Source organism: Silene latifolia, chromosome Y, assembly GCF_048544455.1.
Source record: "Silene latifolia isolate original U9 population chromosome Y, ASM4854445v1, whole genome shotgun sequence".
NCBI classification, from domain to species: Eukaryota; Viridiplantae; Streptophyta; class Magnoliopsida; order Caryophyllales; family Caryophyllaceae; genus Silene; species Silene latifolia.
This window is the reverse complement of record NC_133538.1, coordinates 257,002,261-257,074,349: the sequence shown is the minus strand read 5'-3', so window position 1 is coordinate 257,074,349 and position 72,089 is coordinate 257,002,261. Positions and strand designations below refer to the sequence as shown.

The 72,089-nt window shown below is 40.0% G+C and overlaps 2 protein-coding genes across 2 annotated transcripts; both read left to right on the top strand.

Moving 5' to 3' along the window:
* The first annotated feature begins 33,303 nt into the window (after window positions 1–33,303).
* LOC141630505 (uncharacterized) lies at window positions 33,304–33,984 on the top strand. Its single transcript, XM_074443312.1, has one exon. It carries the CDS (start codon window positions 33,304–33,306, stop codon window positions 33,982–33,984), a length of 681 nt encoding a protein of 226 aa, XP_074299413.1.
* A 184-nt stretch (window positions 33,985–34,168) lies between these two features.
* LOC141630503 (uncharacterized) lies at window positions 34,169–36,000 on the top strand. The gene is made up of 4 exons (XM_074443311.1): window positions 34,169–34,556; window positions 34,693–35,257; window positions 35,421–35,546; window positions 35,613–36,000. The coding sequence occupies exons 1-4, from the start codon at window positions 34,169–34,171 to the stop codon at window positions 35,998–36,000; spliced, it is 1,467 nt and encodes a 488-aa protein (XP_074299412.1).
* Window positions 36,001–72,089: the final 36,089 nt, after the last annotated feature.

The following is a 72,089-nucleotide window of genomic DNA, read 5'->3' as shown; positions in this document are numbered from 1 at the left end:
ACAGCAAGTGAATCTAAAACTCACTTCTTCAATTAGAAGGAATGTATTATACACATGTCTTAAGTTTTGAAGATTCTTGCAATCCTAAGATAATGTGAAACATAAGAAAGGGTCTTAAGTAGGACATCAATGAGTTGGAATCAACATTTTTGATCATGTGATAAAACATTTCTCGATAAGTCGAGAAGTTGTGTTTATACATGAAGTTTAGTGGGAGTTACGGAAATTTTAATTAGTCTTATATGTGAATGACATATTGATCATCGAGAATGATTTAAGACTCTTGGAGTATTATAATACATCTTTAAATATCCAGATTTATGAAGATAAATCCACATGATATTAGCGTCAATAAGAAGTCTTATGTTGATAAGATTCATAACTAGTTTAATTAAATTGAACATATTTGATTGATTCCATTTGCTTTCGCTGCCGGATCAATTAAATAAGTAATGATGTATAACACTTCATATGCTTTGAGTATGATGAATTGTTTTAAAATCGAATTTAAGTAATCTTTACCAAGTAAGCCATAAAGATTACCCTTAAGTGCTTGCAGAAGCATTAAGGAAGTAAAGCAAAGTGTTTATAATGCAATTTTGTGTAAGGGTGTTACACAAGTGACAATTGACAATTGAGATTGCGCGTGGTTTCCGACAAAACCATAATTAAAACACATTAGGATGGTTAAGACACCATTGTGGCTATGTTATTTAAATAGATTTTCTAGAATCGTTCTAGGCAATAAAGAACAATGAGAGATATTTATAACGGAAATTGAGTACACTTGCAATCATGAGATGTGCAAGAGGACGAGTCCCGCACACTGTGAAAACAGTGGGAGCTATTCTTAGGCTAGAGGGCCTATGTCTTGACTGGATCTTGAGACATACTCAGAAAGTTTTGTGATGCAAATGTATGCATTACAAAGGAAAACGAGTATGTAGTAAGGTTGAGTAAGGTACAATAAGTTGATAAAACCTACTAACCAAAGCCTTCTCATAGGCTAAACATGATGAGTTATGTCATTTCAATTAAATTGAGATGAACAACTACATACAAGATCAAATTAGATTATAGAACATGAAATAGTAATCAGGCATTGACTATTCATATGTGATAATCGCATTTGTCGTTCGAGTTTTACTTTAAAACTCTTTTATTATACTTTGTTACATCCAAACGGGTTGTAGAGACAACATTGAACCCCGTTAAAGTGAACCCGGATTAACATAGTATTAGCCCATAGTCGCTTGTATGAGGTGACGTCTCGAAGTGACTAGAGTGTGATGCGATTGATGGCAAGTTCAAGTTCCATAGAGTCATGTGAGATGACTAGTCGATCACATAGGCAGACTGTTAGGAACACTTTGTCGGGCAGTGTCCGCTTATAGAGTTCTGGCAAATTTATATAGCCTGGTCGTGGCGAGAGCTACTATAGTATTCTAATGAGTCGATTCTTTTGACTTAAGACTGTTCGCCTAAGATGGCACAGTTTCAGATTAACTTTGATTTGTGTTACTACGACCTTCGTAAATGGGGTCAAATGGGCATATTTTGGGTTTTGATGGTTGTGGCTAGTCGAAGGGAATAAGTGCGATAGGAATTGTCCACCCCCTTGTCAGGGTTAAAACAATATCTCAGAGCCACTCGAAGAGTAATGAACTGGAAATGCGTGGCCACGCTCGGAAGGTATCCATGGTGGATAAATTCCGGTCAATCAGTTATTCTCCAGATCGAGGAAACCACTCTCGATATGATCACTTGCAAGTACGACCCGAAAGACACCTTGCATTGAGTGGGAGATAGTAATAGGACAAGAGAATTGGTGACGCACACTTGTCGAGGACAAGTGGGAGATTGTTGGGAAATGTGTCCTCAACAATAGTGCGATCACATGATTTAAAATATCATAATTAAATCTCATACCAAGAATACGAAAGGGATGATACATTACATATATAGTCAACTGGTCCACACATATCAGTAATGATTGGCTGGCTAGAGTTTGACATTACTGTCGTGCAACGGTGGTGATCAGTTGATCCCTTGAGGTCACACCTAAAGGACGATTCCCTTAATTGAAAATGTTAATTAGTTGTATACCGATACAGATTAATAAATTCCTTAAAATTGAACAATTCAATTTGTGAGAGAGAATATTGATATCTTATTGTAATGGGATTAAATAAGATTTATTTTAGTAATAAAATGCTTTGTTACTAAAATTATTTATTGTTTGAGAAACAATAAAGATAAGAATGAATGGTTAATTATAATTACAAGAAGTTGTGAATTATAATTATATGACCCACTTTATTTATGTGATCAAGTATCACTAGTCAATTTGTTGTATGTAATTTAATTAATTCATGAAATGATATTTATGTGATAAATATGCATTAAATTAATTAATAACATGTATCATATAACATGTGACATATTGTGTGACAAGTGACAAATTGACAAAATAAAATGGTAGTCCATTTTACATATGAACCGAAATATTGTAGGTAGTGGAGGATAATGGGTGTATTATTTTAATGCCTATAATTATTATAATCATACCTATTATTACATAGCCTTACACCTACAATATTGATAAGACAAAAAGGGAAAGCAAGATGCTCTCCCTTGGCCTCTTGCTAGCCGGCTCTACTACTCCTATTAGAGGAGTTTTAGTTCTTTTATCTTATATTTATTACACTACCATTCAATCCACATGCAAAAAGTTCATGTATTTTCTCTCTTCTCTCTCTTAATCTTCATCAAAAAGATGAGTATTTGATTCAAATTGTTCATATGAATTACTAATATTACTAGTAGTAGTATATGAGTTTTAGTAATCAATTTTAAGGTAAACCACATTGCAAATATCTAGTACATATTAGTTTGTGGGATTAAGGGATAGTTTTGGGTGCTACTAATTGGAGGGCTTCTATTTTGAGGTCATGTATGTTCATCCAATATTGGAAAGCTCAAGAACTAATAAGAAGGAGATCTTGTTGGTGCCCATTTGACCGAAATTTATTTGGTGAGAAATTGATTTTCTTATCTCTTTTGTTTTAGTTTGCATGCATAAGATTTGTAATTAATTTTATGACTAAATTAATTTGATACATATATGAATATGTTTAATAATGAGATATAGATTTCCAACAACATTAACATCAATGATTGTTACTTGTATTTAAGTGTTGCCCAAAGGTCATTTAAATACATGTATAAAACTTTATATAATATTATTTGAATCTGTATGATAGTTTTTCAAAGCACTAATTGGTAACATGTATAAATGATTGCAGCATCTCCAAATATGTTTGTATCTGCTGACTCTTTTGTAAAGTTCAATGGGCTTAATTATGATGAGTGGACCTTAAAGATCCAGTATACACTGGGTATAATGGCTTTAGACATTGCCATCCTGACAGATGATGTACCAACAAAAATTACACCTGAAAGTTCCGGAGCCGAAAAGTGTCATTATCAGGCTTGGGAGAAATCTAACAGGTTGGGTTTACACATTATGAGGATGACAATGGCTGAGAACATTAAGCCCTCCATGCTTAAAACAGAGAAATCAAGGGAATTCATGCTCAAAGTAAAGGAGTGTTCACAGTCGGATTTAGCTGATAAGTCAATTGTTGGTAGTTTAATGAGTGAGCTGACTAATAAAAGGTTTGACTGGTCTCAACCGATTCATGATCATGTGACACACATGTCTAACCTGGCAGCAAAGTTGAAGACTTTAGGGATGCACGTATGTGATACTTTCTTGGTCCAAGTCATCATTAACTCACTACCTTATGAGTTTGGCCACTTTCAGGTGAACTATAACACCATTAAAGAAAAATGGAACTATCAAGAGTTAAAAGCCATGCTTATACAGGAGGAGAGGAGATTAAAGAAGATGAAAGATCAAGCTGTTCATTTCTTGAGTCATGATGATGCCAGCAGCAGCAAGGCCAAACCAAGTAAGAAGGGTAAGAATGGTAAGAAGGGGAAGTCTTTCTTTAAAGGACCTGAAAGTGCGATCCAGAAAGAAAAGAAGTGTCACTTTTGCAAGAAAATGTGACACTTCAAGAAGGATTGTCCTATAAAGAAGGCATGGTTTGAAAAGAAAGGTAAACATTATAGTTTTGTTTGTTTTGAATTAAATCTTATAGAAGTACCTAATAATACTTGGTGGTTAGATTCTGGTGCAACTACTCATATTTCTCACATTAAACAGGGATATCATATGATCCAGCCCATAAGAGGAGCTGAACAGTTTGTATCCATGGAAAACAGGATGAAAGAACGCATTGAGGGCATTGGGACTTACAGATTAATCTTAGACACTGGTTGTTATATAGATCTTATAGATTGTCTCTATGTATCTTATTGTGCTCGAAATCTTGTATCATTAAGTAGATTGGATAATTTAGGTTTTAATTTTAAGTTTGGACATGGTGTATTTTCTATGTACCGTAATAAATACTTTTATGGTAGTGGTACTTTGATTGACTCACTTTATAGGTTCAATCTGTTGGGAAATGTGTCCTCAACAATAGTGCGATCACATGATTTAAATATCATTATTAAATCTCATACTAAGAATACGTGAGGGATGATTCTTTATATAGTCGACTGACCGTCATTAATCGGTAATGATTGGCTAACTAGAGTTTGACATTACCGTCATATGACGGTGGTGGTCGCTTGATCCCTTTAGGTCACACCTATAGGATGAGGCCCAAATAGATATTTAATTAATTGTATGCGATACAGATTAATTAATTCCATAATTATGGGAGTGCAATTTTACGTCTTATTGTAATGTGATTAAATAAGATTTAATTTAGTAATTAAGTGTTAAATTACTAAATTAGTTGAGGTTTTAATATAAGTTTTGAGGTAGAGGTAATTAGTTATTTAAGGTTACAAGAAGTTGTAATTTTAACTAACTAGCAATTATGGGACCCATTATATGTTGATATAATGGTAGTATACTACTCAAAAAGTGGAGTGTATATTATATTATTAATTGTAATATTTAAGTGTTAAATGATTACATTAATAATTAATTATGTAAGATTGTTAAACATATGACTTATAAGCATTTGTGGGACAAATGACTAAAGGCAAAAATGGACCAAAATGGGTGCATATTTTCGGCCAAATAAGAGAGCAAAAGATGCTCTTTTGTCTTTGTTGATTTATGATTAAAGCATGAAAGTGACATTACATACTAGCTTTAATCATACCTACTCTTACATTATACTGCCTAACCTAAACAAAGGAGTAAAAAACAAAAGCAAAATATTACCTTGATGCTCTTGAGGCCACCGGTTTTTGGCTTACAAAAGGGAGCATTAGTTGCTCATTTTTGAGTTAGTTCTTTTGCTTGTTTTCTCTCTACTTTCCCTCACATACAAATTGCAACAAACTTTCACAAATACTAATACATTAAATTTATTACTAGAAGTAGTAATAATAGAAATATTGGTATTATTAAGGTTACATTTCTACTACATATCTAGTTAATATTAGTAGAAATTTTTGGGATTAATCTTGGGTGCAACTTATTGGAGTATCTTCTATACTTGGAGTATTAGGAGGATCATCCATCATATTTAGCTCAAGAACAAGTGAAGGAAGGTGACCTTACTTGTGCCCACATTTTCGAACCATATATCAATGTGAGGAACATTGTTTTTCTTATAAATCTTTCATTTTGTTATGCATGCACTAGATCTAAAGAACATATAATTAACAAGTTAATTTGTTCACTATTAGAGGAGTCTAATAATAGGTATATGAACCTAACAAGTGGTATCAGAGCATAAGGATGTTGCATGCATAATCGGTTATTGTTTTTCCGAGTTAAAATGTTAACATATAAAACTAAAAATTTGTGATTTATAAGTATAAGTCATGAAATCACCATGCATGTTATATATTCTGGTCCTAAAATGTTTTTAGGTCATTTTTATGATTTATGGAAATGTATTGCTCATTTTAATGATTTTTGGTCATTTTATTACATTTTTATGACTAAAATGGGAATTAAAATGCTAAAAATAGTTAAACTAAGTTTCTGACCTTAGAAATTTTATACGACCTCACATGGATATTTTACAAGTTGTGTGTAAAAAGTCGAGTTAATTTGATTAATTTTGCATGATTTATGATTTTTATGAGATAAAAATGGATTAAAAGAGGTAAATTGGTTAAAATTAGTTAAATCTCGAATTAAACCATGATCTTTTAATATGATGTCAATGAATAATTTACAGAGAGTATGTAAATTTATAGATTAAAAGATATCTTTTAGCATGATTTATGGATTTTTAGAGTAAAAATGGCATAAATAGTGACTATTTTAGCAAAATTAGCTAAAACGTATTGCATGGGTTGAGAAAATTATTTTAAGTTGCATTAATATCCCACAATCAGATCTAAGTTTGTAAAAATTATTGGATTAATTTTCGGATACTTTATGTATTTTATGAGTTAAAACCGATAAAATGCAACTATATTTTCTTAAAATTAATTCAAAAATTTTAACCATGATTTTTGACATTATGAGTGTCATGCAATTATTCCAGAATGTTCAAAAATTTAAAATTCAAATTTTGAAATTTTTATAATTTAATTTGGATTTATTTCATATAAATAATGATTTTAAGGTCAAAAATGAGCATAAAATTAAATCAAGTTGAATTATTGTCAAAAATTGAGTGATGACTAATTTTTGAGTCCTAACAAGTGTTAGGATAATTAACTTGATCTTAGATGTGATTTAAGTGTTAATTAGTGATTTTAAAAGGTTATTATCACGCATTTCCATAAAACCGGGTTATATGTACGACATAAGTTAAATAGGGCGATTTGGCACATCATTTGGCATGATAGATACATATTATAATGCTGCATATTTCAATTTTTGAATGTCTTTTATTTATATAATTTTGAATTATGTAATTTTATCTTAGTATGGCCTTAGTTTAATCAATATTACCCGTAATGAAAGGGAATATTGATTCGGTTGTAATTTAATTTGATCTCGAATCACTTTTATTTTTATTTTTATTAGTCTTTCCATTTTACAAATGTATAATAGGAATAGCTTTGTATTTTTATTATTATTTGTAATTATGGAGCATCTTCAAAGACGGTGCCATTCGGAAAGGTGATCCGACAAAGACGGTGTCTTGGGAGGCGTGCCACTTGAAGATTCAAGGGACCAAAGGAGTTGGTTTCCGAATATGTAATAGATTATTTGATTTTCTATTTTTAGGAAGGCCATACTAGGAATTTTATTTATTGCTTTGCATTTCTTTTAATATGTTGCATGCATTGCCAAATCGCCATAACAACACATGCATATCATATCGAGTCATCGACCGTGTCAATTATAATTATCGTAGTTCACCGCTTTAGTTCACTTAAAATGTGATAGATAATAAATTGACAAAGACCTCTCACATATAATAATTGAGATATAGCCTTACCAAATAGCAGAACTCATGAAGTACCAATTTCATAAGGGAGTTAATCCGGCTTCACCGTAATACAAACCTTGTTACGTTGGCGAAGTGGGGTAGTAAAATGTTATTACATCGAAATTTGGATTGAGCTCAACAGAAGTATTGTTGACCGTAGTCGCATGTGTTTCGGGCTAAAGATGAAAATTAGAGTAATTTTTATCGACCGAGAGTTCTAAAAGTAGAATTGATTAAAGAGTTAATCCACCGAGTTATATTAATAAGGGATGAATCGGCTCACCGTGCCCGAGTTGATATGAATTTAGATCTCGGAATCATTTATGTTGTTGGGTAGAGGTCACTATATAAATGTTAAAACTTGTTTAAAAATGTTTACAAGTTTATATTAAAATGACAAATGTTAATATTTCCTTTACCTCCAAATTTGTAGTTGATTTATATCACAATGGATCCATCACAAGCAACAACACCAATTACCATTGAGTCATGTCACAATTTATTCGACAAAATTTTCTCCAACCACCAACTCGATACTACTAGAGAGCTTCATTTTGGGATCGGTTTCGATGGAAATCTCAATTTAATCACTTTCTCCATACCTCCTACTATTACTAGGCCTTATGTGAATGCGTCTCGGGTAGACCATGTCACTAAGTCTATGAGGTCCCTATCTTTGGAAGAGAAGGATGCCGAAGTAAGTGGGAGTTCTAGCAAGCAAGATCTTGCTACAAAAGGGAAAAGGTTCAAGAGGAAGGGAAAAAAGGGGAGAAAATTCAACAATGGTAGAGGAGCCAAAGTTGATGATAAATGCCATTATTGTCATGGCATGGGACATTGGATGAGAAATTGCCCCATATATTTGGGAAATATAAGGGATGGACTTGTCATTCTACTTGGTAAAATTCCTACTGAGATTTATGTTATTGATGTAAATTTCACTTCCACGACAACATGGGTACTAGATACTGGTTTGGGTTCTCACCTTTGTAATCATTTACAGGGGCTAAGAAACGTGGAAAAGCTAAACAAAGGCGATGTTGATCTCCGACTTGGGAATGGAGCTAGAGTAGTGGCTGCGTCCAAGGGTACTTATGTACTTGTTCTAGCAAATGGATTTGAATTGTATTTGCATAATTGTTTTTATGCACCTACTCTATCTAAGAACATTATTTCAGTTGCTATGTTAGACATAGATGGCTTTAATTTTGCTATCAAGAACAATTATTGCACTATTTCTAGAAATGACTTGGTCATAGGCCGAGGTTCATCTATTAATGGTATTTATGTTCTAGAAACATCAAATCCAAAGAATGAAATCTATAACATTCAAACTAAGAAACTCAAATCAAGTGATCCAAATGAGTCGTACATTTGGCATTGTCGATTGGGTCATATCAATGAGAATCGCATTAAGAGATTAGTTTCTACTAACGTGATCAAACCATTTGATTTCCAATCTAATGGTACATGCGAATCATGACTCCTAGGCAAAATGACTCGTTGTCCTTTTAGTGGTAAAGGGACACGAGCTAGTGAACTATTGTGCCTTATACATACCGATGTGTGTGGACCAATGAGTGTCACCGCTAGGGGTAATTATGATTACTTCATTACCTTCACCGATGATTTGAGTAGATATGGGTATATCTACTTAATGAAATATAAGAGTGAAACTTTTGAGAAATTTAAACAATTTCAGAATGAAGTTGAGAACCAATTGAACAAAAGGATAAAGACACTACGATCTGATCGTGGTGGAGAATATCTCAGTAACGAATTTGATTCACACTTTAAAAATTATGGCATTGTGTGACAACTTACTCCACATGGTACACCACAACTCAATGGTGTGGCCAAAAGGAGAAATCGAACCCTACTAGATATGGTTCGATCTATGATGAGTCTAACCGAGTTACCTGACTCGTTTTGGGGATTTGCAATCCAAACCGCAATTAAATCATTAAACATTAGTCCATCAAAAGCAACCGAAAAGACACCATATGAGATATGGAAAGGAAGGGTTCCTAATATATCCTATATAAGGATTTGGGGATCTGATGCTTACGTCAAGATAAAGACTGACAACAAGCTAGCCCCGCGATCCGAAAAATGCATCTTTGTAGGTTACCCTACCACCACCCGAGGTTACTACTTCTACAAACCTCAAGAGAACAAAGTGTTTGTGTCTAATGAGGCTGTCTTCTTAGAAAGTGAGTTTATTTCTAAGAGACAGAGTGGGAGAAATTTTGAACTTAATGAAGTTCAAGAGACACAAACCGAAGTAGAGTCAAATGGAGAAGCACGTGAAGACGTTCCTTTATCATCTAATTCGGAAGTCATTCCTCAATTAAGGAGGTCGGGTTGAGAAATTCGCCATCCTGATAGATACGTGGGACTTATCGAAGAGGATGGGAGTCTTGATGTGTTGATTCTAGAAAGCGACGAACCCGCTACCTACAAAGCTGCAATCTCTAGTCCTAATTCGGCTTTATGGCTTCAAGCCATGGAATCCGAAATAAGTTCTATGCATGAAAATCAAGTCTGGAACTTGGTGGATTAGCCTGAAGGAGTGAGACTTCTTTAATCCAAATGGATATTCAAAATAAAAAATGGCATAGAAGGACATGATGCTGTCTACAAGGCTAGGCTTGTTGCGAAGGGTTTTACCCAAGTTCAGGGTCTTCACTATGATGAAACCTTTGCTCCTATAGCCATGCTAAGATCCATTCGGATATTTTTAGCGATTGCTGCATTTCATGACTATGAAATATGGCAAATGGATGTAAAGACCGCTTTTCTAAATGGGCATTTAGAAGAGGAGGTGTACATGTTACAACTTGAAGGTTTTGTAGATCCGAAAAATCCTAACAAAATATGCAAGCTTAAAAGATCCATTTATGGTCTTAAGCAAGCATCTAGAAGCTGGAATCATCGATTCAATCATGTTATAAGAGAGAATGGTTTTACTCGAAGTGTTGAGGAACCATGTTTATACATGAAATTCAGTGGGAGCAATGTTGTGTTCCTAATATTGTATGTGCATGACATGCTACTTATTGGAAATGATATTCCAATGTTATCCTCCGTCAAGGAGTATTTGGGAAATCACCTTCAAATGAAGGATTTAGGGGAAGCACAACGTATACTAGGTATCCGGATCTATAGAGATAGAACCAAAAGGATATTGGCATTAAGTCAAGAATCTTATATTGAAAAGATTCTTCGACGTTTCAGCATGAAAAAGTCCAAGAGAGGCTTAATTCCTATGGGGAGAGGAATTATTTTGAGCAAGTCTCAATCTCCTTCCAAACACAAAGATGTTGAACGCATGAAGTTGATTCCTTATGCTTCCGCTGTTGGATCAATCGTGTATGCCATGATATGCACTCGTCCGGATCTCTCATATGCTTTAAGCATGACTAGTAGATATCAAGAGAATCCAGGTGAGAGTCACTGGATAGCTGTGAAAAATATCCTTATGTACTTGCGAAGGACTAAGGATTCTATCTTAGTGTTTGGAGGTGACTCGGAGTTATGTGTTAAGGGTTACACAGACTCGAGTTTTCAAACATATAGAGATGATATGAAATCCCAAGCTAGATTTATATACATGCTCAATGGTGGTGCCATAAGCTGGAGAAGCTTCAAAGAAGCTGTGATTGCGGATTCTACTACGGAGGCTGAGTACGTTGCAGCATCAGAAGCTGCCAAGGAAGCCGTGTGGATTAGGCAATTCATGGCAGGGCTAAAGGTAGTACCCACCGCCAAAGATCCCATCACGATCTTTTATGACAATAGTGGGGTGATCTTTCAAGCTAAAGAACCCAAGTCTAGCAATAAATATAGACACGTACTTAGAAAATTCCATGTAATTAGGGATTTCATTGAAAGAAAGGAAGTAGCGATTTGTAAGGTTGGAACGGATGACAACATAGCTGATCCATTGACTAAACCTTTATCGCAAACAAAGCATAACCATCATGTTGTATCCATGGGTCTAAGGCGTATGCCAAATTTGTATTAGATTATAAGATATGAAATGAAAAATCTGAGTTTTTGGTTCATATATGATAATCGCATTTGTCGTTTGAGTTTATTTATACAAACTCGTTTATTTATAACCTTGTTCTATCCAAATGGGTTGTTCAGAATAAATTGAACCCCATTAAAGAGAACTGGATAGACAAGGTATTCGCCCCTAGTTACTTATATGAGGTGACGTCTCGAAGTGACTAGAGTGTGATGCGATTGATGGCAAGTTCAAGTGCCATAGAGTCATGACTAGTCGATCACATAGGCAGACTGTATGGGACACTCTGTCGGGCAGTGACCGCTTATAGAGTTCTGGTAATTCATAAAGCCTGGTCGTGGCAAGAGCTACTATAGTATTCTTATGAGTCAATTCTTTTGACTAGAGACTATTTGCCCAAGTTGGCACAACTTCTGATTAGCTTTGATTTATACTCTACGATTTCGTAAATGAGGTCAAACTGGGTATATTTTGGGTTATGATGGACTGTGGCTGAACGAAGGGAATAGGGCGATAGGAATTGTCCACCCCTTGTCAGGGTTGTTTGAAATCTCAAGGCCACTCGAGGAGTAGTTAACTGGAAATGCGTGGCCACGTTCGGAAGGCATCTATGATAGATAATTCCGGTCAGTCAGTTAATCTCCAGATCGAGAAAACCACTCAAGATATGATCAAATGTAAGTACAACCTGCAAGACACCTTACATTGAGTGGGAGATTGTAATAGAACAAGAGAATTGGTGACGCACACTTGTCGAGGACAAGTGGGAGATTGTTGGGAAATGTGTCCTCAACAATAGTGCGATCACATGATTTAAATATCATTATTAAATCTCATACTAAGAATACGTGAGGGATTCTTCTTTATATAGTTGACTGACCGTCATTAATCGGTTATGATTGGCTAACTAGAGTTTGACATTACTGTCGTGTGACGGTGATGGTCAGTTGATCCCTTTAGGCCACACCTATAGGATGAGGCCCAAATAGATATTTAATTAATTGTATGCGATACAGATTAATTAATTCTTTAATTATGGGAGTGCAATTTTACGTCTTATTGTAATGTGATTAAATAAGATTTAATTTAGTAATTAAGTGTTAAATTATTAAATTAGTTGAGGTTTTAATATAAGTTTTGAGGTAGAGGTAATTAGTTATTTAAGGTTACAAGAAGTTGTAATTTTAACTAACTAGCAATTATGGGACCCATTATATGTTGATATAATGGTAGTATACTACTCAAAAAGTGGAGTGTATATTATATTATTAATTGTAATATTTAAGTGTTAAATGATTACATTAATAATTAATTATGTAAGATTGTTAAACATATGACTTATAAGCATTTGTGGGACAAATGAGTAAAGGCAAAAATGGACCAAAATGGGTACATATTTTCGGCCAAATAAGAGAGCAAAAGATGCTCTTTTGTCTTTGTTGATTTATGATTAAAGCATGAAAGTGACATTACATACTAGCTTTAATCATACCTACTCTTTCATTATACAACCTAGCCTAAACAAAGGAGTAAAAAACAAAAGCAAAATATTCCCTTGATGCTCTTGAGGCCACCGGTTTTTGGATTACAAAAGGGAGCATTAGTTGCTCATTTTTGAGTTAGTTCTTTTGCTTGTTTTCTCTCTACTTTCCCTCACATACAAATTGCAACAAACTCTCACAAATACTAATACATTAAATCTATTACTAGAAGTAGTAATAATAGAAATATTGGTATTATTAAGGTTACATTTCTACTACATATCTAGTTAATATTAGTAGAAATTTTTGGGATTAATCTTGGGTGCAACTTATTGGAGTGTCTTCTATACTTGGAGTCTTAGGAGGATCATCCATCATATTTAGCTCAAGAACAAGTGAAGGAATGTGACCTTACTTGTGCCCACATTTTCGAACCATATATCAATGTGAGGAACATTGTTTTTCTTATAAATCTTTCATTTTGTTATGCATGCAGTAGATCTAAAGAACATATAATTAACAAGTTAATTTGTTCACTATTAGAGGAGTCTAGTAATAGGTATATGAACCTAACACAATCTTGATGTTAAATTTTATGATTCCCAATTTTATGTTGAGAGTCAAGGTATTAAACGTAGTGCATCGAATGAACAATCAGCTTACTTGTGGCATCAAAGGCTAGGTCACATATCCAAATAACGGTTAACGAGGTTGGTAAAAGATGAAATTCTATCTCAATTGGATTTTAGTGACTTAGATGTGTGTATAGACTGCATTAAAGGTAAGCAGACTAAACATACAGTAAAGAAACCAGCTACAAGGAGCTCTCGGCTTTTAGAGATTATACACACCGATATATGTGGACTTTTTGACATTCCATCATGGAGTGGTGAAAAGTACTTTATCACTTTTATAGACGATTTGTCACGGTATGGTTTCACTTATTTGTTGCATGAAAAAGCTCATTCTGTGGATGTCCTTGAGATATTCATAAATGAAGTAGAAAGGCAGTTAGAAAAGAAAGTGAAAATTGTGAGATCGGATAGAGGTGGTGAGTTTTATGGAAGGTTTACTGAAAATGGACAATGTCCTGGTCCGTTTGCAAAGCTACTTGAAAGTAGGGGTATTTGTGCACAGTATACAATGCCTGGTACACCTCAGCAGAACGGTGTTGCAGAAAGGCGGAATCGTACTTTAATGCAAATGGTTAGGAGCATGCTAAGTAATTGTTCTTTACCTCTTTCACTATGTATTTATGCATTAAAGACAGCAACCTATGTTTTAAACCGCGTTCCTAGTGAAGCAGTTCCAAAGACTCCTTACGAAATTTGGACGGGAAGGAAACCGAGTTTAAGACATCTTCGAGTTTGGGGTTGCCCAGCTGAAGTAAGGTTGTATAACCCAAATAAAAAAAGCTAGATCCTAGGACAGTCAGTAGTTATTTTATTGGCTATCCTGAAAAGTCAAAAGGGTACAGATTTTACTGTCTTAATCATAGTACAAGAATAGTAGAGACTGGAATGCTAGATTCATTGAGAACGGTCAAACTAGTGGGAGCATTGAACCACGAAAAGTGGACATTAAAGAAATGCAGGTTGAAGTTTCTTCTCCTCAAGTTGCACGTGAAATTGTTGTACCAATCGTGTCGTCACGGTCAAATGACATAATGGGACAACAACGAAATGAAGTGCACGACCCACAAAATGACAATAACAATGATGATCAAGTCACAATTCAAGGAGAGAATAATATGTCATGTGAACAGTCAAGGCAACCTCTAAGGCGAAGAAGGGTAGTCAATGTTCCAGAGGAACAATTAAGGCGATCTATAAGAGAAAGAAGATCAGCCATCCCAGATGACTACGAGACATATAATGTTGAATGTGTGAGCACTAGTGAGGATCCCATCTCATTCCATAAGGCCATGGAAAGTGATAATTTTAAAAAATGGTCAATTGCAATGAAAGAGGAGATGAAATCTGTGGATGGCAAGAAAGTATGGGACTTAGTAGTGTTACCTGAGGGTTCTAAGACTATTGGGTCGAAATGGGTTTATAAGACCAAACGGGACTCTAAAGGTAACATTGAAAGATATAAGGCTCGACATGTTACCAAAGGTTTCAATCAGAAAGATGGCATTGACTATAAAGAAACTTTCTCTCCGGTGTCAAAGAAAGATTCTTTAAGAATTGCCTTGGCTTTGGTAGCTCATTATGATCTAGAGCTTCACCAAATGGATGTAAAGACCGCCTTTCTAAACGGTGAGATTGAGGAATATGTATATATGGACCAACTTGAGGGATTTACATCCTCGGGTAATGAAGATAAAGTGTGTAGGCTGAGAAAATCGATATATGGGCTAAGACAAGCTTCCAGACAATGGTATTTAAAGTTTAATGATACCATCACGTCATATGGATTTGTAGAGATTACCGTCGATCGGTGTATCTACATTAAGATTAGTGGGAGCAGATTTGTTATTTTAGTCTTATATGTTGATGATATTTTACTTGCTGCGAATGATCTAGGCATGTTGTATGATGTAAAGAAATATATATCTAAGAACTTTGAAATGAAAGATATGGGTGAGGCATCCTATGTGATCGGAATTGAAATTTTCCGTGATAGATCACAAGGATTGTTAGGTTTGTCTCAGAAATCTTACATTGACAAAGTTTTGGAGAGATATAGAATGAATGAATGCTCTGCAGAGATAGTTCCTATACAAAAAGGGGACAAGTTTAGTAAAATGCAATGTCCCCGTAATGAGCTTGAACGAAAAGAAATGGAGAAAATTCCCTATGCATCTGTGGTTGGGAGTTTGAACTATGTTCAGACATGTACTCGAGCAGATATCAGCTTTGTTGTTGGAATGTTGAGTCGGTACCAAAGTAATCCCGGGATGGACCACTGGAAAGCTGCGAAGAAGGTCCTTAGGTACTTACAAGGCATTAAGGAGCTCATACTTACTTGTAGGAGATCCGATCATCTTGAGGTGATTGGTTATTCAGATTCAGATTATGCCGGATGTGTTGATAGTAGAAAATCAACATTTTGCTACTTGTTCCTTTTAGCTGAAGGGGCAGTATCATGGAAAAGTGGAAGCAGTCTGTCATTGTTACTTCTACTATGGAAGCCGAATTTGTGGCATGCTTTGAGGTCACTATTCTTGCATTGTGGTTGTGAAATTTTATCTCGGGACTTGGGATCGTCGATAGTATAGCCAAGCCGCTGAGAATTTATTGTGACAATTTTGCAGCCGTCTTCTTCTCTAAGAACGATAAATACTCCAAGGGTGCTAAACACATGGAATTAAAGTTCTTATCGGTCAAAGAGGAGGTAGAGAAGCAAAGAGTGTCATTTGAGCATATAAGAACGGATAAGATGGTAGCAGATCCATTAACTAAGGAATTACCACCTAAGGCGTTCATTGGCCATGTAGAACGCATGGGTGTTGTATCAAAGGCCTTGTTATTATAATGTAGTATGCTTGTAATAAATAAATGTGACATCAAGAATTCACTTATAGTATTATTTCTGTCATAATAGACATGTTAATCATTATAGTATATGTATACATTACAGTTATTAGATTACATGTGACTAATTATGAGAATTAATTCTCTTCTCAAATTAAAGGTAACTTAGATTTGGAATTGATTTGTGATACATGGAAGGAATCATGTCGATTTATAAATGATGTGTGACCGCCATGATCCAATTAGTTCTAATTCGATAAGGATATAAAAGTTAGTGAACTTAACATAAAAGTGCACATTATAGCTATTGAACCATCAAGTCAACACATAGGCCAAGTGGGAGAATGTTAGAATATTTAATAATATTCGAGTGGCCTATGTGCCTTGGGTTTAAATGCAAGTTAAACTCATATTAAATATTACGAGACTTTAATATAAAAGACGACTCTGTGATGGATCGGATTCGATTAATGTAAATAAAGTCCGGGAATTATTATTCCCTCTTACCTTACCCTAACATATCCCGTCTTTCACGAAAAGGTACGATCGGGTTTCGGTTGTACGAAAAGGTACGTAGTATATTTATTTATACATACTGGAAGTTAAAACAAACATAATTAATTTCATCCTAAAAAAAAACACAAAAATATACATACAGTAAAGAAAAGAAAAAGGGTAAAAGAGTTTCTTCCTCCATTATCAAGAAACATTAAGGAAGGGTCAAGGAGGAGAATCAATTGCTTATACTTCTTATTGTATTGAATGCGTCTGTAAGATATGGATCAAAGTAAGTTTTCTTTATTCCATCTATTGATTGCATTAGGGTTGAATTAATCAAATCTATATTGATTCTTGGGACTGATTTCATCACTGAAATCGTAAAGTTTATCTTACAGAACATTCTCATAACAGTTGTTCAAACACATCAACAGCTGGATAAACTTAAAGTGAGTCTCCCTATCTCAAATACGCGTCAACAATTGACAAGTGCACTTAGACATAATACGACATGTACATTGGGGAATGGGATCCATTTGATCAAGATTCTCCCAAACCCTCTTCATCTTGTTATAGTAGTCAATCAATGGCATATTATCTTGTTTCATGGCATTTAGTTCTTTATTTTGTTCATACATATCAAGAATATTAAGCTGGCCATACCTTTCGAAAATTTCTGATCATAGAGACCTTGAAGATGTGTAGTACTGAAAATTCTCTTGCAGAGCCTGACCCAAAGAATGTTGTATCCATTTCAGCACCATTAGATCACACCGTACCCACTCATTGAACTTGCGATCTGTTTTTGCAGGAGCAACACATTCACCAGTTATAAACCCGACTTTATTCTTGGCCATCAAAGACTGGATCAACTCTCTCTGCAATTGAAGGAAGTTATTACCATCAAACTGAAAGGAAGTTAGGGAAAGCTTTGGTTAATCTGTGGGCGACAAAAACAGAGGATCGTCGAAAGCAGAGTATAAAGCATCATATTGATCGACAGAATCATCAGTGTCGGGCATGATTGCAAGATTTGGTATTATTGAAACGAAAAAGATGAAGTTTATGAAGAAATTTGAAAAGAAATGTGAAGAATGTGATTGAGCGGAAGCGATTTGGATCTTTATTGGACGATTGATACCATATTAAATTCTATGATTCATCATTGATATCATAGAGAAAAGATGATTTAAGAAGAAAAGAGGGATTATAGAATAGAAAAATGAATGAAAATTGTTGTATTAATTTTCAGAATTATGTTTGTTATAAAGTGTATCCAAGTGTATATATAAGCTAAGAAAGTCGGTTTATCTAACTAATCTTGTAACTAACTCTAGTTAAGTTAGTTACTCAATAATACTTATGTACTCACAGTAAGCTATCAATCAATAATTCTTATTGAAGATGGTCTTTATAAAAAAAAAATTCATAATCAATTAAAACAAAAGTAGGAGAGAAAGATAACTTATAAGAGGTCTTTTTAAAAATACCGTCACAAGCAAGATTTGGCGGTTATTAATAGCCCTGAAATTTTGGACGTAAGGAAATATGGAATTATAAATTAGGACCAATCTCATGTTGCACAGTCATATACGCGTGTGAATTAGCGATACGAGTTGCTATTTTCATTGGGATGAATGCGAGTTGGTAGGCAGGGGCGGATCCAGCTGGGGCCGGGTGTGCAAGTGCCCATGAAAATTTAGAATAAATAGTTATGAGGATCACATATATGCACAAATCTGATGTGGCTTAGCCGGTTAACGCTTTTGTTTGCAAGCAAGAGGTATTAGGTTCGATTCTAGGTCCTTTAATGATTTGTGAAATAATTGTTTGGTTATTTGGGCCAAGGCCCATCTCATTTGCTACTTATAATCTGTAGGCAAAAATTGATTGATACGGGATTTCAGCCTTAGACCTCAAAATTATACACTAACTTCTTACTCATTGAGCCACTTGTGTTTAATATTCTATAGACACCTCATTTCTACACCTCCCGCCAAACACCCAGTGATGATTCGGCCGCATGTTTAGCATATATCGCGATTTTATGACGTTTTTTAAATCGGTTAATAAAAGGTTACTCGTACACTTGTGTCTACCCCTTGGTTGTCGTCTAGGTGTCATTACGGTCGTTTTGGCAGTAATTTAGAGTACATTTGGAGTCCAGGTCAAAAACCGTCTTCATTTCCTAAAACCGTCAAATTCCGAGTCAAAAAGCAATGTGCTTGTCTATCTAAGGTTAGGATGTCATAAAATGTTATGAGTATATCTCATTTTGAGTCCCATATCACTTCTTCGGGCTAAACTTAAAGTTTACATTACAAAATGTGCATTTCATTTAGCTAAAGTTACAACCCGACCTTTAGGCCCATTTTACGGGGTGATAACGACTTTTTTTGGGTCTGGCCTATTTCAGACAAAGGTCTAGATATTTCTCGTACCTTTTCAACGCCACCAAAATCACCTTAACCCGAGTCTTGTAGAGAAAGTTATGCCTAAAATACGACAGGCCGTCAAACGCGTTTTATCGTGCAGAAGAAACCTACCTGAGAAAGGACGCAGTAAGTGCTGCGCCTCTTCTAAGGAACGCAGCACCTGCTGCGCCTTTTCTCAAGGCTTTCTTTTTGCCCAAGTTTCCGTGTTTCAACCTAAGTCGGTTCTTTCCGGATCTTTCCTTCCGTATCCTATTCTTACCATAATTCCTCCATGTGATTAGTATAAATAAAGGCCTTCGCCTCACATATTTTTCACGCGAGTGTCCGCCCTTGTCTTCTCCCTTTTCATTCTAAGACCTTACTCTAAGCTTTTGACGCCTACGTGCTTGATCAATCGACCAGGTAAGCTCAGATCATTCTGAGTATCAGTCACGTTTGCATGACCGAGCAATTTGACCACTACACCATAATAAATCAATTTGTTTTAAATCCTTTTTTAAGGCCACTTTCATATTTGCATAAATCGAGTCGAGTTACCACTAAAAACCGATTTAGTTAAATCTCGCGACGCTAACATGTAAGTCCGAGGGTGTAAAAACATATTATATTTTATTGTACCTTTTATTTTGTATCTAATGTAAGATCTATATCAAAAGCATGTTCAAAAACCAATTTAAAGACCATCTATTAAAACTGTATTTACAAAACAGCAAAGATCTGACGTCGAGAAGAAACGCAGCAGCAGCTACGCCTCTTCGAAGAATCGCAGCACTTGCTACGCCTCTTCCTGAGGCTGCCGCTGCTCCTGCTCTTCTTCTTCTTCCTTGACCTTCTGCAACTTTCTTATTTCTCTTATTTCTTTTATTTATTCCTTTGTTCGTATCAGTATATAAATCATGTTTTATTAGTTCCTTTTTAATTATAACGTTTAATTTCGACACAAATCCCTTATAATTCGATATTTGCGGGTTTTCGTCATCTTATTCAAACCTAGATTTAAGAGGCTCGATTTATTCATATAAAGTCCCTTGAATTCGTCTTTGATACATGTTTTAATTCTGTTTTTGTCATTAATTCGTAATCATTTGTTTCCACCATTAACTTTGAGTTTGTATATAAACCCGTTTCCGACATCATATCAATATTAATCATGTAAGTCGCTCTAATTTCTCACCATTAATTCGTTTTATGACAATATTAGGATACATGTAATTAATTAAATTACTTCAACTTGAGTCGTATATTAATAATCGACCTTAAATTTACCAATGAAAATTAACAATCCGCGATTCTGACTTCACAGCCAGTATCCAACTGGAGAACAGACGCAGAAAGTGTTGCGCCTCTTCTAGAGGACGCAGCAGATGCTGCGCCTGTTCTGGGTTGGCTTCTGTCCCTGAACATCTCTCTCGCCTTGACGTAGCTTCTAATTACGTATCAAATCGACTATTAATTATATTATCGCCTCTAATCTGACGTAGTTGTCACCTTCTAATTCTTTTATTTTCTTTTATTCTTTTCTTCGAAATTCCGTTTTGAGCGTGCTTTTGACATAGATCAAATAATCGTTGTAATTCCTTGTAATTTTAATTATTGTAATTCATTATAGTTCATTTATTGCCTTATGTACGATTTATTGTGTGGCTTTCACATGTAATTAATCTAACTTCCAACTTCGACCCCAATTGTTCGCTAAATTATGTGTTCACCGACGTAGTCTAATTCACATGCTAGGATTAATCTATTGTTTATTTCATTGCATGCATATAACCGACGACATATCAAATATGAACAATTTCCCTAATCATTAGTAGAGGCCGCTATCGAGGCGGGCGGGATTAGGTGTTCAACTAAAGAGCTTCCTAATACGTACCCTCACCCCTTACTCCAGATCCCTGTGAACATCTGTGTTCATTTGCATCCACGAGAGTCATTCTAGACATAGAATGCTAAGGGTAATGAGTTCTTATTGTTCATGTCACTACTTTGTGTCTTGGCATGGCACGAGGTATTCGAACGGTTCCAATTTCACATAAAAATTGGTGGCAACTCTACAAGTGAATGCTCATTCAAGCCCTTTCGCGCGCGCCGCGGGCGGCTCATGTCCACATATTCATATTAGTAAGAAAGTAATATCATATTACAAAATTAACCCGGATCAATTATTTTTTCTTTTCTAATTTTTACTTTATAAACATTAGTTTAAGGGGAAAAATCCAAAATAGTATTTTATCAGATCAAAATTTTTGTGGGTGCCTCCCTTATTAGAAATCCTGCGTCCGTCCCTATTGGTAGGTAAAGGAGAAGCGAAACAAGAGATGGTCGTAAAAAGTGTATGCGTTAATTGTTGAAAGATATCACTGTGATTGTGCCAGGATATTGTTTTCGATTTTGTTATTGGTACGTTTCCTTTGTGGAAATTCATTATCTTCCTAATTGTTTATGTAATGATATATTAGACATTTGGTTCACTTGTAATCTAATAATTGACTATCTTCTCTTTTTTTGGTCTTTGTGTCAAAATTAAAGGATAACAATTGACCAGGACGGAAGGAGTATTACATTTGCACATAGGCCATGGGTGTGACACCCCCATACTCCAAGTGCCTTACCAGGACTACTTAAGGTATGAGAACGTCACCATCTCGGTTACCCGAGGCAATGATAATCAAATGACAATGAAGAAACATATTTAAATAGCAATATAATTTAAAGTGATTACATGTTCAAGGCCAAAACTGATAAAAGTGAAATACAATGTTCTCAAATCCAAAAGTGCTAAACAACTAGTCCAAAACAGCGGAAGACTCTAAGACTGCATCGTGGTGACTCATCCCAGCTGACCCAAGCACATATCCTCATACCTGCTCAACAACTGATCACCACCCCCGAATGGATCACCATAGTTTTTAAAACAATTAACGGGATCAGTACTAATTATACGAAAATAATGCCACAATGAAACAAGTACACAAACAGTTCAAACAGCTCAACACAACCCCAGTCTCCATCTCCAATCTCCACATAACTGACTACACACTAAAGTGTGTAGCCCTGCCAGAAGTACCCATCGCAACAGGTACTCCTCGCCGCCAGGGGGGACCGCAGCCGTTAAGCCCCGCTCATTTCCATCGAGCGATAAACCCATGTTCATTAATGTGCACATCCCTTTTGTGGCGGGTTCCACAGAAGGCGAATCAAGGGCGTGAAGCCACTCCCGCAAGTGACTCCACTCAACCAGGGATGCACCCCGAAGATAACAGACAGTTATACAGTAATCACAATACTTCTATCAACAACCACCAAATTAGAATCCAATACGATAATTACTCACAACAACAATACTAACAACATCAATATCAACCATGACATGTAATTAATACCGATTAGGGAAACCCTACCTGGAATGCAAACACCAATAAAAGATGATCAAGTAGCTAACTCAGAATCTCTCCTCAACGAATCCTCCTCCTATACATACATACATGCATACAATCACATAAATCGCCAAAACCCCCAAATTACCCAATTAGGGTTTAACCAACTTAAACAAAACGATATAAAAATTATATGTAAAGCTTACCCTCGACGCAAGGATCAAAAAGATGTAAAGAACGTCAAAAACCGACACTCCTAGCTCTGGAATTTGCTAATAATGCGATGAGGATGAAGCAACGTAACTTGAATCTTCTCTTTTGTGATTTTAGGTTATAAAAAGTGTTTAAGGAAAAAGGTGACGGAATATTATATATCAATCCGCATTATTAACAAACCCGTCGCAAATCACCCGTTAACCGACTTACTCGATCGAGTAAGTCACTTATTCGATCGAGTGACCCTTACTCGATCGAGTGCCAAGCTTACTCGATCGAGTACCCATCAGACAGACTACTGTTTTACGTAAAACCATACTTACTCGACAGAGTAAGCCCCGCTCGATAGAGTACCCTAAGACCCATAAAACCGTAATATTACAGTCTTACCTCCTTAAAAAGAACTTCGTCCTAGAAGTTCAAACCACAAACAAAACAAAACACACTAACATCACCCCGACACAACAACAACAACATCAAAACTCAAAACAAAACTCAAAAATAAAACACCCAAAACAAAATTCAACCCGACTCAAAACAACTACTAACTGTACTAGAACCAACACAAAACATGTGAAAACTCTATGCGATCATCTCCTACCCCTCTAAAAGAAACAAGGTTACATCCTTGTAACCACACATACCTGATCAAACAGAGACGGGTACCGCTCCCTCATAGCCTTTTCCGCCTCCCATGTAGCCTCCTCAACCTCGTGGTTAGACTAAAGAACCTTAAGCAACACTGTCTCACCATGTCTAGTTTTCCTAACCTTTCGATCAAGAATCTGTTTAGGTACCTCAATAGAAGACAAAGACTCATCCAGCTCGATGTTCTCTACCTCTAACACATGTGAAGGATCACTAACATACTTCCGTAGCTGAGATACATGAAACACATTATGCACTCTATCCAAAGCAGACGGTAAAGCTAACCGATAAACAACCTCACCCACACGATCCAAGATCTCATATGGTCCTATAAACTTCTGGCTCAGCTTACCTTTCTTACCAAATCTCATGACCCCACGCATAGAAGACACTTTCAAGAGAACCTTGTCCCCAACCTGAAACTCTATGTCCCGATGATGTAGATCTGCATAACTCTTTTGTCGATCCTGGGCCGCTTTCATCCTTTGCCTAATCAGCTTAACTTGTTCAACCATCTCCTGTACCATCTGTGGTTCCAAAACAACTGCCTCAGCACTATCATCCCAGCAGATTGGGCTCCTACATCTCCTCCCATACAATGCCTCAAAAAGTGTCATGCCAATGCTGGTGTGATAGCTGTTGTGTTAAGAAAACTCAATCAAATCCAACCTCTGCTCCCAGCTGCCGCCAAAATTCATAACACAAGCTCGCAACATGTCTTCTAAAGTCTTGATGGTCCTCTCCGTCTGGCCGTCTATCACAGGATGAAATGCGGTACTCATCTTTAAGGTAGTCCCCATCATCTCCTGCAACTCTTTCCAAAACCATGATATGAACCTCGCATCTCTATTAGACACTATATCCTTAGGCACCCCATGCAAACGAACCAAATGCTTCCTATAAGCCAAAGCCAACTGCATCTTGGTCCAATTATCTTTCATCGGCACAAAGTGAGCTGATTTCGTTAGTCGGTCTACTATAACCCATATGATGTTATTACCCTACTGAATTTTCGGCAAACCAACTATAAAATCCATAGAAATGGACTCCCACTTCCACTCAGGTACCTCAAGAGACTGAATCTGACCTTGTGGTCATCGCTGCTCTCCTTTCACTCTTTGACATGTCAAACAACGAGCCACGAACTCAGCTGTTTCCTTCTTCATCCCCGGCCACCAGAAGGTCTTCTTCAAATCTTTGTATAGCTTGTCACCGCCTGGATGTACCGAGTATGGTGTGCAATGAGCCTTTGTCATGATTATATTTTTCAACTCCTCATCACTAGGAACACACCATCTCCCATCGAATCTCACACTACCATCTGTATGAATAGAGAATCTAGACATTGTCCCTTTCTCTACTCCAGCTCTCCACTCCTCAATCTTGGGATCCAAAGCCTGTTTCCAGCGAATATCATCATAAAGGTTCGGCTCCACTGTCAAATCCTCTCTAGCATCCCCTCTCTGGATCATATGTATCCCCATCTTCTCCACCTCATTTCTCAGCCTCATTAAAGACATAGCTGTACATAGAGAATGCACACTCTTCCTGCTCAAGGCATCTGCAACCACATTAGCTTTCCCTTCATAGTATATAATATCCATGTCATAATCACCAATCAGCTTCATCCACCTCCTCTATCTCATGTTCAGCTCCTTTTAAGTGAAGATGTACGTAAGACTCTTGTGATCTGAAAACACCTTAAAGGTCGCCCCATAAAGATAGTGCCTCCAAATCTTAAGAGCAAACACAACTGCACCCAACTCCAGATCATGTGTAGGGTAGTTCTCCTCATAAGGCTTCAATTGCCTAGAAGCATAGGTAATCACTTTACCATTCTACATCAACACACAACCCAACCCATACTTTGAAGCATCTGTATACACCACAAAGTTCTCACTCCCTTCAGGTAATGCTAAGATTAGAGCTATGGTTTAACGCTCCTTTAAGGTCTGGAACGCCGTCTCACAACTTTCATCCCAACGAAACCTGTTCTCTTTCCTCATCAAAGCTGTCATAGGTCTAGCTATCTTGGAGAAATCCTTCACGAACTGCCAATAGTACCCTGCTAAACCCAAGAAACTTCTGATCTCTGCCACATTCTTTGGTGCTTCCTACTTGGTAACCGCCTCACTCTTTGCAGGATCCACAGCTACCCCTTTCTTTGAAATCACATGCCCCAGAAAGGCAACTTCCTCTAACCAGAACTCACACTTAGACAACTTTGCATACAGCTGATGTTCTCGCAAAGTCTGTAACACTATCCTCAAATGCTCCTCATGCTCCTCCTTAGTCTTAGAAAAGACTAAGATATCATCTATAAAAACCACCACAAACCGATCCAAGAACAGACTGAAGACCCGGTTCATCAAATCCATAAATACTGCAGGTGCATTAGACAACCCAAACGGCATCACAACATACTCATAATGACCATACCTCGATGTAAAAGCTGTCTTTGGTATGTCCTCTTCCCTAATCTGCACCTGATGGTACCCCGACCTCAAATCAATCTTGGAAAAGACTGCTGCACCACTCAACTGATCAAACAAATCATCTATCCTTGGGAAAGGATACTTGTTCTTTACTGTCACTCTGTTCAGCTCCCTATAGTCGATGCACAACCTCAAGATCCCATCTTTCTTCTTTTCAAACAACACTGGTGCTCCCCACGATGATACACTAGGTCTAATGTATCCCTTCTCAATCAGATCATCTAGCTGCTTCCTTAGCTCCTCCAACTCCTTAGGACCCATATGGTACGGTGCCTTAGAGATTGGCCCCATCCCTGGTTTTAGCTCGACACTGAAATCTATCTCCCTCTTCGGTGGCAACCCCGGAATCTCATCTGGAAAGACATCTGTAAACTCTCCCACCACTGGTATCTGCTCAACTGACGGACTCTCCACTCTATGATCTCTCACATGGCATAAGATCAACGGGCACCCCTTCCTCAGATAGGACTTCAAGGTCACTGTTGCAATCAACTTGACTTTGGGTTTGACAACAAACCCTCGATAAGACACACTAATCCCTTTAGTACCTCTCAAAGAAACCCTCTTTTGATGACAATATATCTTTGCCTTGTACATACCCAACCAGTCCATACCAACTATCATCTCAAAACCCTCTAAAGGAAACTCTAACAGATCCACTGGTAGGTCAACCTGCCCAACTATCATAGACACACCTCTATACAACCGCCCACAAGATACAGACTCACCAGAAGTTTTCCTCTCTCACAAACTCATACTCACTCAAACCCAACCGTTTAGCATGACTCGACGATACAAACGACTATGACGCTCCCGAATCAAACAAAACAAAAGTAAAAACTCCATTAACAAGAAATGTACCGGTGATAACATGAGCATCATCCTCACCTGCTTTCTTCTCCATCATAAACAGCTTGCCACTAAACTTCTGTCCACCTCCTTGGACAGTACTAGCTGAGGTAGACAGCTTAGCAGCCGACCCCTAGTTGTTGTTGTTGTTCGTCGCTGGTCTCTGGTATAAATTACCACCAATGCAGTAAGCCACACCATTGTTACTCTGACCACCCCTATTGTTCAACGACCCAGCCGGCATGTTACTAGCATAGCTCTGCGAAGGACCCTGAGAGAAACTCCCCTGTGACGGCCTCTAGAAACCCCCACTCATAGCACTGGTGCACTCATGCCTCTTGTGGCCCACACCGCCACAGTTAAAACAAGTCATACCCCAACTGCTACTACCACTCCCACGACCACGCCAAAAGGAAGCCCTAGCACTAAACCTTGAACCCGATGAATATGCCCTTGCCTGGTTATGGCCACCCTTCTTGTAACCGGATTGACCTCCTCCCTCACTCTCTGCTTTCCTCTTTTCAGAGCCTCTCTCCTTGGTCATCTCAACTAACCTCTCAGCCCTCCCAGCACGCTCATAACCTCCTTCACATCCATAAGAGCTCCCACTGGTAACTTTTCCATAATCTTGGGGGTCAACCCCTTCTCAAACCTCAATGCCATGTTCTCTTGGCTCAGTCCCATGTCCTAAGCATACCTCGATTTCTTATTAAACTTATGGTAGTACTCAGCAATGGTCATCTAAAAGAAACAAGGTTACATCCTTGTAACCACATATACCTGATCAAACAGAGACGGGTACCGCTCCCTCATAGCCTTTTCCGCCTCCCATGTAGCCTCCTCAACCTCATGGTTAGACTAAAGAACCTTAAGCAACACTGTCTCACCATGTCTAGTTTTCCTAACCTTTCGATCAAGAATCTGTTTAGGTACCTCAAGAGAAGACAAAGACTCATCCAGCTCGATGTTCTCTACCTCTAACACATGTGAAGGATCACTAACATACTTCCGTAGCTGAGATACATGAAACACATTATGCACTCTATCCAAAGCAGACGGTAAAGCTAACCGATAAACAACCTCACCCACACGATCCAAGATCTCATATGGTCCTATAAACTTCTGGCTCAGCTTACCTTTCTTACCAAATCTCATGACCCCACGCATAGAAGACACTTTCAAGAGAACCTTGTCCCCAACCTGAAACTCTATGTCCCGACGATGTAGATCTGCATAACTCTTTTGTCGATCCTGGGCCGCTTTCATCCTTTGCCTAATCAGCTTAACTTGTTCAACCATCTCCTGTACCATCTGTGGTTCCAAAACAACTGCCTCAGCACTATCATCCCAGCAGATTGGGCTCCTACATCTCCTCCCATACAATGCCTCAAAAAGTGTCATGCCAATGCTGGTGTGATAGCTGTTGTGTTAAGAAAACTCAATCAAATCCAACCTCTGCTCCCAGCTACCGCCAAAATCCATAACACAAGCTCGCAACATGTCTTCTAAAGTCTTGATGGTCCTCTCCGTCTGGTCGTCTATCGCAGGATTAAATGCGGTACTCATCTTTAAGGTAGTCCCCATCATCTCCTGCAACTCTTTCCAAAACCATGATATGAACCTCGCATCTCTATTAGACACTATATCCTTAGGCACCCCATGCAAACGAACCAAATGCTTCCTATAAGCCAAAGCCAACTGCATCTTGGTCCAATTATCTTTCATCGGCACAAAGTGAGCTGATTTCGTTAGTCGGTCTACTATAACCCATATGATGTTATTACCCTACTGAATTTTCGGCAAACCAACTATAAAATCCATAGAAATGGACTCCCACTTCCACTCAGGTACCTCAAGAGACTGAATCTGACCTTGTGGTCATCGCTGCTCTCCTTTCACTCTTTGACATGTCAAACAACGAGCCACGAACTCAGCTGTTTCCTTCTTCATCCCCGGCCACCAGAAGGTCTTCTTCAAATCTTTGTATAGCTTGTCACCGCCTGGATGTACCGAGTATGGTGTGCAATGAGCCTTTGTCATGATTATATTTTTCAACTCCTCATCACTAGGAACACACCATCTCCCATCGAATCTCACACTACCATCTGTATGAATAGAGAATCTAGACATTGTCCCTTTCTCTACTCCAGCTCTCCACTCCTCAATCTTGGGATCCAAAGCCTGTTTCCAGCGAATATCATCATAAAGGTTCGGCTCCACTGTCAAATCCTCTCTAGCATCCCCTCTCTGGATCATATGTATCCCCATCTTCTCCACCTCATTTCTCAGCCTCATTAAAGACATAGCTGTACATAGAGAATGGACACTCTTCCTGCTCAAGGCATCTGCAACCACATTAGCTTTCCCTTCATAGTATATAATATCCATGTCATAATCACCAATCAGCTTCATCCACCTCCTCTATCTCATGTTCATCTCCTTTTAAGTGAAGATGTACTTAAGACTCTTGTGATCTGAAAACACCTTAAAGGTCACCCCATAAAGATAGTGCCTCCAAATCTTAAGAGCAAACACAACTGCACCCAACTCCAGATCATGTGTAGGGTAGTTCTCCTCATAAGGCTTCAATTGCCTAGATGCATAGGTAATCACTTTACCATTCTACATCAACACACAACCCAACCCATACTTTGAAGCATATGTATACACCACAAAGTTCTCACTCCCTTCAGGTAATGCTAAGATTAGAGTTGTGGTTAAACGCTCCTTTAAGGTCTGGAACGCCGTCTCACAACTTTCATCCCAACGAAACCTGTTCTCTTTCCTCATCAAAGCTATCATAGGTCTAGCTATCTTGGAGAAATCCTTCACGAACTGCCAATAGTACCCTGCTAAACCCAAGAAACTTCTGATCTCTGCCACATTCTTTGGTGCTTCCCACTTGGTAACCGCCTCAATCTTTGCAGGATCCACAGCTACCCCTTTCTTTGAAATCACATGCCCCAGAAACGCAACTTCCTCTAACCAGAACTCACACTTAGACAACTTTGCATACAGCTGATGTTCTCGCAAAGTCTGTAACACTATCCTCAAATGCTCCTCATGCTCCTCCTTAGTCTTAGAAAAGACTAAGATATCATCTATAAAAACCACCACAAACCGATCCAAGAACAGACTGAAGACCCGGTTCATCAAATCCATAAACACTGCAGGTGCATTAGACAACCCAAACGGCATCACAACATACTCATAATGACCATACCTCGATGTAAAAGCTGTCTTTGGTATGTCCTCTTCCCTAATCTTCACCTGATGATACCCCGACCTCAAATCAATCTTGGAAAAGACTGCTGCACCACTCAACTGATCAAACAAATCATCTATCCTTGGCAAAGGATACTTGTTCTTTACTGTCACTCTGTTCAGCTCCCTATAGTCGATGCACAACCTCAAGCTCCCATCTTTCTTATTTACAAACAACACTGGTGCTCCCCACGATGATACACTAGGTCTAATGTATCCCTTCTCAATCAGATCATCTAGCTACTTCCTTAGCTCCTCCAACTCCTTAGGACCCATATGGTACGGTGCCTTAGAGATTGGCCCCATCCCTGGTTTTAGCTCGACACTGAAATCTATCTCCCTCTTCGGTGGCAACCCCGGAATCTCATCTGGAAAGACACCTGTAAACTCTCCCACCACTGGTATCTGCTCAACTGAACGAACTCTCCACTCTATGATCTCTCACATGGCATAAGATCAACGGGCACCCCTTCCTCAGATAGGACTTCAAGGTCACTGTTGCAATCAACTTGACTTTGGGTTTGACAACAAACCCTCGATAAGACACACTAATCCCTTTAGGACCTCTCAAAGAAACCCTCTTTTGATGACAATCTATCTTTGCCTTGTACATACCCAACCAGTCCATACCAACTATCATCTCAAAACCCTCCAAAGGAAACTCTAACAGATCCACTGGTAGGTCAACCTGCCCAACTATCATAGACACACCTCTATACAACCGCCCACAAGATACAGACTCACCAGAAGTTTTCCTCTCTCACAAACTCATACTCACTCAAACCCAACCGTTTAGCATGACTCGACGATACAAACGACTGTGACGCTCCCGAATCAAACAAAACAAAAGTAAAAACTCCATTAACAAGAAATGTACCGGTGATAACATGAGCATCATCCTCACCTGCTTTCTTCTCCATCATAAACAGCTTGCCACTAGACTTCTGTCCACCTCCTTGGACAGTACTAGCTGAGGTAGACGGCTTAGCAGCCGACCCCTAGTTGTTGTTGTTGTTCGTCGCTGGTCTCTGGTATAAATTACCACCAATGCGGTAAGCCCCACCATTGTTACTCTGACCACCCCTATTGTTCAACGACCCAACCGGCATGTTACTAGCATAGCTCTGCGAAGGACCCTGAGAGAAACTCCCCTGTGACGGCCTCTAGAAACCCCCACTCATAGCACTGGTGCACTCATGCCTCTTGTGGCCCACACCGCCACAGTTAAAACAAGTCATACCCCAACTGCTACTACCACTCCCACGACCACGCCCAAAGGAAGCCCCAGCACTAAACCTTGAACCCGATGAATATGCCCTTGCCTGGTTATGGCCACCCTTCTTGTAACCGGATTGACCTCCTCCCTCACTCTCAGCTTTCCTCTTTTCAAAGCCTCTCTCCTTGGTCATCTCAACTAACCTCTTAGCCCTCCCAGCACGCTCATAACCTCCTTCACATCCATAAGAGCTCCCACTGGTAACTTTTCCATAATCTTGGGGGTCAACCCCTTCTCAAACCTCAATGCCAAGTTCTCTTGGCTCAGTCCCATGTCCTAAGCATACCTCGATTTCTCATTAAACTTATGGTAGTACTCAGCAATGGTCATCTTAGAGGTCATCTTAAAATTATCAAACTCTTCCCTCAGCTTACCACGCACATGTTCAGGCACGAACTCACGCCTCATCGCTTTCTTGAACTCATCCCAAGGTATCGCAGGTAACCCCTGTTTCTGATATATATCCAAAGCACTCACCTTTACCTTGTCCCACCACTCACCAGCTACCTCCCTCAAGTAGAACGCAGCCTGTTCCACTCGAAGCTCATCTGAGCAATGAACTAGATTGAGTATATTATCCATCTCTCTGTGCTAATTATCCAATAATATTGGCGCCCCTGTCCCCTTATACTCCTTAGGGTTGAACCTCGATATGTGAATGCTGATCTTGGAAGGATCAACATCTATATCCTTTCCCACCCTTTTCAAAGCCTCTGTGAGGTGCTCAAACATCTTTACTATGTCATCAACGGTCATACTCTCTGCTCTAGCATACAACGCGGTTCTCTTTGGCGGTATCTTGTAACTATATAAGAGAAAAGTAAACATAAACACACATCTCACATCTCAAACACGCATACGACCTGTATATTACTACTCGATCGAGCCCTTAACCCACTCGATCGAGTTGAGGTCACTCGATCGAGTTGCCCCCTCCACTCGATCGAGTGCCTCGACTCCAGAACCTGACCAGAAGCTGCTAAAAACATACTTGATCGAGCTGACTACCCACTCGATCGAGCCAACCCTACTCGATCGAGTGCCACCACCTACTCGATCGAGCGCCCAAAAACTTGCTTCTGCCCAGAAAACGTAAAACTACCTACTCGATCGAGTCAGACCCACTCGATCGAGCCTCTCACCTACTCGATTGAGTGCCCCCACTCGATCGAGTCATGCAGACTTGTATACACTACCCGCATGTTCAATTCACACCCCCAACATTGTATACTCTTAGAAAAACGACAACATCAACATATGTACTTACGCATCAATATATATTAACAAAACAGAAAGGTGGGAAAGGAAGCTTTTTTATATTCGGTTATAGAGAGAGAAAGCGAGTAGAGAGAGAAAGCTTACATTTTCGCAGTTTCTTCAGCAATGGCGAGAAATCGTCGAAATGTAAATAATACTAATACTCCACAAAAACACAAAAATACTAGTACATTAACTAATAAACACAAAAATAGTAGTAATACGATACATATTACAGAGTTACGAGAGATTGCTGCTACTCATGCAAGTGCAACAAAGTTCTAAGACAAATGAACTCCGTTCGTCAATCTGAGCAAGGAGGTGAGCGCTGTTCTGAAATCATCACATTACGATCGAAACGGAGTGGGAAACAGTTGGCGCGAAAACAGGAGCACCATTGGAACAACCTCGCGTTAAAATTGAAACAGGGGACGTCCAAGGTGAGCTTGGGTTTTGGTCTTCGTCTGTATTCTGCTTTGTTTTGGGTGCTAATCCTCCTAGTCATGTTATGGATGGTTATGTGAGAAGAGTATGGAAGGATTTATCGATTGATAAAGTTGCTTTTCAATACAATGGTGTATGTATTGTTCGGTTTGCTAAACAAGAGGATAAGGATACGGTACTTCAATCTGAACAGCTTTTCTTTGATAATAAACCTTTTATTATTAGAGATTGGCAACCTGATGTGAAATGTGTGAAGGATAAGCCTGATTTGGTGCGAATTTGGGTGAGATTGTATAATTTGGATCTTAAATTTTGGGGGAAAGCTTTACCTAAGATTGTTAGCATGATAGGTACTCCTATCAATCCTGATCGTGCTACTGAGAAGAAGGAATACTTGGAATATGCTAGATTCATGGTGGAAGTGATAATGGGACATAATTTACCTGATATGATAGAATTCATTGATGATAAAGATGTGGTACAGAAGCAGGCAGTTTCATATGAATGGAAACCCCTTGTGTGCGCTCAATGTACTGGCATTGGACATGATGCAGCTATGTGTAGGAAGCGTGCAGATGAGGTTCGTAAGAAACCTGCTCAGAAAGTTTGGAGGCCTAAAGTTCAGGCTCCTGTGAAACCAGTTGTGAAACCAGTTGTGCAACCAGCTGTTGTTCCTGTGCAGGTTGTTCCTTGTGTAGAGTCTCCAGGCGAGAGACAAAGGTGGTCCCACAGTTACTCCTCCTGAGATGATTACCCCCATCCCCTTCAAAGGCAAGGAGATGGCTTCACCAGCTAGTTTGGTCCATCGTCTGTCAAGATTTGGGAGGGGGAACAGTCGGGGGGACCTACAGTGTTAGAAGTTGTACAACAATCCCTGAGGCAAAGTCTACTGAATAGTATGGGGAAGGGGAGAACAACAATCATTCAAAATGGTTAATATAGGATTTTGGAATGTTCGAGGTATTAATAAATGGAATAAGCAAGGTGATATTAGGAGATTCTTGCATATCAATAAAATTGGCCTGTTTGGTCTGGTTGAAACCAGGGTCAAAATAAAGAATAAAGCTAGAATTCAGGATGGGTTTGGTAGGCCCTGGCAAATAATTGATAATAGTGAGATTAAGGATAGTGGGAGAATTTGGTTATTGTGGGATTCTTCACAGATTTTGGTTCAGTGCATTAAGAAGGAATTGCAGGTCATACATGCTCAGGTTACTAATTTGGTGACTGGGTTTGGATGGACATGCTCGTTGGTGTATAGGTGTAATGCTGACTCTGATAGAGCTGCTCTTTGGGACTCTCTGATAGATATGAAAAGTAATATCTCTGGACCTTGGCTTGTAATGGGAGACTTTAATAATGTTTTGTATATGGATGAAAGAATTGGGTCTCGGTGACCGATCTTTGAGGTTAAGGGTTTGGTGTGTGGATGTGTGTGTTTTGTATGATTTAGTCTCTACTGGTGCCTACTTCACCTGGAACAATAAGCAGAAGGGTGATGCTAGGGTATTCAGTAGGATTGATAGGGTATTGGCCAATGATGAGTGGATTCTAACTGGTCCTACTGGGTCTGTTACGTTCCTGCCTGAGGGCCTTTATGATCATAGTCCTTGCTTGATTGAGCTAGGAGCTAATATTGAGAGAAGGAAGGGTAACTTTAAGTATTTTAATATGTGGGGGAAGCATGCTGAGTTTAAGAACATTGTCAATGATGTTTGGAGACAACCTATTTCTGGGTGTTGTATGTTTCAGTTGGTCAAAAAGCTTAAAGACCTGAAACATCCTCTGAAAAAATTGAATAATGGAAGGTATGGGGACATTGAGAACACTGCCTTGGTTGCTAAAATTATGCTGGAAAGTATTCAAAATCAGTTGCATAATGATCCTAGGAATGTGCAACTTCAAAATGAGGAGAGAATAGTAGCTGACTCTTACAAAGAGCTTGATGATGACAGGCTTCTTTTCCTAGCTCAAAAAGCTAAAACCCAGTGGGTCAATTTTGCAGATGATAACACTAGGTACTTTCATAGTACCATTAAAGCTAGACGTGCCCAGAATAAGGTCCTTAAGATTAATGATATGCATGGGGTGAATCATCGAGGTTAATACCATTGAACAAGCTTTTGTAGAGTACTATCAGGCTTTGCTAGGTAGTTCTACAAAGGTTACTCCTGTATGTAGAGCTGTTGTTAAAACTGGCAGGGTAGTGAGTTCTGAGCATGTCAGAGGGATGGTTAAGCAGGTCACTGATGCTGAGATTAGGGAAGCTCTCTTCTCTATTCCAGTGGAGAAAGCTCTGGTCCGGACGTTACTCTGTTTGGGTTTTTCGTAGATGCTTATGACATCATTGGAGGTGATGTGGTTTATTCTCAGAAAGGAATTTTTAGTTCTCGTAGACTCATTCATGACAGTTAATGCCACTGTGCTCACTCTTATTCCAAAAATGGATTGTCCTTCCTCAGTCCATGACTTTCGTCCCATTGCTTGCTGTAATGTCATATACAAATGCATTTCCAAGATCATTTGTAGCAGGCTTTCTGGAGTTCTGATGGATATTGTTAGCATGAATCAAAGTGCCTTTATTAAAGATAGAGAGATTGTTGACAATATTCTTATTTGTCAAGATTTAGTGAGGCTTTATGGGAGGAAAACTTGCACACCTAGGGCAATGCTTAAAATTGATCTCAAAAAAGCCTATGACTCCATTGAGTGGGCTTTTCTTAGGGATATGTTGATTGTCTTAGAGTTCCCCGAGCGATGATTCATGGATTATGGTGTGTGTATCCACAACTTCATTCACCATTTCTTTGAATGGGTCACAGTTTGGGTATTTTAAGGGTAAACGGGGGTTGAAGCAAGGGGATCCTATGTCTCCCTTGTTTTTCACTCTTTGCCTGGAGTATTTTTCTAGGATTCTCAGGGTTGTTACTGAGAAGCCTGATTTCAGATATCATTCTCTTTGTAGGGGGTTGAAGCTTAGTCACCTTGCCTTTGCAGATGATCTCTTATTATTCTCAGAGAGTCGATATTCCTTCTGTCACTATTATGCTGAGAGCTTTTATGACGTTCTCTGAAGCTTCTGGATTATGCATGAATAAGACTAAGTCTGATGTGTATTTGAATGGTGTTAATGACAATCTAGCTACCAAAATTGTCAGGCTTGCAGGGTTTAAGTTGGGGCAATTCCCTTTTAGATATTTGGGTGTGCCAATTTCTTCTAAAAGACTGAGTATTGCAGATTGCAGTAGGGTGGTAGATAAGATTGTAGCAAGGATTCGAGGATGGGGAGCTAAACACCTAAGCTATGCTGGGAGGCTAGTGTTGGTTAAAGCTGTCCTAACTCAGATGCATGTGTATTGGGCTAGGATTTTCCTGTTACCAAAAGGAGTGCTTCACAAGGTGGAGAGTATCTGCAGAAATTACTTATGGGCAGGGAGTGCAGAGTATAAGCATTCTCCTCCTGTGGCTTGGGAGACCTGCTGCTTACCCAAGGAGCATGGTGGTTTGGGTATAATTAATTGTCATCTGTGCAATGCTGCTCTAATTGGCAAATATGCGTGGTGGATTCATAGTAAAAAGGAGAGTCTCTGGGTTCAATGGGTACATCACATTTATATAAAGCAATGTGATTGGTGGTTATATGAGCCTTCTCAGAATACCAGCTGGACATGGAGACAAATCTGTAAGATTAAGGATTTACTTAAGCCTGGTTTTTTGAATGGTGCGTGGGATGGCAACTACTCTATTCAGAAGGGTTATACTTGGTTACTTGGTCCATATCAAAAGAAGGATTGGGTTCCTATGGTTTGGAATAGAGTTTGTGTGCCCAAGCATAATTTTAGTACTTGGATTTTTGTTCAACAAATGTTCTTAACTCAAGATAGGATGCATAAGTTTGGTATTTGTCTTGGATCGTGCTACTTGTGTGGTTTCAACTGAAACTCACAGGCATCTGTTTTTGAATGCCCGTTTAGCTTGCAGTGCATCTGCCGCTACTCGCAGCATGGTTACGATCCGATGGCGGGAGATGTCTTTGGCTTGGCTCATTCGTTGCGAGATGTTGTTCTCTCTGCTGAAAACGCAGTGGTTATGGCAAAGAATATCAGGTCTTATTTACCACATTTGGGAATGTAGGAACAAGTGTAGAGTGGAGCTGTACATTTCGCAACCAACTCGTGTTGTGAAGAATGTTCAGAAGTTGGTTACATGTAGAGTGAACAGAGGAGATTTTGGTAAGGGGAGATTGAAGTGTATGGCTTGGCTACAAAAAATCAATGTAATAGGTTCAGTAGCTTAGCTTGATTGTAGGTTGGAAAGATGTATGGTGGATTTTGATTGCTTTTAATGATATTCACATTTTCACCAAAAATATATTAACAAAACACTTCTCATAAATCTAACATGCCACATTACACATCAAACATTATACTTTCATGCTTTGTAATCATCCAACACACAATTCACATGACTATCATCCTTCATCTCTCATTCCCACCTTCCACATACATACACCCACCAATTCACACCACATACTACTATATAGAGATGAAAAGCACAAGAATAACACATAACGATCCCGACACGTACCCCATATGACCGGTTCAAAATTGTAGGGCGAGTTCGCGACTTTAGGACGTCTCCCAAGCCTTTGCATTAGCTTCTACAACTTCTACCCAGGGTTTATTTTAATTTGACTCCCTATGTTCATTAGGTTCATTGGTTACAGGTTTTAAGATCGTCGCTCTGATACAACTTTGTAACACCCCCATACTCCAAGTGCCTTACCAGGACCACATAAGGTATGAGAACGTCACCATCTCGGTTACCCGAGGCAATGATAATAAAATGACAATGAAGAAATATATTTAAATAGCAATATAGTTTAAAGTGATTACATGTTCAAGGCCAAAACTGATAAAAGTGAAATACAATGTTCTCAAATCCAAAAGTGCTAAACAACAAGTCCAAAACAGCGGAAGACTCTAAGTGCATCGTGGTGACTTATCCCAGCTGACCCAAGCGTATCTCCTTATACCTGCTCAACAAATGCTTACCACCCCCGAAGGGATCACCACAGTTTTTAAAACAATTAACGGGGTCAGCACTAATTACACGAAAACAATGCCACAATGAAACAAGTACACAAACAGTTCAAACAGCTCAACACAACCCCAGTCTCCATCTCCAATCTCCACATAACTGACTACACACTAAAGTGTGTAGCCCTGCCAGAGTACCCATCGCAACAGGTACTCCTCACCGCTAGTGGGGGATCGCAGCCGTTCCCACCTAAGCCCCGCTCATCTCCATCGAGCGATAAACCCATGTTCATTAATGTGCACATCCCTTCTGTGGCGGGTTCCACATAAGACGAATCAAGGGCGTGAAGCCACTCCCGCAAGTGACTCCACTCAGCCAGGGACGCACCCCGAAGATAACAGATAGTTATACAGTAATCGCAATACTTTTATCAACAACCACCAAATTAGAATCCAATACGATAATTACTCACAACAACAATACTAACAACATCAATATCAACCATGACATGTAATTAATACCGAGTAGGGAAACCCTACCTGGAATGCAAACACCAATAAAAGATGATCAAGTAGCTAACTCAGAATCTCTCCTCAACGAATCCTCCTCCTATACATACATACATGCATACAATCACATAAATCGCCAAAACCCCCAAATTACCCAATTAGGGTTTAACCAACTTAAACAAAACGATATAAAAATTATATGTAAAGCTTACCCTCGACACAAGGATCACAAAGATGTAAATAACAACGAAAACCGACACTCCTAGCTCCGGGATTTGCTAATAATGCGATGAGGATGAAGCAACGTAACTTGAATCTTCTCTTTTGTGATTTTAGGTTATAAAAAGTGTTTAAGGAAAAAGGTGACGGAATATAATATATCAATCCGCATTATTAACAAACCCGTCTCAAATCACCCGTTAACCGACTTACTCGATCGAGTAAGTCACTTAATCGATCGAGTAACCCTTACTCGATCGAGTGCCAAGCTTACTCGATCGAGTACCCATCTGACAGACTACTGTTTTGCGTAAAACCATACTTACTCGACAGAGTAAGCCTCACTCGATAGAGTACCCTAAGACCCATAAAACCGTAGTATTACAATGGGCCTCGGCCGAACCCATCGAGAAAGAAAAAGTGTCTGTTTCATAAGCCTAAAGATGTTTCATCTCGAAACCAATTGACAATGTTACCGTTCTTCGCCTCACAATCCCGGTCACACAACTATGGGCTCTGGTACATTTTATAAACGGACATGAGCCTGTGTCGTGCTCATCGAGAAAGAGAAAGTGTCCGCTTCACAAGTCTAAGGAGTTTTGTAAAGTTAATCATTCTCTTCTCTTTTCTGTTTCATCAATATAAAGCATAAGCCATAATGGATGTCTTTTTGTTATTCAGGAAGTCTCATTATAGACGGGGATATCCGTCTATAATAAAAGACGGTTCGGATCCCTCTCACAAAGAGGCAAGTGGGAGGGCCAATAGAAAACCAAGTGGGTTACCATTTGGCCTCCCAGGCTCCCACTTGCCTCTTTGTGAGAGGGATCCGACCTGTCTTTTATTATAGACGAACATCCCCGTCTATAATAAGAGTTTGTGTTATTAGTGTGTCTGTGAAATTGACACTAGGATCATCTTTCTTTTCTCGTATAAATAAAAGGTGCATTTCATATTACAAAGCGTCTTGCTTGTGACGGATACTATCCGTCACAAGCCGAAAATGGATAGTGCCCCTCTCATAATAAAACAAGTGAGAGGGTAAATGGGGAGAATGAAGCATCCCATGAATAATACCACTTACATATTATGAGAGGGGCACTGTTATGGATAAAAATGTCATTTATCACCTGCGACGTGGCACCCCATCATTGGTAAGAAAAGTAGCGAGAGACTTGGCGACGTGGCACACGATGGTGGAAGGATGAAAGAAAGTGGGAATTGATGAAGTGGCAAGGTATGGACCGTGGGATCAAAAAAGCCAACAAACACAAATGGGCCAAAGATAAAACTCACGTGCAAAAGGAAGGAAAGATTGGGCTTTGACCTCTTCAGCAACTGTTACCTATTTTCATGGTAACAACCCAGGATTCCAGGAGCAGAAGCATGAAGAAGTTCAGTAACCCTAAATCTACTTCTGAAAACTATATAAAGCGAGGAAAGGAGAACATTCAAGGCATTCGAACTTCAGCAAGATTAGCACAATACTTCTCAAAATTCCCGTCTACACTCGCCAACAATTCCTTAGCAAAATAATCATTGTATTTCCTTACTTGCATATTCAACTTTGATTATAGTGCAATATTGGCGGGATTCCGACTCCCCCCGCGGTTGTTCCCACACCGGGTTTTCCGCGTCACCAAAAATCCTCCGTGTCATTCTTTTCGTTCGTCTTTATTTCCTTGTTTCTGTCGTTGCATTTGAACCACAATTGGCATTAAGAATAATCACTATTACTCACATAATTAAATTATTAACTCGGTAAATTTTTACCAAAACAGTTTGGCACCCACCGTGGAGCATAGTGATCATTTTCTATAGCCAAATTTCACAAAACCGAACCAGCCATCACAATGTCTGGAACCAGCCCGAATCCTTCGAGCAGCCAGAGCATGTCATCCTTGTATTCTGGAGCAGGACCTATTCCTGCATCTGCAGGACCAGTCAGTGCATCTACAGCATCCAGTCAGATGACCCCCGTCAGCATGTCGCCCAGAACCATGCCTCTACCTCTGCCTCTGAAGCCATCGCAGATACCCAAAGACAAAGATGCGCACCCGGTCGATCCCGATCTAGCAGGAAAGCAGGCCCCAAAGAGAGTGAAGCTGCATCCAGATCCCCGACCCAGGAGGGATCAGGTGCAGAAGTTCTCCGAAGCAGAGGATCTCCATCGCTTAATCTGATGTAGGTGATGATTCAGGGGATGGACACTCTGCATCGGGCCGTTGAGGATCTAAGGAAGGACAACCAGAACCTGATTGCTCGGATCGTGACAGAAGTCCAGCCCAAACCAGCATTAGCACCAGAGACTCCGACCAGAACCAGCGGTGGAGGATCAGGCCGATCAATTCCATCAGAACTAGTCACCAATCTGGACCTTACAGGAGTAGCACCCAGCGAACCAATTGAGCCCAGAGGATTGCGATGCCTATCATTTGATAATCCACCCAGTCTGCAGCAGACAATAGGTAACGCTTTATTTAGCACCCCATCAGGATCTGACCTTCCACCCTTTTCAGGTACCCCCGCACACCAGACATCAGGATGGAAATGCGGACCTGTCATCATTGCAGCAATTCTATTCTGCAACCAGTACACCAGTGGAGCCTGGATCAGAGGATTACAGTAGACACCAGGATGGCGATGCGGATCCATAATCGATCAACACCGAAAACCAGTCATCCAAAGACCGTGCCAATTTTCCGAGCACCTTGGCTAGGAGGTACACCGGCTGGTTCTTTTTCGCCTGTTTCTAACCCTCTTGTAGGAGCACGTAATTCGCTGGAGCAGCAATACCAGGAGCTGAGGGAGTTGATGTATAGGATACCAGGCGTAGCCCGTCCGTTATAGAAAGTAGCCAGAGACAGCTACGCAGACTCCCCATTCGTGGATGACATAGCCCTAATTGGTGTTCCTAAAGGATGTGTGCCTCCAGCCATGACGCTCTATGATGGAACCACAGATCCACTTGACCATATCAACCACTACAAACAAAAAATGATGGTGATAACTGCAACTGGATCTCTGAAGGAAGCTTGCATGTGCAAAGGATTCGAATATACCTTGTTAGGAGCAGCCCTGCAGTGGTTCGTCGGCCTGCCAAACAAGAGCATATCAAGTTTCGCCGACATAGTCAACGCCTTCAACTAGCAGTTCGCCAGCAGCATAAAGCCGGAGAAGCAGACAAGTGACCTCTACCGGATAGTGCAAGGGTTCAAGGAGTCCACCCGTGATTACTTGAACAGGTTCAACAAGGAGAAGGTGGCTATCCCAAGATGTGATATAGCAACCGCTATACAAGCCTTCCACCGAGGACTGCCCAGGATTCAGATCTTTACAAGGATCTGACGAAACACCCTTGCACCACCTTTGAGGAAGTACAGACAAAGGCAATTGCTGTCATGAAATTGGAGGAAGACTCTGCACCAATAAGAGGAATCTATGATTCAGACCCAGTATCCAGAAAAGCTCCAGTAGAAAAGAAGAGTGAAATACCCAAACCCTACAGCAGGAGCGTGAATAGAGTTTCTGGAAATTCTGAAGGAAAGAGCGAAGTAGGTCTGCCTCCAAAAGTAAGTGAGTATAGTTTTACTACCAATCTTGCAGGACTGTTTAAAGTCTTGAAGGAGCTGGGATGCATAGTCAGATGGCCACAACTTCTAGAAGGAAACCCCAGCAGCAGAAAGGACACGGGCAAGAAGTGTGAATTCCACGGCAGCAACACCCACGACACTGATGAATGCCACTCCCTCAGAAAGGAAGTCAAATTCCACTATGATCAAGGAAACCTGGATCACCTCTTACCCAGGAACACAACCAGAGTGAACTCAACGGATCAGGTTCTTCCATCTCCTCCTCCTCAATGCACTAGAATTGTGAATATTATTATAGGTGGATCGGAGCTGTGTGGGCTGACATATTCAGCAGCAAAGAGGCACGCGACCAGAACTAAAGGAGACAGACCAGAAAGCTCCGGCAGGATTAACCGCCATAATCTGCCGTCAGTCACCTTTGACGAAACAGACGCAGGGTCTGCTCCAGAACAGCACCACGATACCCTAATCATCACGCTTCCCATAGGAAATTGCGAGGTGAGAAAGATCCTGGTGGATACGGTAAGCTCCGTCAACCTGATCATGTTAGAGACACTCAAAGGCATGGGATTCACCGAGAAAGATCTAGCAAAGAAGGCGGTCCCCTTGGTTGGTTTCAGTGGCGAAACAAAGCACTCCCTAGGAGAAATCGTCATCCCAACCTACGCCGGAGGTGTAAACAAGCAGGTAAGGTATCTAGTCATTGACGGACCCTCTACTTATAATGTGATCCTTGGCAGGCCCTGGATCCACTAGATGAAAGCAATTCCCTCAATGTAACACCAGTGTCTGAAGTTTCCAACACCTTGGGGGGTGCAAGAGATACGTGGGGACTAGGAAGAAGCTAAGGATTGCTATAAGGTGGCTCTGAAGTCAACAACCAGCTCGCCTGCATAACAATTACAGAACCAGCGCATCCAGGACGAGTACATTGAGCCTCGTGAGTGTAATCGATCCAAGTCATCCTGGACGCGCTGCATCCAGAATGAACTGTGCTCATTAGATCTGAATGTACAGGAAACATTCCTGAAGAACTCGTTCGATTATTAAGAACTAACATAAATTGCTTTGCTTGGTCACATGATGATATGATAGGGATAGACCCAAGTGTGATAACTCACAAGTTAAGTGTGGATCCAAGTTATAAACCTGTGCAGCAGAAAAGAAGAAAATTTGCTTCTGAAAGGAACCAGGTCATAAACAAGGAAGTAGATAACCTGCTCGCTGCAGGAAAGATTCGAGAAGTAAAATATCCAGAATGGCTGTCAAACGTGGTGGTGGTTCCGAAGAAGAATGGCAGCCATGGGGGGTCTGCGTCGATTTCACGGATTTAAATAAAGCTTGCCCAAAGGATCCATTTCCACTACCACACATAGATGCCATGGTGGATGCAACTACAGGCCACGAGATGCTGACATTCCTGGATGCCTGGAGCAGATATAACCAGATAAAGATGCACCCCCAGTCACCAGGAAAAGACAGCATTCAGATCCGAGCGAGGTATCTACTGTTATAATGTCATGCCTTTTGGACTGAAAAATGCAGGATCTACCTACCAGAGGCTGGTGAACATGATGTTTAAAGAGCAAATAGGCCAAACTATGGAAGTATACATAGACGATATGGTCGTCAAATCGAAGCAGGCTTCACAGCAGCACCAGCATCTGGCAGAGACTTTCAATACCCTCAGAAAATATCAAATGAAGTTGAATCCGACAAAGTGTACCTTTGGAGTATCCAGTCGAAAATTTCTGGGGTATATGGTGACCCAGAGGGAAATAGAGGGCAGCACCGAACAAATCAGAGCAATTCTGCAGCTGGAGTCACCACATAAACCGAAAGACGTCCAGCGCCTGACTGGAAGAGTGGCAGCCCTAAATAGATTCATATCCAGATCCTCGGACAGATGCAGGCTGTTTTATGATGTATTTAGAAAGAGCCAGAGATTCGAGTGGACGGAGGAACACGAGAAAGCATTTCAGGAGCTGAAACGTTATCTCAGCACCCCACCACTACTGTCGAAGCCAGAACCAGGAGAGCCATTATTCCTGTACCTGTCAGTCACAGAAGCAGTAGTCAGTGCAGTACTAGTGCGAGAGCAGGAAGGATCACAGCACCCAATGTATTACGTCAGTAAGTCTCTGCTTCTAGCGGAGACCGGGCACACTCACTAGAAAAACTTATCCTCGCGCTAGTTACTGCATCTTATAAATTACGTCCCTACTTCGAGTCTCATACAATTTTTGTGATAACTAATTATCCTCTTAAGACTATCATGAGAAAACCAGAATTGTCAGGGAGGATAGCTAAATGGTCCGTGCACTTGAGCGGTTACGATTTGAATTTTGAACCCCGTACGGCCATAAAGTCTCAGGCTCTGGCAGACTTTGTGTCTGACTTCTGCCCAGCTCTCTAGACCCAGGCAGAACAGGACATTCTAAGTCTGGAATAAGATAAAGGAGAACAAGTATGGGAGCTACATGTGGACGGAGCCTCCAATGCCAAAGGAGCAGGAGTAGGATTGGTCCTCAAATCACCCGAGGGAGATCTAATAGTCCAGGCTCTACGATGTGAATTCAAAGCCACCTCCAGGTTTGCAGTGATTCTAAGCTTATAGTTAACCATGTTAATGATTGCTATGAGGCTAGGGATCCCAGGATGATGGCATACCTAGACGTAGAAAAGGAGCTGAAAATCAGATTTGTCGCATTCAACATCAAGCAAATCCCCAGGGATCAGAATGCAGAAGCAGACGCACTAGCCATCCTGGGGGCAACCTTCAAAGCAGGACCATCTCCACAATACCAATTGTCCACTTGTTGGAGCCAGCAACACTAAAATCTCAGCAGGAAGCAGAAGCGGTGTGCAGCACCAACAGTGAAGAAAATGCTCTAGACTGGAGGAAACCATACCTAGATTGGCTGCAGAATGATATCCTGCCAGCAGATAAAAAGGAGGTAAGGAGCTTCAAAATAAGAGCATCCAGATTCATACTAATTGATGGTGTTCTGTTCAGGAAATCCCTCGCTGCACCCTACCTCAGATGCCTGGATCGGGAAGAGTCTCGGGCTGTTTTGCATGCTCTCCACAGTGGAGAATGTGGAAACCATTTAGGGGGGCAGGAGCCTGTCCAACAAGGCACTGAGGCAGGGATACTTCTGGTCCACAATGCGCAAAGATGCCATGGAATTCGCAAAAAGATGTGACGCTTGTCAGAGGCACGCCCACGTCAGCCACCAGCCAGCAGAGCCTCTGCATCAGGTTATCTCGCCATGGCCCTTCATGAAGTGGGGAATTGACATCGTGGGACCACTACCCAGAGCACCAGGAAACAAAGTCTATATGCTCGCCATGACGGACTACTTCTCCAAATGGATAGAAGTAGAGTCATCCACCCAGGTTACAGAAACCCAGGTGATATCTTTCATTAAACGCAATATCATATGCAGGTTTGGCATTCCATCTGAGATTATATGTGATAATGGGTCCCAATTCATTGGTAATAAGATAGAAGCTTTTTATGCTAAGTGGAATATCTCGTTGCAGAAATATTCTCCTAGGAACCCCCAGTCCAACGGACAAGCTGAATCCAGCAATAAGATTATCATCGAAAACTTGAAAAAGAAGCTGGAGGAGATTGGGGGCAAATGGGCAGAAGAGCTACCTTTGGTTCTCACAGGGTGAGAACCACACCCAAGGTTGTAGAGGACAAACTCCCTTCACCGGTGTTCGGAGTGTATGCGATCATTCCATCCGAAGTTAGGGTCCCAACCCAAAGATATGGATGTATAACAGAAGATCGGAATCAGGTGGAAATGGCAAGCAGTCTAGAAACCGATAGACGAACTCAGAACCAGCGCCCAGATCAGGATGGCTTCCTACCGGCAGACTGTGGCTAGAAGCTATAACAAGAATGTAAAAATAAGAACCCTGCAGGTAGGAGATCTGGTCCTGGGGAAAGTCTTCCAGAATACCAAGAACCAGCAAGCAGGAAAATTCGCCTACAACTAGGAGGGGCCATACCAAGTAGAAAGCACAGTTGGAAATGGAGCGTACCGACTCATGACTATAGAAGGGCAAATGGTCCTCAGATCCTGTAATATCACTCACTTGAAAAATTATTTCATTTAAGTCACCAAAGTATGGTCGTGAGCGGGTACTCGGCCTACCGTCTGAAATCGGCCCAGGTTCTAGATATTGCTTTAAACATTTCTTTGGCTCTGAATATTTTTCTGGTTCTGAAAATTATTTCTGAGTCTAACATTTTATGGTTTTAAACATTTTGCACCAATTCTAAATTTGAATTATCTTTTTGGACATTCCAAATTTAACACTTCCGAGTTCTGAAAATTTTTCTAGCATATTTAGATCCTAACATTTTCTGGTTCTGAAATAACTCTACCTGCATTTTAATTAAGATTATAAAATTCTCAAGTTATAAAACCACTTTGAATGTTTTACAATTCCTTTCTATTTCTTTCAAATAAATGGCCAAGTGAATAAAATGCAAACTAATCTGGCAGAGTCTGTATTCACTACAGAAGGCGTGTGTCCGTGGCTAAAAACGTACAACCGGGACAACCAGCCTCCCACGATGCATTAGCACCCACGCAAGCCTATCTCCTCTGGACGAGTGGGCATACTAGACCCCTTAGCCAAAGAATCAAACAAATGATGGCCAAACAAACGACGTGCATGCACAAATCAAAGCACCAGAAACGGTACGACACAAAGATATATCCACCAGAAAATACTTAAGTTCAAAAGCAAAGTACGTCAGGCACCAGAACCAGACCAAAATACATCAAACTGTTCAAAATAAAACTGAAATGTTACACCCCGTAGGGCCAAAAACTAACTAAGCATGGTAAAAGTCTTTCAGACGCAGAAAAAGCTAATATATGTCAATATGATCCGCAGCCACAGAAACAGCTGCCTAAGTGTCAGGAGCAGGAGAATTCACCTCTTCCACAAAGACTGGATCGTCGGAGAAGCGGCACCTCCCTACTAAGCCGGCTAGCGATCCGGTTCATGCCATCGTGAAATCAAGCAAGAAGCCTCCCTCTTGACTCCTAAGTCCCAAGCCGAATGCTCTCCCTTCTGGAATGCCTTTATGCACTTAATCTTCGTCTCCAGAGCAGCGTAGGAAAGAGCATTCACCAAAGTCTCCCCGAGCTCAGCATTCTTCTCTTTCAACTCCTGCACCTCGGAAGCCTTCTCTTCCTTAATTTGAGAAACACGAGCCTCTGCATCAGAAGCACGTTTCTCAGCTTCTGAAGCACGTCTCTCAGCTTCTGAAGCACGTTTCTCAGCATCAGTAGCAGACTTTCTAGCCTCCGCAGCACGTTCCCTAGCCTCGGCAAAGATTCTTCTCGGCACTGAAACTCCGTCCTTCAACATCGAAAAGATTACTCAGAACTTCGCTTCCTCGAGCGACCTCCTCCAAAGCAGACTGCGGGACTTGTCTAGTTCAGCTTGGATTTTGAGTTTGCTCTCCTCAGCAGCTTTCGTCTACTTCTGAAGCTCAACATTCTCTGCTTCTAGGAGAGGCACCTTCTCCCGCGGAAATAGAGCCATCTGGAAAGACTACCAAGCCAGAGCAAAGTGTTAAAAAAAAATAAAAAAAAAATAAAAAAAAAAAGAGGAGAAAAAGGCAAAGCTTGAAGCAGTCAATGTCTATTCACCTCAAAGGAGTGCTCAGCTGCACGATCCTCCAAGTCATGCAAAGCTCTACTCCCCAACGCAGACCTGGGGGCAGGAAACAGCAGCTGGTTCATTAAGCTCAGGTTACGCGCAGATTTAGCCTTGCCAAAGTCGTCTGGAAATGTAAAGGCAACAACCCCAGTAGCAGGAGCAGATTTGGAAGTAGAAGTAGCCACAGAAGCAGGAGCAGCTCCAGAAGCCGGAATGGCTCCAGATGCTGGGATTGAAGCAGAAGCAGACGTGACGGTAGGGACAGGGCCGGAAGCAGGAGTAGGTCTCGGAACAGGAGGATCCCCAGAAGCAGACAGCCCATGCCCAGGAATTGGAGGTCTCACGGCTAGAGGAGTGGCTTCGATGGGAATCTGCTCCTTAGCTTGACCTGCAGCAGCAGATCTTCTCTTGGGACGAGGTCCAGAACCAAGGGCAGGGGTAGATTTTCTTTTCTCAGCAGGCTTAGGAGCAACCTCAACACGTTTCTTTTTCCTCAGAGCCAGGACGTCATCCAGCGAAATTTTGGATTTTGCGTAAATTGAAGGTAGAGATAATCAAATCAGGATCAGAAAGATATTGTATGACAAGAACCAGAAAATGGGGCAAGGTAGCATACCAGTCGACATTGATTCGCGTACTTCCACCTCTCCTCCTTCTTCTTCGAGTTCTTCTTCTTTTGAAGGAGATACAGAATCCTGAACCAGATTAGTAAAGGTCATGTGTTCCTCCGGAGGCTCGAAAAGTTTGGTCAAAGATGCAACCTCGTCGGAAGATGGAATCAGATGATGCAAACCTACGCCAGAAGCCAAGTAAGGAAATATAAGTGCCAAAATAAAAAGTTAAAAGGTAAGGGCATGCAAGTACCGCGAGTAGACCGCCAGGTGCTGACGATGTAATTGGTGGGAGAAGGAAGTGAATCAATTTTTACGAAGATAAAACGAGAGAACCACTTGCTATCATCAGGTTTCACGGGAAAGATGATGCAACTTTTCTCCCCATCTCGCACCCGAATGGTCACCTGGCCCCGACTAAGGGACCTGACCGAGAACAGATGTACAAGATCTGAAAGACCAATGTCATAGCCATAGCGGCTATTCATAGCATGTACTGCAAGCAGAGTTCGCCAAGTATACGGGGCAACTTGACAGATAGCCAAACTATTCAGCTTCAGAAATTCTTGGACTAGAGGAGGAAACGGGAACCTCAAGCCCAGGTGGAATGCATATTCATACAAACATATCCACCCCTCCCTCACAAAATCAGCTTTCTGACCAGGAACGGGTATGTGAAACACCACTTGGTCGGAGAAACCGATGGTCTCCCTGATATAAGCCAGATCCTCCGTGGTAAAATCAGAGTCACATGAGTGTTTCGAGGATAGGACGCCGCCTGAGGGGAACAGGTTGACCGACGCTGGAATCTCCGTGACGGAGGTCGAGGAGGCAGTTTGAGGTGACATGGTAAAATGGAAAAAGAAAAAGGGGAAAAAGGGAAAAAAGCTAGGAGGAAGATGAGGTACCTGTATCGGCCGTATAGGAGGAGATGTCAGAATGATTAATGGAGGTGAAGTAGAGAGAGAAGGAGTAATAAAGGGGAATAGGAAAAGTGAGAGGATACCGAGGGATTTAATAAAGGGAGAGGTTGAGAGTAATGAGGAGTTATGGTGAGGAGAAAGTTCTTGGGGAAGTGGGAAAGTGGCGGCAGTTTTATCGCAAGTGGGGAGTTGTAATCATCAGGTATAACTGCCCAACTTCGTCAGTTCTCCGCGTCGCAAACAGAAATACCCGCCTAAAAATATTTGAGACGGAAATTTGGGGGCAATTGTTATGGATAAAAATGTCATTTATCACCTGCGACGTGGCACCCCATCATTGGTAAGAAAAGTGGCGAGAGACTTGGCGATGTGGCACACGATGGTTGGAGGATGAAAGAAAGAGAGAATTGATGAAGTGGCAAGGTGTGGACCGTGGGATCAAAAAAGCCAACAAACACAAATGGGCCAAAGATAAAACTCACGTGCAAAAGCAAGGAAATATTGGGCTTTGACCTCTTCAGCAACTGTTGTAATACTCCGTATTTATGAGTCTTTGGGTACTCTATCGAGTAGGCCTTACTCTGTCGAGTAAGGGTAAGTTGCGTTTTAAAATAGTTTCTGACCTGTTGGGTACTCGATCGAGTAACTAGGATACTCGATCGAGTAAGGAGGTACTCGATCGAGTACCTTAGATACTCGATCGAGTAGCCGGTTTACGGGGAGTTTTCTCGAGTTTTGTTAATTATGCGATTAAGATATATAACCTTTTCCGTCATCATTCTAAACACTTTTGCAAAACCTAATTTACTGTCAAAGACAGAAAGCAAGTACGTTCATCATATTAATCGCATTGTTAGCAAATCCCGGAGTTTGGAAGGTCGGTTTTCATCGTTTGTTATACCGTCGAGATCCTTGCGTCAAGGGTAAGATCTATGTACCCTTTTTGTTGTCTTTCCTTTAAGTTGGTTAAGCCCTAATCTAGGGATTTGGGAGTTTTTGAGTAGTTTGTGATTTGGTAGCATTTGTATGTTATATGATAGGAGGAGGTTTCGTAGAAGAAGCTTTTTGATACAGCTGTAGAGACCGTCTGATAGTTGTGCTTTCCAGGTAGGATTTCCTACTCAGTATTAGTCCCATAATGGGATGATTGTTGATGTGTTGTGGTTGATTGAATAATATAGTAATTGTATTGTGACGGTTTGTTGATTGTGATTGTTTGTCTCTGGTTCTCGAGGCGTGTCCTCGGCTGAGTGGGGTCACTTGCGGAAGTGGCTTCACGCCCTAGTTTCGCCCTTCGTGGAACCCGCCACAGAAGGGATGTGCACATTAATGGACGGGGTTATCGCTCATTATGAGGAGCGGGGATTTGGTGGGTACGGCTGCGGTCCCCCACTGGCAGGGCTGGTCCAGTGGACAATCGGTGATTGAGATTGTTGGGATTGGTGTGATTGTGTGTGGGTGACGGTTAAGCTGTCTGTTTATCTTGTTGTTGATATATTGAGTTGTGTGATTAGTATCGACCCGATTGTTGTTTTGTAAACTGCAGGTGATCCATTCGGGATGGTGAGCGATAATTGAGCAGGTTTGAGTTGAGTCTTTGGGATAGGTGGATGTGCCACCGTCGACGATAGAAGTCTTCCATTGTAGTCTTTTAGTTTTATGACATTTCAGATTTCAAGAGGCGTTGGTTTTAAGAACTTGTACCCGTATTTTGGGATTTGGTTTCAATTGTACTTTTCACTAAAGTTATATCATTTAAGTTGTTTCGTTATTGTCTTATGAATATCATGCCTCGGGTAACCGAGATGGTAATATCTTCATACCTGAGTGATCCTGGTAAGGCACTTGGAGCATGGGGGTGTTACAAATGGTATCAGAGCGACGATCCTGAAACCTGTAACCAATGAACCTAATGAACATAGGGAGTCAATTAAAATGAACCCGGGGTAAAGGTTTTAGGAGCTAATGCAAAGGCTTGGGAGACGTCCTGAAGTCGCGAACTCGCCCTACAATTTTGAACCGGTCACATGGGGGGGTGTATGTCAAGGTCATATGCGTTGTTTGGTTAGCTTGTGTGTGAATGTGATGAAGTGTGTGTAACTGTTGGATGTTTACAGTAGAAAGTTGAGAATGTGAAAGAAAGGTTGATGATATATGTAGAACTGTTGTTGGAATGAGAAACATGATGGATGTTTACAATGTGGCGTTTAATAATATGATATAATGATTTCGTAGATCGTATGAAAAGATGCGTAGAATTATATGCTTAGTTATGATATAACGTTGGTTTTATAAAGGTTTTAGCATGTTAGCATATGATATAGCATGCGGGTAGCGTTTCTGAACTAGCATGACTCGATCGAGTGGGACTGACTTGATCGGGTGGGTTTTTGACGATTTTGAGTCCAGAATCGTGTTTTTGGGCACTCGATCGAGTACCTCGGGCACTCGATCGAGTAGGGGGTCACTCGATCGAGTAGCCTAGCTACTAGGTCGAGTATGTTAGAGAGCAGAAGGTCTGTTTGGGGTCTGATATTGGGGCACTCGATCGAGTATAATGGGCACTCGATCGAGTAGCCTGTTACTCGATCGAGTATATTTGGGAACTCGATCGAGTAGGGTCCGGGCAGCTTGTTTTCTTATTTTGAGGTTTTGGCGCGTATGTTTATATCCACCCCTTTTTCTGTTATAGTTTCAAGATGCCGCCCAAGAAGAATGCGTTGTATGCGAGAGCTGAGCTTATGAACATAGATGACATCGTTAAGATGTTGGAGCATCAGGATGCTCTTACTGAGGCTTTAAAGACTGTGGGGAAAGATAAGGATAAGGATAAGGAGAAAGAGGTTGATCATTCTAAAATCAGCCTCTATATAGCGAGGTTTAACCCGAAAGAGTACAAGGGAGTTGGGGAGCCGAACCATCTTGATAGCTGGCTTAGAGAGATGGAGAACATATTAGATTTGGTTCACATCGTCCCGATGAGATGAGAGTGGAACAGTGCGTTCTATCCGAGGGAGGCAACTGGCAAGTGGTGGGATACGGTGAAAGTGAGTTCTAAGGAGTTATATGCGAACCATGGTTTACCTGCTATACCTTGGGAAGAGTTTCGTAGGGCTATGAGAAAAGAGTTTGTACCGGAGCATGTGAGGAGTAAGTTGAGAGAGGAGTTTGACAGTTTTAAGATGACCGCTGAGATGTCTGTGGCCGAGTACTACGGCGCGGTTCAATGAGAAGTCTAGGTATCTTTGAGGATATGGGTTGGAATGAGGAGAATCTGGCGCTGAGGTTTGAGAGGGGTTGACCCCTAAGATTATGGATAAGTTACCCGTGGGAGTCCTTAATGATGTTAAGGAAGCTTATGAGAGGGCTGGGAGAGTTAAGAGGTTGGTAGAGATGGCTCAGTAGAGGTTAGGTGGCGAGAAAAGGAAGTCTGAGAGCGAGGGTGGTGGCCAATCTAATCACAAGAAAGGCAACCACAATCGCCTAGAGGGTTTTCTTAAGGTCGGGGTTCGGTGTTGGGGCTTCCTTTGGGCGTGGCCGTGGAAGTGTTAGTGGTAGTTGGGGAGTGATCTGCTATAGTTGTGGTGGTGTAGGTCACAAGAGACATGAGTGCACAAGTGCACTGAACTTTCCGGAGACTGCGCGCAGAGCTATGCGAGCAATAGACCGACTGGATCATGGGCAAACCGGGGAAGTCAGAGCTATCAGAGTGGAGGTAACCGCAACGGCGGTAATTCTTATCAGAAACCACCGACGAACAACAACAAAAATCAAGGGTCGGGTGCTAAGCCGACCACGTCAACCAAATCTTGTCCAGGAGGTGGACGGAAGACCAGTGGAAAGTTATTCATGATGGAGAAGAAAGCAGCTGAGGAGGATGCACACGTTATCACCGGTACTTTTCTTGTTAATGGTATTCATACCTTTGTTTTGTTTGATTCGGGGGCTTCTCAGTCGTTTGTATCTTCCAGTCATGTTAAACGGTTGGGTTTGAGGGTGTATGAGTCTGTTAGTGAGCAAGTTTTTATACCTTCGGGTGAGTCTGTATCTTGTGGGAGGTTATATAGGGATGTACCTATGATAGTTGGGCAAGTTGATTTCCCTGTAGACTTGCTAGAGTTTCCTTTTGACGGTTTTGAGATGATAGTTGGGATGGATTGGCTGGGAAAGTATAAAGCAAAGATAGACTGCCATCAAAAGAAAGTGTCTTTAAGAGGTCCTAAGGGTGTTAGTGTGTCTTATCGTGGGTTTCTAGTCAAACCCAAAGTTAAGTTGATTGCAGCTGTCACTTTGAAGTCTTACCTGAGGAAGGGATGTCCTTTGATCTTGTGCCATGTGAGAGATGACCGGATAGAGAGTCCGACAGTTATCAGATACCGGTGGTGGGAGAATTTGCAGATGTTTTTCCAGAGGAGATTCCGGGGTTGCCACCGAAGAGGGAGATAGATTTCACCGTTGAGTTGAAACCGGGGACGGGGACAATCTCTAAGGCACCATACCGTATGGGTCCTAAAGAGATGGAGGAGCTCAGGTTACAGTTAGATGATCTGATAGAGAAGGGATACATTAGACCTAGTGTATCGCCGTGGGGAGCACCAGTTCTTTTCGTGAAGAAGAAGGATGGGAGTTTGAGGTTGTGCATAGATTACAGGGAGCTGAACCGAGTGACGGTGAAGAACAAGTATCCTTTGCCAAGGATAGATGACCTGTTTGATCAGTTGAGTGGTGCATCGGTCTTTTCCAAGATTGATTTGAGGTCGGGGTACCATCAGGTGAAGATTAGAGAGGTGGACATACCAAAGACAGCTTTCACGTCGAGGTATGGCCATTATGAGTATGTAGTGATGCCATTTGGGTTATCTAATGCACCGGCTGTGTTTATGGATTTGATGAACAGAATCTTCAGAAAGTTTTTGAACAAGTTTGTGGTGGTATTTATCGATCACATCTTAGTCTACTTTAAGACTAAGGAGGAGCATGAGGAGCATCTGAGGATCGTGTTGCAAACTTTGAGGGAGCATGAGTTGTATGCTAAGCTGTCCAAGTGTGAGTTCTGGTTAGAGAAAGTTGCTTTTCTGGGGCATGTGATCTCTAAGGAGGGAGTAGTCAGTGGATCCGGCGAAGATTGAGGCGGGACAAAGTGGGAAGCACCAAAGAATGTTCTTTGAGATCGGGAGTTTTATGGGTTTAGTGGGTACTACAGACGGTTCGTGAAAGATTTCTCCAAGATAGCTAGACCTATGACAGTGTTGATGAGGAAAGAGAACAGGTTTCGTTGGGATGAGAGTTGTGAGACGGCGTTCCAAACATTAAAGGAGCGTTTGACCACAGCTCCTATCTTAGCATTGCCTGAAGGGATCGAGAACTTTGAGGTTTATACAGATGCCTCAAAGAATGGGTTGGGATGTGTGTTGATGCAGAACGGTAAAGTGATTGCCTATGCTTCTAGGCAATTGAAGCCTTATGAGGAGAACTACCCTACTCATGATCTAGAGTTGGGTGCAGTGGTGTTTGCTCTCAAGATATGGAGACATTACCTTTATGGAGCAATCTTTAAGGTATTTTCTGATCACAAGAGTCTCAAGTATATTTTCACTCAAAAGGAGTTGAACGTGAGACAGAGGAGGTGGATGAAGCTGATTGGCGATTATGACATGGAAATTATCTACCATGAAGGGAAGGCCAATGTAGTTGCTGATGCTTTGAGTAGGAAGAGTGTACATTCTCTGTGTACAGCTCTATCTTTGATGAGGCTGAGAGATGAGGTAGCGAGGTTTGGGATACATATGATGCAGAAAGGAGATGCCATGGGTGATCTGACAGTGCAACTTGAGTTTTATAATGAGATTCGAGGTAAGCAGGCGTTAGATCCTAAGATAGTGGAGTGCAGAGCTGGAGTAGAGAAAGGGACAGTGTCTCGATTCTCCATTCACACAGATGGTAGTTTGAGGTTTGATGGTAGGTGGTGTGTTCCTAATGATGAGGAGTTGAAAAAGACTATCATGACAGAGGCACATTGCACATCGTATTCAGTACATCCAGGTGGTGACAAGCTATACAAGGATTTGAAGAACACGTTTTGGTGGCCTGGGATGGAGAAAGAGACAGCTGAGTTTGTGGCCCGTTGTTTGACATGCCAGAGAGTTAAGGGGGAACAGCGACGACCACAGGGTAAGATTCAGTCTTTAACGGTACCTGAGTGGAAGTGGGAATCCATTTCCATGGATTTTATCGTGGGTTTGCCAAAGAGTCAACAAGGTAACAACATGATTTGGGTAATAGTGGATCGACTGACCCAGTCATCTCACTTTGTTCCAATGAAAGATACATGGACTAAAGCACAATTGGTTATGGCCTATCGAAAGAACGTGCTTAAGTTACATGGAGTCCCTAAGGACATAGTGTCTAACAGAGATGCGAGATTTATATCAAGGTTTTGGAAAGAGTCGCAGGAATCGTTGGGAACAACTTTGAAGATGAGTACAGCATTTCATCCTGCGACAGACGGACAGACTGAGAGAACAATCAAAACACTTGAGGATATGTTGCGAGCTTGTGTGATGGACTTTGGTAGTAGCGGGGAACAGAGGTTGGATTTGATAGAGTTCTCTTACAACAACAGCTATCACACTAGTATTGGTGTGGCACCGTTTGAGGCTTTGTATGGGAGGACATGTAGGAGTCCGATTTGTTGGGATGATAGTGATGAGGCAGTGGTTTTAGGACCAGAGATGGTGCATGAGATGGTGGAACAGATTAAGATGATCAGGGAACGGATGAGAGCAGCTCAGGATAGGCAAAAGAGTTATGCAGATCTACATCGCCGGGACATAGAGTTTCAAGTTGGGGACAAGGTTCTTTTGAAAGTGTCTCCTATTCGTGGGGTTATGAGATTTGGGAAGAAAGGCAAGCTAAATCAGAAGTTTATTGGGCCTTATGAGATCTTAGAGCGAGTTGGGGAATTTGCATATCGTCTAGCTTTACCAGCTGCGCTAGAGAGAGTGCATAATGTGTTTCATGTATCGCAATTTGTATGTGAGTGACCCGTCACATGTGTTAGAGGCAGAGAGCTTAGAGCTAGATGAGTCCTTATCATATCTTGAGGTGCCTAAGCAGATTCTTGACCGAAAGGTTAGGAAGACTATGAGTGGTGAGACAGTTTTGCTTAAGATCCTTTGGTCTAACCACGAGACTGAGGAAGCTACATGGGAGCCAGAGGAAGCTATGAAAGAGCGTTACCCTTTTCTTTTTGATCAGGTATGTATGGTTACGGGGACGTAACCTTGTTTCTTTTAGGGGGGGTAGGAGATGATCGCGAAGAGTTTTTAAGAGTTTTATACCCTTTTTGTATGTCGTGTCGGTATGTTTGTCGGGATGAGTTGGGTTAGTAACATGTTTTATGTTGAGTTTCGTTTTGTTTGTTGAGTCGGAAGTGTTATGGGAGTACCTTTGTTTAGTTGTGGTTTGAACTTCGGGGACGAAGTTCTTTTTAAGGAGGGAAGACTGTAATACTCCGTATTTATGAGTCTTTGGGTACTCTATCGAGTAAGGGTAAGTTGCGTTTTAAAATAGTTTCTGACCTGTTGGGTACTCGATCGAGTAACTAGGATACTCGATCGAGTAAGGGGGTACTCGATCGAGTACCTTAGATACTCGATCGAGTAGCCGGTTTACGGGGAGTTTTCTCGGGTTTTGTTAATTATGCGATTAAGATATATAACCTTTTCCGTCATCATTCTAAACAATTTTGCAAAACCTAATTTACTGTCAAAGAGAGAAAGCAAGTACGTTCATCATCTTAATCGCATTGTTAGCAAATCCCGGAGTTTGGAAGGTCGGTTTTCATCGTTTGTTATACCGTTGAGATCCTTGCGTCAAGGGTAAGATCTATGTACCCTTTTTGTTGTCTTTCCTTTAAGTTGGTTAAACCCTAATCTAGGGACTTGGGGGTTTTTGAGTAGTTTGTGATTTGGTAGCATTTGTATGTTATATGATAGGAGGAGGTTTCGTAGAAGAAGCTTTTTGATACAGCTGTAGAGACCGTCTGATAGTTGTGCTTTCCAGGTAGGATTTCCTACTCAGTATTAGTCTCATAATGGGATGATTGTTGATGTGTTGTGGTTGATTGAATAATATAGTAATTGTATTGTGACGGTTTGTTGATTGTGATTGTTTGTCTCTGGTTCTCTAGGCGTGTCCTCGGCTCAGTGGGGTCACTTGCGGGAGTGGCTTCACGCCCTAGTTTCGCCCTTCGTGGAACCCGCCACGGAAGGGGATGTGCACATTAATGGACAGGGATATCGCTCATTATGAGGAGCGGGGATTTGGTGGGTACGGCCATGCGGTCCCCCACCGCGGGCTGGTCCAGGTGGACTGTCGGTGATTGAGATTGTTGGGATTGGTGTGGTTGTGTGTGTGTGACGGTTAAGTGTCATGTTTATCTTATTGTTGATATATTGAGTTGTGTGATTAGTACGACCCGGTTGTTGTTTTGTAAACTGCGGTGATCCATTCGGGGATGGTGAGCGATAATTGAGCGGTTTGAGTTGAGTCTTTGGGATAGGCTGGGATGTGCCACCGTCCGACGATAGAAGTCTTCCGCTGTAGTCTTTTAGTTTTATGACATTTCAGTATTTCAGTAGACAGTTGGTTTTAAGAACTTATACCCGTATTTTGGGATTTGGTTTCAGTTGTACTTTTCACTAAAGTTATATCATTTAAGTTGTTTCGTTATTATCTTATGAATATCATGCCTCGGGTAACCGAGATGGTAATATCTTCATACCTGAGTGGTCCTGGTAAGGCACTTGGAGTATGGGGTGTTACAACTGTTACCTATTTTCATGGTAAAAACCCAAGATTCCAGGAGCAGAAGCAGGAAGAAGTTCAGTAACCCTAAAACTACTTCTGAAAACTATATAAAGCGAGGAAAGGAGAACATTCAAGGCATTCGAACTTCAGCAAGATCAGCACAATACTTCTCAAAATTCCCGTCTACACTCGCCAACAATTCCTTAGCAAAATAATCATTGTATTTCCTTACTTGCGCATTCAACTTCGATTATAGTGCAATATTGGCGGGATTCCGACTCCCTCCGCGGTTGTTTCCACACCGGGTTTTCCGCGTCACCAAAAATCTTCCGTGTCATTCTTTTCGTTCGTCTTTATTTCCTTGTTTCTGTCGTTGCATTTGAACCACAATTGGCATTAAGAATAATCACTATCACTCACATAATTAAATTAATAACTCGGTAAATTTTTACCAAAACATTGTTATGGATAAAAATATCATTTATCACCTGCGACGTGGCACCCCATCATTGGTAAGAAAAGTGGCGAGAGACTTGGCGACGTGGCACACGATGGTTGGAGGATGAAAGAAAGAGGGAATTGATGAAGTGGCAAGGTGTGGACCGTGGGATCAAAAAAGCAAACAAACACAAATGGGCCAAAGATAAAACTCACGTGCAAAAGGAAGGAAAGATTGGGCTTTGACCTCTTCAGCAACTGTTACCTATTTTCATGGTAACAACCCAAGATTCCAGGAGCAGAAGCAAGAAGAAGTTCAGTAACCCTAAATCTACTTCTGAAAACTATATAAAGCGAGGAAAGGAGAACATTCAAGGCATTCGAACTTCAGCAAGATCAGCACAATACTTCTCAAAATTCCCGTCTACACTCGCCAACAATTCCTTAGCAAAATAATCATTGTATTTCATTACTTGCGTATTCAACTTCGATTATAGTGCAATATTGGCGGGATTCCGACTGCCCCCGCGGTTGTTCCCACACCGGATTTTTCGCGTCACCAAAAATCCTCCGTGTCATTCTGAACTTCGTCTTTATTTCCTTGTTTCTGTCGTTGCATTTGAACCACAATTGGCATTAAGTCACTATCACTCACATAATTAAATTAATAACTCGGTAAATTTTTACCAAAACAGGCACTATCCGTCTTTAACTTGTGACGGATAGTGCCCGTCTTCAATGAGAATTTGTGTTCATATTAATGGTCTAAATTCTAAATTAGAGTATATTCTGAACCTAACTAAGATTCTTAATTTCAACCCAAAAAAATACGGACCAAATAAAAATAAGAAAATATTTTAAAAACTTATACTCCCTCTGTTTTTTATATATGTCATTCTCATTTTTCGAGACACTCTCTTTTCTTTTCAATATCTCTCTTCAAATATAAGAAAAAAAACATTATGTAATCTATACTACTCCCTCCCATTCAAACCAAAGGTAACAGTCGCTTTATCATACTTGTCGAGGCACGTTTTGCAATGTGAATATCTTTAGTTACACATTATTAAAAATTATAAAAATTTGATATTCTTATAGCATTCATGACGATAAATCAAACAAGATCTCATATGACTATACTTTATCTTATAGATTAAGAATAATATAAAAAATTCTCTACGACCGTGAATAATGTCAAAATGTAAGTGTTACCTTTGGTTTGGATGAGATTAAGTAATTAGAAAGCTCTTTTCTTACTCAATTTAATGGTGTAATTTTTATAGTTTTTTAACTACAACATTTTTTTAAAAATTAAAGTTAAAAGATCACGTCAAAAAACAAAAACATTATATATACAAAAACAGATGGAAAATTCATGTAGCAGCCACCAACAATATACTTACTCAATGCTCGTTTTCCGAATTTGTCTCATCCATGAATAATTTGCAATTAACAAATAAAATATTTGTTTTAAATTCAAATTATTATCGACAATTGGAAAAAAATGATTAATTTGAGAGGTTGTTGGGTTATGAATTGAAAGAATTAAGTTTAGAGTTTTAAGGTAGGGGTATGATAATAGAAAGTTTTGCGCAAAAAGTATTGAGATGAGTAAAAAACGTACTATGAAAATAAATTACGTTAAATAAATGGAATTACTTTTTTCACATACTAACTTTACTTTTTCACATACATTTTTACATTAACTTTCCATTTAATATCCTTCCCACCAAATACCTAGACAAATTAACTATATTAACCTTTCTCCTAAAACGTAATCTAATTATCCTCCAAGAACTTGAATAATGGATCCTAATTTTCCAATTTACGAAGTAATGTACTTGTTTATCAAATATTTATATCATTTGTTGAGTTTTATTTAATTATTAATCAAATTTATGCATGTATTATATTCTTGATTAATTAACTCCCAGTATGATGCTAATTACCCAGATTACAATTGACGAGTGATATTGCAAATGATTATTCCATTGATATCACGTTATTATCTAGAGAAATTCTTTAGTCAAAGATGTTATCCAACTGCACATTAACTGAATTAATCAGTAATTTTGTTGGGGTTTGCTGGCGAAAAACTTGACGGCTGAGGCTACTAAGCAACGGAGTATCAAACGAATGTGACGAGAAAAACCCCTATGCGAAGGCTTGTCTACCATTGTTAAGTTTTATTTGAGTAATTAAATTTATTTGTGTGTTTGAAGGATGCAATTAGGGTTTATTGAATTTTATTTAATTAATTAAATTAGGGTTAGTACTGGTGCATTGGTGGATGACATGGTGGTGGTAGGCTGGAGAAAGGGTAGGCAGGTTGGTAGGGAAGGAAGGAATGCGTAGTTGGTTTTGAGTGAAGGAGATGTGAAAAAATGACAAGGACAAATTCGTAAAATGCGTATGTAAAATAGTAAAATACGTATCTGAAAAAATAACTCTAATAAAATGAGTCTTTTCATTATAAGTGCAGGAGAAAATCCTTCCTCCACAAATTGAAACTAGACTTTCAAATGTCACGCGAATCTTGAGGAAAATTTGAAGTGTGGTAGTTTTTACAATATAGGCTTTTACCGGTCCACCAACGAAATAAAGCTTCTGAAAGCCCACCCCGTAAGAATGAGGCCCATTTTCACAAATTCCATGAAAAATTTACCGAAAACATCCTCATCTCTTAGCTTTTACTCTTATTACAATTGCGTGATGTATTTTTCAAAGCCATTTATTGCTTGATGCACATCATAAAACCTTAATGGTTTTGTTTCAGTGGCGGACCCAGAAACTTAGAAACGGGGAGGTGCATACTTCAGAAAAAAAAAAAAAAAAAAAAAAGCGAACAATAGGACAAATTTAATAGTGAAAATAATTCATCGTCGTTGTCAAAACATAGTAAACATAACGTCAAAGAAATTAAAAAGTATTAAAGAAAGTTAAAAACTACTTGACGAAATTTTGAGATTTTATGTTTCAAAACGTTTCGATGCATCATTACCGTCATTACTAATTTTCAAAAGGGACTCCTAATCATTTTCATTAAGAAGATAATAAAGGAAAATATAAAGACATAAAAGATGCATTTGACAATGAGGAATATAATATTTGGCTTTTACTCCATATGTGTGTATTTTAGTATTCCAAAATGACTTTAAGGTTTTGCATATATAACTAATTTGAAATTTGAAATTGAAATTGTTAAAATAATTTAAAATTAGTGTCCTAAACTTGCTAATTTAAAATTATTTAAAGAAGAAATTAAGTATTCAAATGAAAATTTCAAAACTAGGTTCTTATAATTTGTGAAAGAGTTAAATTAAGAGGTGATTACCATTCATAACACCAATTGTAAATTGACAATAAAAATTGACTGTACCAAGGATAGAACCCAGACCACTCTTCCCAAAGTTACTGCTCTTATCCACTACACCACTGCAACTTTACATGCTCTTATAACACGGAAATTGTATACATCCTTAGTCTCCCTTCTATTAAAAAAAAAAAAATCAGCAACGCAGGGTGCACACGTGGGGTGTTGTACGCACCCCGCCTCCCCCCCGCCCCTCCCAACCCCCCCGGTCCGCCCCTGTTTTGTTTTGGATAAAGAATTTTTGAGTAAAAAAAGTAAGAGAGCTCTTTGAACTTTAAAGGAAGATAATTTTGATTGTTTGATTAGCAAAACAGAATGGAAGAATTTGTATGGAAAGGAAAATGGAAACAATCCAATACATCACGCAATTGTATGTTACGACTAATTGTTGGGGCCCAATTTCTCTACAACTAGGCCAAGAAACAAGACGCCAGTTGGAGCCATGAAGGGTAGCAGGTTACTAAGAGCCGGGAAGGCAGCGCATGGGCTAAGCGGCACCCAGTGGATGGCTTGGGGAGCAAACTAGTTAACGCTAATAGGGTTAAACACTAAAAAAGCAAGAGAAGAGAAGGAGGAGAGGATCATTCAGCATTAAACACAAGAAACACCATAACTACAAACTAGCAATTAAGCCGTTAGCCCTAATTGTACAAGGCTTACCTAATTATACAATTGCTAGTGAACAAATCGGTGGGATTCCGTCTCCCCCCGCGGTTGTTTCCTTCTTAGGGTTTTCCGCGTCACTAAACTTTGTGTCTTCTTTTCTTTCGTGTTCAATCTTCTTTACGTACTTAGCATACAATCAGTCATACCATACAAACAACCAAGCGATTATAGAATAAGCCTACTTTAACTCACCCTCAACTAAAAGCGGTAAATACACGCAAACAGTTTGGCGCCCACCGTGGGGGCAAGGTAGTCGTCACCTATAATCGTTCCAGCATAGCACCATCATGTCGGGGAACAAGCAAGGAAGCCCAGGTCCAGCAACTAGGTCATAAAAAAGTCAGACATCACTCGTAACATCAAGCCCTGTAACCACAACGGCGGGCAGAAAACAGATTCTAGCACAAAGACCACCTCCTAGGGCGGATCTACCTCCAAAGGTTAATCACCTACCATCCACAAAAGGACCCGCAGTGACGGTGGTGTTGGAGCTTGTGTTCTCCACAAATTAGTGTGATAACATTTGTAAATCTCTTACAGGTTCACAAGGGTATACTTCGTATATTTAATCAGTTGATTAACGTTTACCTAATAACGGTTGGCTTGCTAGAAAGTTTGACGTTATTATCATACAGATGGCGGTGATCAACTGGTCCCTAAAGGTCACACCTATAGGATGTGTTTGAGAAATGTGTTTATAGAAATATAATCACATTGATGCCCAAAATGACTAAAAAGTTAGTCAATGTGTTGATGAGATAATTATTTAATAAAAATTAAATAATACTAGTTGAGACGAATTAACTGTCAATTCGTAAATTAAATATAATAAGTTATATTTAGTTAAATCTATGTAATGTTAGCTTGGACGAATTAATCTGTTAATTCGTCATTAAATATAATCAGTTATATTTAATATCAACAAGATGAATGTGTCATAGTGGTAATAGTGAGGGTACACATACCAAGAGGTCTTGGGTTCGATCCTCACTAGATGACAATTCAACACATTTTATATATTTTTGGAAAGACCAAAAATAAGGAGATATACTCCTTATTTCGGTCAGTTGGGACGAGATTAGGAAAGATATTATTCTTTCCTAATTGACTCCAAATTTCGGTCAGTATAAAAAAGAAAGGGAGAGAATTATTCTACCTTAATTCTTTTTCTTGACCTAGCCTCCTCTCTCATCAGAAAAAAAAAACACAAAACAACTAAAATTTACAGAAAATTTTAGATCAATTCTAGCACAATCAATAGGGCATATCTCATATCGTCTTGGGTGCAACTGATATTGTTCTTAGGCCAATTCTAGATCAATTTTGATATTGTTCTTAGGCCAATTTTGCTAGGACCGAAGGTTAATTCTAAATCCTTTATACTTTGTTTATGTATTTTGTTTATGACTTTTGATCATCACTGTTAAATTCGTTATAATCCTTCAATATAAAGGGATGTATACAGATTATTTCCCACAAGTGTTATCAGAGCACTAGGCCACGGTTTTTGATTTTGATGATTTTCATAAAAGTATATGTAAACAACATAAGGAATTTCGAAAAGAGGAAAAAAAAAAAAAATTCGGCTGTAAAAATTCTTTTTGGCCGTGAGGTAAATTTTTTTTTTACCGTCTGTTTTTTTTCGTTTTTCCCTCTTATTGTTGATGATTTAATTTCCATTTGATTCATACAAATTATTGTTTTAATCAGTTAAGATGATAATAAAATGAATTTGTAGATACCTTGATTTAATTCGGATTAAATTAAATTGTATAAGGGATAGTCATGACGATGATTCAAGAACTTGTTTTTGCTATATAGTTTTAGCATATAAGATTAATCATGTTCATTAATTTATTTGCTAAATCATGTTCTAAATAGCAACTGTAAACTTTTCTTCATCGTTTTTGATCTAGGGCTTATTGCCGCAGAGAAAAAAAATAGACGGCTTATTTTTTTAGGGTTTGCCGTGAAAAAAAAATACTTTTTGTTTTTTTGTTTTTCCTGGTAAGCCGAGAAGAAAAAAATTTTGGAAAGTTTTTTTTTTCTTTGTTTTCTTAATTGCCGAAAGAAAAAAAAAATTGGAAAGTTTTTCCCTTTTGTTTTCCTAATTGCCGAATAAAAAAAAGGGGGGCTGTTTTATTTTCAGCCGTGAGCAGCTGGAATTATAAAAAAAAAAAAAAAATAATAATATTTTTTTCAGCCGAGACCATATAAAAATTGGATTTTGTTTTTTTTTTTTTTATTTTGGCCAATTAGTTATTGTGAATCGGTTCACAATTTAAAGATACGGGGTTTTTAAAGCAGTTTAAAATTTTGACGGATAGAATTCATATTACAAGTTTAATATGGATTAAGAATGAAATTAATGTGATTAATTGCGGAATTGTCACTTACGTTAATTTAAATAGGTGGTTTGGATAAATTAATCAACATAATTAAGGAATGGTGTCATGTATGTTTAATTTATTTTAGTTGATGCTTTTTAATTTTGTTGAATGAATCGAATGAATGAATTTTATTTACGTATTTAATTTTGCAATCGGTTGTAATTTGTAATACTTAGTGTGGCCTTAGTCAAATTATGTTTTCGTAATGAAGGAAATATGATTTTTATGTAATTATGAGATCTCGAACCTCCTTTATTTTAGTTTTGGGTTTTGAAATTAGAATGTAATAAATAGGTCAATTATGTAATTTTATTTATTGTAATTTCAAAGAAGACTAAAGATGGAGATTGGAGCTCACTCCCGCTACATGGATCAAGATGGAACATCAAGACAAGCTTCTCGGGTCCAAGGATGGATTCCAAACTTGTATTTATTGTTCATTTTGATAGGATAGGCCACACTAGGACTTTTTCTGTTTTTACGTTTTCATTCTTATTGCTTTTCATTCACATGTTAGTTTTATGCATCATATTCCGCCTAAAACCAAACCACCTACTACTAAAATGCATGAAAATTGACTCATATAGGTGTATGTTAGTTTTCATGGACATGCAGATGTCACGGTCTTTAAGCCATCACCTTAGTTTATTCATTCTCGCATGCTAGATTATAATTCACTTAAAATGAATTAAAATAAAGTTGATGGGATCTTCCTCTAAAACGGAAATTAAGATTAGTCTTTATAAGGGCAAACATCTACGAATCCCTTCTTCATCGGTAGGCCTAATATGACCCCTTCTACGTTGGGTAAGTAGTTGTGTTGACTTAGTTTACCTCAACATCATAGTCCGAAGAGTTTCTCGTGATTATGGTGGACTAAAGATAGTATTTACAGAAATTTATCGACCAAGAATTGTAACGGTAGAATTAGCTAAAAGGTTAGCTTATCAATTTACAGAGAATTGAGTCTTGGGATCATTTATATAATTCTTGAGGGAGGTGAATTGTATAAATGTTTTGAGTCTTCGCGTTATGACATTAGTTCATTAGACTTAAAATTAAAACGATGCACATGCTTATTATTTTTATTCTTCTTTCGCAGTGTAGAACACGATTATTTTCAATAATACTGTTACAACAAATGGCTGGAAATAACGCAATCCCAATGCCTAGTGCCACACTAGATCGTTCATCTTGGCTAAAAGTATTTATGGACCAAATGAATCACCCACGCGATCAAGAATGATGGGTCCAACTTTGCGACAGGGAGGCGGCACTACGGAATGCTGCCATTGCTGACGGTAAACTCAGGTACTTAACTGAGCCAATACCGGTCAACCCAGGCCCAAATGCAGGAGCCAACGAGTCACTCGCTTATAGTGATTTCGTTATGGAAGCGGGTGCGATAAAGAACGTGCTCATCTTTGCAATGGAAACCAATTTGCAGAGACGCTTCATTGCCCAAGGTGCAAACAAGATTTTCACCACGCTCACTAACGAGTTCTCAAAGGCACCGAGAATCGTTACATATGAGCATACCTGTCGCTTCTTTGATGCGAAACTCCAGAAGGGCCAACCAGTTAGCCCACACATTCTTCACATGATTGAGAATGTCGAGAAGCTGGAGACACTGAATTGTAGAATTAGTGAGAGCATTATCATTGACCGAATGCTTCATTCTCTTCACGATGGTTTTGCCCTTTTCAGGGCGAACTACTATATGAATGACTTGAAAAAGAGTCCTCATGAGCTATACTCCCTTCTCGTACAGACCGAGAAGGATATGAAATTGAGTGGGAGCGTGAAGCAGGATGTTCTCACGATTTACAACAAAGGTAAAGGTAAGGGCAAGGCTCATGGCGACCTAGCTGTAGGTAAGCCAAAGTTTAAGAAGCCAGGAAACGGTAAGAGTGCGCCTGGTGAGACTAGTGGCTCACAGGGCAAGACAAAGAGCAAGGGCGGTGACATAGAGTGCCACCATTGTCACAAGATTGGACATTGGAGGAGGAACTGTCCCGCCTACCGTGAGGACATCAAGGCAGCCGCGTCGTTCTGTTGGTATGTCATCTTATATTCATATGATTGAGATTAACCATGCAAGTTTCGGAACTTGGGTACTAGATACTGGTTGTGGTTCTCATCTGTGTAATCATTTGTAGGTCCTAAAGAACATCATACCTCTCGAAAAAGGTGATGTGGACCTGCGAGTCGGGAATGGAGCACGAGTTGTTGCTGCCTCGAAGGGAACATATGTAATCCAACTCCCTAGTGGTTTTGAGTTATTTTTAAATAATCACACTATGTACCCAGTTTATCTAAGAACATTATTTCTGTTGCCGTACTTGCTAAAGACGGTTTTACATTTTCAATAAAGGATAATAGTTGTATTTTCTCTTTTAATGAAATGATTTATGGCAAAGCAGTTTCCATGAATGGAATTTATATCTTAGATCAAACCACGGAAGTATTACACATGAATAATAAGAAATTAAAGGTTGGTGACAAAGATCAAACCTATCTATGGCATTGTCGAATGGGACACATAAATGAGAAACGCGTGAAGAAACTCGTCGATAATGAGACTATTCCCGCATTCGATTTTTCTACATATGGCACGTGTGAATCATGTCTCATTGGCAAGATGACTCGAATTTCCTTCAAAGGTGTTGGAATGCGCGCTAGTGACCTATTAGGACTCATACATACGAACGTATGTGGACCTATGTCAATTACCGCTAGAGATGGCTATAGATATTTTATCACTTTCACGGACGATTTGAGTAGATACGGATATGTCTACTTAATGAAGCATAAAAGTGAGTCCTTTGAGAAATTCAAGGAATACCAGAACAGGGTACAGAACCAACTGGGTAGAAAGATTAAAGCACTCCGTTCTCGATCGGGTGGCGAATATCTTTCAAATGAGTTTGATCAACACCGAAAGACCGGGAATCGTTTTTACGCTTAACTCCACCTGGAACACCTCAATTAAATGGTGTGTCCGAACGGAGAAATCGAACCTTACTTGATATGGTTCGATCCATGATGAGTCACACGGTAGTGCCTGATTCATTATGGGGTTATGCTCTTTTGTCAGCCGCTCTTATACTTAACCGAAGTCCGTCTAAAGCTGTCGACAAGACTCCATATGAAATGTGGAAGGGAACGGTCCCTAACTTGTCCTTTATTCGGGTTTGGGGCTGCGAGGCTTATGTCAAGTGGAGACACGAGGATAAGCTCGGCCCGCGATCAGTCACGACATACTTTATAGGTTATCCAAAAGGAACATTTGGTCATTACTTCTATTCGCCTACCGAACATCGAGTTTTTGTTGCGGCTAGTGCGACGTTCTTAGAGAAAGAATTTCTCGAGAACAAGACGAGTAATAGAACCTTCGAGCTGTCGGAGATTCCAGAACCAACGACCGAGGAACGGATGGAGGAAGTGGTTCCTCCAACTGATGATACGGTTAATATTCCTGAGGAACCTAGGAGGTCGGGTAGAGACTCTCATCCTCCGGACAGATACATTGGTATGGTCGAGGAGAATGACGTTTTACTTCTGAAAAGTAATGAACCCGCAACCTATAAAGGTGCTATGGCCTGTTTCGACTCAAAGCTATGGCTTGAAGCCATGCAATCCGAGATTGACTCCATGTATGAGAATAACGTATGGGATCTAGTTGATTTACCTAATAAGGTAAAACCTCTACAGTGCAAATGGCTTTACAAAATAAAGCGTTCTGTAGACGCGCAACCAGATATCTATAAGGCACGACTTGTGGCAAAAGGTTTCACTCAAGTGCACGGATTGCATTATGATGATATTTTTGCACCTGTAGTCATGCTACGTTCCATTCGGATAATCTTAGCGATTGCCGCATTTCATGATTATGAAATTTGGCAAATGGATGTGAAAACCGCCTTCTTAAACGGTTATTTGGAGAAAGAGTTGTACATGGTGCAACCCGAAGGTTTCATAGATCCTGAGCATCCTAAGAAAGTATGCAAGCTTAAGCGTTCCATTTATGGACTTAAGCAAGCTTCTCGGAGTTGGAATCATCGTTTCGACCAAGTGATAAAAGAGTATGGTTTCACTCGATCGGTCGAAGAACCATGCTTATATATCATGTCTAGTGGGAGCAAGATTGTATTCTTGATATTGTATGTCGATGACATACTCCTGATTGGGAATGACATTCCTTTCCTATCTTCGATTAAAGAATGGTTGAAGAACCATTTACAGATGAAACATCTGGGTGAGGCACATCGCATTTTGGGAATCCGTATCTACCGCGATAGATCATGAAGGACGTTATCACTTAGTCAGGAGTCTTATTTGCATAAAGTTCTTGAGAGGTTCAGCATGACCAACTCCAAGAAGGGGAACCTTCCTATGACGACGGGATGCGCGATTGAGCAAGTCTCGATCACCCACGACGCTGAAGGGATTGAGCGCATGAGTCGTGTTCCTTATGCATCTGCAATAGGATCGATCATGTATGTCATGATATGCACACGTCCAGACGTGGCATATGCATTGAGTATGATGAGTCGGTACCAAAAGACTCCAGGTGAAACACACTGGATAGCATTCAAAAATATCCTCAAGTACCTATGGAGGACTAAGGATTGGGTATTGACTTATGGAGGCGATATTAAGCTATGCACAACCGGTTACGCAGATGCTAGCTTCCAAACGGATCGAGATGATTCAAAATCTCAGTCCGGGTTTGTCTTCACTCTTAATGGTGCTGCGGTCAGCTGGAAGAGTTCCAAACAGAGTGTTGTAGTAGATTCTACTACTGAATCTGAGTACTATGCCGCTTCGGAGGCAGCAAAGGAAGCGATATGGATGCGTCAATTCTTACAAGGGCTTTCGGTAGTTCCTAGTTCGAATGACCCGATCACCATCTATTGTGACAATAGAGGTGCCATCTTCCAGGCTAAGGAGCCAAAGTCTAGCAACAAATCTAGACATGTACTTCGGAAAGCTCACCTGATCCGTGATTACGTGGAGCAAGAAGAGATAGTGATTGACAAGATTGCGACGGATGATAACATCGCAGATCCTCTCACCAAACCGTTGAATTATGATAAGCATGTAGGGCATGTTAATTCCATGAGAATTAAACATGTTCCTGAGTTGTAGTACTTGATTATGGATTTGGTACATTATCTTTTTCATATACTATTTATAACTTCATCGTTTTATATATAATATTTTGTTTTTCATGTGGATTGTACTGACAACTTTGAACGCCACAAAGTGAACTGAATTACATTATATTTGTTTTGGTCCGTAATCGCCAATGTGAGCTGATAACTCCGACTATTATATTGTGCAGTCGATTGATGGTGGGTTCAACGAGCCATAAGTCAAACGGTTGACGATAGATCACGATACGAGATTATGACGATACCTCGTAGGACAACTTTTGTGACAACGTAATGGAGTCCTAAATGTTTAATAACATTCGGTGCCGGGTCGTGGATAGGACATCCATTGTGTTCCTAGAGTCGATTCTTTTGACTATCGACTCGTCTCTTGAGATTAAGGCGCTTTTGGGTGCCTTTGGTTTCTTTCTCACGGTCTGCCGTAACTGGAGGCTAAGTAGATTTTTTTCTGGGTCATTTCATACTGTGCTTACATCTGCAGGATTCGAGTTGAGGAAAATATCCAACCCTTCTCAGATATAGTTATTTCTCAGGGCCACTCGAGGAGTTGTAACTGAAATGCATGGCCATGCTCGAATGTTGATTCGTTTATCAGTTAAGTTACTCTCTAGTCGGGGAAACCACTCTTGATATTGATCGCTTGTAAAATACGACCTTTGTTAATTCGGATTTGCAAATTGTTTTACATTGAGTGGGAGAAATTTAAGGATATGAGAATCGGTTATCGCACACACACTTGTGAGGACAAGTGGGAGTTTGTTGGAGCTTGTATCCTCCACAAATTAGTGTGATAACATTTGTAAATCTCTTACAGGTTCACAAGGGTATACTTCGTATATTTAATCAGTTGATTAACGTTTACCTAATAACGGTTGGCTTGCTAAAAAGTTTGACGTTATTATCATACAGATGGCGGTGATCAACTGGTCCCTAAAGGTCACACCTATAGGATGTGTTTGAGAAATGTGGTTATAGAAATATAATCACATTGATGCCCAAAATGACTAAAAAGTTAGTCAATGTGTTGATGAGATAATTATTTAATAAAAATTAAATAATACTAGTTGAGACGAATTAACTGTCAATTCGTAAATTAAATATAATAAGTTATATTTAATTAAATGTATGTAATGTTAGCTTGGACGAATTAATCTGTTAATTCGTAATTAAATATAATCAGTTATATTTAATATCAACAAGATGAATGTGTCATAGTGGTAATAGTGAGGGTACACATACCAAGAGGTCTTGGGTTCGATCCTCACTAGATGACAATTCAACACATTTTATATATTTTTGGAAAGACCAAAAATAAGGAGATATACTCCGTATTTCGGTCAGTTGGGACGATATTAGGAAAGATATTATTCTTTCCTAATTGACTCCAAATTTCGGTCAGTATAAAA

Excerpts from the sequence above, each read along its gene's own strand:
- LOC141630503 (XM_074443311.1), top strand. The coding sequence starts at position 34,169 with ATGGTTAATATAGGATTTTGGAATGTTCGAGGTATTAATAAATGGAAT. Across the intron at positions 34,557-34,692 it reads CTCTCTGATAGATATGAAAA|TCTCTACTGGTGCCTACTTC; the intron begins GTAATATCTCTG and ends TGTATGATTTAG. Across the intron at positions 35,547-35,612 it reads GAGAAAGCTCTGGTCCGGAC|AAAGGAATTTTTAGTTCTCG; the intron begins GTTACTCTGTTT and ends GTTTATTCTCAG.
- LOC141630505 (XM_074443312.1), top strand. The coding sequence starts at position 33,304 with ATGGATGGTTATGTGAGAAGAGTATGGAAGGATTTATCGATTGATAAA.